At 41.9% G+C, this 72,089-nt stretch overlaps 1 protein-coding gene and 1 long non-coding RNA gene across 2 annotated transcripts; one reads left to right on the top strand and one right to left on the bottom strand.

Annotated features, from left to right (window-relative positions):
• Window positions 1–36,357: 36,357 nt before the first annotated feature.
• On the bottom strand, window positions 36,358–37,862 carry LOC311030171 (zinc finger BED domain-containing protein 4-like; the record flags this gene model as incomplete). Its single annotated transcript, XM_084035776.1, has 2 exons — window positions 36,358–36,981; window positions 37,249–37,862. The coding sequence occupies 2 exons, from the start codon at window positions 37,860–37,862 to the stop codon at window positions 36,408–36,410; spliced, it is 1,188 nt and encodes a 395-aa protein (XP_083891902.1). The 3' UTR covers window positions 36,358–36,407.
• Window positions 37,863–54,012: 16,150 nt separating this feature from the next.
• On the top strand, window positions 54,013–54,845 carry LOC311030098. Its single transcript, XR_014598942.1, has 3 exons — window positions 54,013–54,038; window positions 54,160–54,269; window positions 54,561–54,845. It is a non-coding gene; the product is annotated as an uncharacterized lncRNA (long non-coding RNA).
• The last annotated feature ends 17,244 nt before the right edge of the window (window positions 54,846–72,089 follow it).

Raw genomic sequence — 72,089 nt, 5'->3', positions numbered from 1 at the left:
ATGTCATTCGGATTGGACAAGTGTGGCGGGATGGTCTCAAAGAGAGGCAAAGATGATCAGGACTGAGGGGATCGACCTACCAGAGGGCAACATAGGTGATATCCAAGACAGCTACAAGTACCTTGGCATCCCACAGGCTAATGGAAACCATGAAGAGGCCGCAAGGAAATCAACCTCAGCCAAATACCTCCAGAGAGTAAGGCAGGTCCTGAAAAGTCAGCTGAATGGTAAGAACAAGGTCCAAGCCATCAACATGTACGCACTACCAGTCATCAGATACCCCGCTGGTATCATAAGCTGGCCCAAGGAGGAGATAGAAGCCACAGATATCAGGACTAGAAAGCTCCTCACCATGCACGGAGGGTTCCACCCCAAGTCCAGCACTCTGAGGCTATACACTAAGCGGAAAGAGGGAGGCCGAGGGTTAGTGAGCGTCAAGGACACGGTCCAGGATGAAACATCGAAAATTCGAGATTACATCAAAAAAATGTCCCCGAAGGATGAACTGCTAAGTGAATGTCTCAGGCAGCAGAACCCTGATGAGAGTGCGGAGGAGGAGGAGCAGACAACCTGGAGGGACAAGCCCCTACATGGCATGTACCACCGTCAGATAGAGGAAGTGGCTGATATCAAGAAATCCTACCAGTGGCTGGAAAATGCAGGACTGACAGGCAGCACAGAGGCACTAATCATGGCAGCACAAGAACAGGCCATAAGAACAAGAGCCATAGAGGCCAGGATCTACCAGAGCAGATCAGACCCAATATGCAGACTGTGCAAAGAAGCCCCTGAAACAGTCCAGCACATAGTAGCAGGGTGTAAGACGCTAGCTGGATCAGCATACATGGAGAGGCACAACCAAGTGGCTGGGATAGTACACAGGAACATCTGCAACCAGTATGGAATAGAAGTACCCAAATCCCAATGGGCCATACCACAGAAGGTGACTGAGAACAACAGGGCCAAGGTTCTGTGGGACTTCAGCTTCCAGACTGACAAACAGCTCCTGGCTAACCAACCGGACATAGTGGTGGTGGACAAAGAGCAGAAGACAGTGGTGAACACCAACATCAGGAAGAAGGAACACGAGTAAATTGAGAAGTACCAAGGGTTGAAAGAGCAGCTGGAACAGATGTGGAAGGTCAAGGCAAGCGTGGTCCCCGTGGTAGTGGGGGCACTCGGGGCAGTAACCCCCAAACTGGGAGAGTGGCTCCAACAGATCCCAGGAACTTCATCTGAAGCCTCAGTCCAGAAAAGATAAGGAACAGCCAAGATACTGCGCAGAACCCTCAAACTCCCAGGCCTCTGGTAGAGGACCCGAACTTGCGGATGACACAGATACCACCCCACCAGGGGTGAGAAGGAGATTCTGTCTGAGGGATTCTGTGAAAAACATTCATAAGAAGGTGATGTTGAGACACTTTTCGAGGGATTACAACTATATTCTGATGGTAAATGTCCCCCAATAGCTGACTGAGAGAGATGCTACAATCTTGAACTTCTACTACTGCTAATGATAATACTAGTAGACTCTGTTACATACAATTATGAGGTTTTTCCTATTTATTCTACTTTCTACTTTACTGCATTTCAAAGGAAAATACTGCACATTTTATGAGTAAGTAATATTTTAAGAGTGAACTACGTGTTGATGAATCAGCATTAATAATCCAATAATGGCCGGTGCGAGTTGTTGTTGTTTTTTGAGTTCTCATGTTAATTGTGCTCGTATGTTGCATTGAGTTGCGTTCACTTGCAGTATTTTGACATTGTTTCATTGCTACTTGGACCTAAGTAAAGTCTCTGAATAATTATTCCACCACTGTGTCAATAAACCATCAAATAACGTCCCAATAATAAAGTGAGTTTCTTCACTTTCTTCAACTATGAACAGACCAGAGGAAATCCCTTTCAATGAGATCTTAGTATCAACTTACTGAGCTGCTATGAGCCTGAATGCAGCACGTTTCCACGTGGTTAGCAAGCTGTTGGAGGACTTTACTGTTCAGTGTCGTTCAGTGAGTTAGTTCAGTGAGACTTGTTTCTGTCTTGTTCACACAGCGGAGTCTGCAGCTGAAATGAGCGGAGACTCTTCTCTTCGTTCTGCGTCCAGATTAGAACGTTCCATTATGACGCGATAGACATGGATTGGATATTTTGCTGTAAACAGATTTTCAAATAATAACTTACTGATCGCAACATGTTTCACACACTCGCACCAGCACCCCATGTTAAGTGGGGTATGAATGAAGGTATGCCTACATAAAATACACTTTTAACACATTTAGGACTAACACAATCATGTCACAACACAAACAACCAAAGAGAGGCCTAAGTATTGCACATATTAACATAAACAGTCTTAGGAACAAAATAAATGAAGTCACTGAAATGTTATTTGAACATAAATTGCACATTCTTGCCATCTCGGAAACTCACCTGGACTCTTCCTTTGAAGATACGGAGCTAGAGATTAAAGGTTACAACATTTACAGAAATGATAGAAATAAATATGGAGGGGGAGTAGCTTTTTATGTTCGGGAGGGGGTGGGGGGAAGATGTCGTGGAATCGGGGTAGGTTTAGGTCGACGTGTGGGGGGGGCGATCGTCTGAGACACCGGAGTGTCGATATTTACTTGACCGCTAGAGGGCGCGCTATTTTGAAACGTAACATATGGTCGTAATTCGGTGCTTGACACACGACCTATGTGGTCGTTTTCTCGAGGAGGACAGTCTGGAATATCTTGATACAATCTGTGATATTTTAGATAATAATGCTGTTGTGGGTCAGGATATTTACTTCATGGGAGATTTTAACATTGACTGGTTTGCTAATAACTGCCCTTTGAAGAACAAGATGCAAACTGCCACAAATACATGTGGACTTACTCAAGTTATAAATAAACCTACGAGAATATGTGTAAAGCAGGATGGCACTAAAACATCAACGTGCATAGACCATATTTTTACAAATTGTCCAGACCTGTGTAATAATATATTGTCTGTGCCCATTGGCAGCAGTGATCACAACCTGGTCATAGTTGGAAGAAACATTAAAGTAAGTAATCCTGGACCCAAAATTATTTTTAAAAGGTCATATAAACGGTTCAATCAAGATGTATTTGTTAATGATGTGAAAGAAATCTGTTGGTCTGAAGTCTTAGCAGCCAATAATCCTGAAATTGCTCTATTGAAGTTTAACAATTTATTTTTGCCTCTAGTGGAGAAACATGCACCACTACAGAAGTCTACTGTCAGGAATGCCAAAACACCCTGGTGAGAAATTAAAGATGCTATGAGAATGAGAGATCAAATGAAAAAAACTGCAAGTATAACAGGAAATATATGTGACTGGGACCTCTATAAGAAAATGAGAAACTCTGTTACCAAACTTAACAGGAAAAAAAAGAAAATTTACTTTGAAAAACGAGTTAACGAGGTAGGAAATGATAGTAAAAAACTATGGAACATTTTAAATGATCTGACAGGGAGAAAAAACAAAACGAATCCATCCTTTATGGAGGCAAATGGCAAGTTCATCACCAAGCCCAATGAAATTGCAAACTATTTAAATGATTATTTTATTAGCAAACTAGAAAAAATAAGAGGAAACATGTCTAATCTAAGTAATGATATATCTCACCTATTAATAAGAAATAAAATCATGAATGGAAATAACCCCAAGTTTAAACTGGAGAATATAAGCACTAACAAGGTAAAGGATTTCCTAAAAAATTGCAAAGACAAACCATCGGGTGTTGATGGCCTTGACAGCAGGCTTCTCAAAATAGCTGTTGATCAGATAGCTCCTGCATTAACCCATATAATCAATTTAAATTTTATGTGTGGTACATGTCCACAAGCATGGAAGCAGGCGAAAATAATCTCACTGCCAAAAAACAAGAGAATGCCCTTTTCCAGCTCAAATAGCCGTCCTATAAGTTTATTACCAGTATTAGGAAAAATAATGGAAACGATTGTATTTGAACAAATTAATAATTATTTATCTGCGAATAACATTATCTGTAACTCTCAACATGCTTACAGAAGGGCTCACTCCATGGCAACGGCGCTGACTAGCATGTCTGATGATTGGCTTAGAGCAATTGATAACAAAAATATGGTTGGTGTTGTATTTCTGGATTTCTCAGCTGCTTTTGATGTAATTGATCATCACTTACTACTAACAAAACTGTCCTGCTATGGCTTTGAGCAATCTGCACTTAATTGGTTTTATAGCTATCTATCAAACAGGACACAAACAGTATTTTTTAACGGCAGCTACTCAGAAACCAAAACCACGACATGTGGAGTACCTCAAGGGAGCTGCCTTGGTCCTTTATTATTCAGTATTTTCACAAATGATTTACCGTATGTATTAGAGAAAGCTAACACAGTTATGTATGCGGATGACGCAACCATATATACATCAGCATCTACTAATAATGTATTAGAAACTATTATGAATAAGGAACTAGAAAGTGTGGCTGAATGGGTTAAAGAAAACAAGCTGGTCCTGAACATATCTAAAACCAAGTGCATGATTGTAGGCTCAAATCATAATATTGATAGAAATCCGGTATTAAATATTAAAATCAAAGATATCACTATAGACCAGGCACATGAGACCAAATTGCTGGGAGTGACAGTTGACAACAAATTATCATGGAAAAAACACATTAATAATATGATTGCAAAGATGGGTAGAGGTATATCAATTCTAAGAAGACATGCAACTTTTATAAATATAAACATCTTGAAAACAGCAATCCAATCGATAATATTATCACATCTCGACTATTGCCCAGCAGTTTGGTCAAATGCCACTGGAGACATGTTAAATAAACTACAATGTATACAGAATAGAGCTGCCCGCACAATACTGAAGTGTGACTACAGGACAAGGATAATTTCTATGCACAAGAAACTTAACTGGTTACTGGTCAAAGACAGACTATTGTACTCACTGTTTCTGGTTATTAGAAATATATCTGTCCTAAAAACACCTGTTATCTTGTTTAAAAACCTCGCTTTTAGTGCAGAGAGTCATAAATATATCACCAGCTGTAGGAAACTTTACATTACCTAAAGCAAGATCTAACGCCATCAAGCGTACGGTTTTGTATAGAGGTATGAAAGAATGGAATTCACTGCCGAAAAATATCAAACTCACCACGAACACAAAGAAATTCAAAATATTAATAAAACAGCATTTATCAAAGTAAGACAACATGGTATATTTATATATGGAGTATATTTCGATGGATATATGATATGTGTTATTATAATGTATATTCTGTAGAATGAATGTATATACAAGTATGATGTGTGATGTGTAATGATGTATACATATATGATATGTAGAAATGTGGGTAATAGGATCAGTATGTGAACAATTAATATAACGAAGAATGAATGAAGCACAGTTAAGAAATGTAAACACTTATTCTGTTTTTGTTTTGTTAGGTTAAGCATATCGCTCACTTGTTTTTTTGTTTTAAATTTTTATAATGTTTATGTTTTGTGTTTTCAACTGTATATTTGATACTGTTGGACCCCAGGAAGAATAGCTGTGGCTTTGCTGCAGCTAATGGGGATCTTAATAAACAAATAAACAAAATAAACACACGAACAAAAAAACTAGGTCGATTTTTTGCACACCTGAAGGAGATGCTGCTATGCAAACGAAAAAAGCACATTTCTTTATAGATATCTGTTTTTTTCATCCTAAAATACCCCCAAATAATACATAACATTGAAATACATCTACAAAAAAAAATTAATCGAGACCACAATTACCAATTTGTGGATGAGAAAGTACTTTGTGACCGCAATAAAATTAAAATGCCCTCATATTAAATAACTAGTCGTTGTCTGTTTCCTTTTATACTTGTAGAATGAGCAAAAGGATGCATCCCGTTAATATAACATCCCCATTGAACACGTTGTATTTGATACTGTTTGACTCTTTTCAGCCACAAGAGGGCAGACTTTCAACACAAACATGTCCATCTGTTTCTTGTGAGAGACTGAACCAGCAGCACCTTCACCCTCAGTCACCATCAGTGTCACCACACCCACTTCACAACGCTCCACTCCTGACCTCTAGTGGCTGAAACTTGTACAACACGCGTTCAATCAGCTGATCTCTGATGCCTGTTTCCCACTGGTTTCTGACACCTCTAATATACATGAACAGTTGAATTAAATAAACGGTGGGGCTGTTTACCCGTTCACATGTACAGTATGTGGATGCAACATTAGATTATGGAGGTTTAGACTCACCTGATGCTCTGTGCTTCTGTTACTGAGTGAAAACAATACAATCTGTAGACTTCTTCTTATATTTCTTATATTTTATATTATTTTGACAGATGAACAATGGAACATTTTCTTGTTTTTCCTGCTTTTGTCTAATCCCGACTTAATTCTGCTCCGGTTTTGAAGTTTTTCATCACATTTCATTTCACACCATACTCAGTTTTAATATCTTTATTGACAGTGTGAAGAACCTTCAGTATTGTGCACTTAACCCCCATGTTCCTGTTCCCCATTGGGCATGAACGGGGTCGTGACCTTGAGATCCTAGTGTTCCTGTCTTCCTGTTAGCCTCAGCCAGACTTGCTGCTCTTTCAGCACCAAACATCACTCCTCCAGCTCTTCATTACTATTAAGGAGACACGTTCAAGTCAAAACAATCTGCAATTCCAGTGGAAATAGTTCAAAATGCTGTTTGTAGTCGGGTTAATAGTAAAGTTACCATAACGCCTTTGATCTGTAACTTCTCCATACCAGTGTTAAACCCATTGGAAAGTCAAGGAAATGTGTCCATGTTAAAATATGCTATACATATTATTAATCAGTCTGTGCTCATCATTCTTTGAAAAATTATTTTATTTGTAAAGAAAACCACCTCTCCTCTCCCCTCTCCAGTTACCTCGTTGGTGGCCCTGGCTCCTCCGTCCCTGACCCCTGACCCCTGACGTACTCCCTGGCTCTGGAGTCGGACTCTCTGGCTCAGAAGGCCCTGAATGAAGGGATGCTGCTTCACGACTGGAAGGGTTGTCTCCCCAGGCTGAGGCAATGAGGGAGGAGGCTGAACAGATGGCCTGCCACCTATAGCCTCATCCATGAGAGAGAACCACTTCCATGATCCAGTGGCCTCCCCTGATCCCCATTTTGTTCAAACCTTCTCTGAAGAACACGTCTAAAGTGCATTATGAGGCATTCAAACAATAGATGAGACTTCTAATGAATAATACATACAAGTGTCTTATAGATGCTCTTGACTAGTTCTAAACTAGAGGTTGACTGATATATTACATCATGACCTTTACACACCTCAACAACTAACTCTACTAAGTACTCATATAAGTAAAGTGTAATACATGTTCATACATACAAAGAGTCTGTGCTGCATCATGAGTGATTATTAATATTATATTCATTATTATGTGGTGTCTTCATTGACTCAATATTGTAGCTAGTTTGGAACATCCAGAAGATACTCTGACTTCCATATCAGTCTATAATATATTTTTATGACTTTGCACCAATGACTCATTCCCAAAATGACAGAAGTGCACGATTCATGTAGTGTTTGTTGCTAAATACAGCAATGACGACACAGACAAGAACAGCGACAGTATATTTCTTCTGTGCTTTATTTTAGACTATAGTTGAATACAATTAATTCAAATATTGTTCGTCTTTTCCCGGTTCTCCCACCTCTTGGCTGCTCAAGCTGGACCCTCAACACCAGCCAGGCCCATCTCTCTCCACACAGCTCTACGGGAGGTAACCAAAAGGAACAAGTAGATCAAAAATCATTAAACAATAATGATATATGGTAATGTAGTCACAAGAAAGTTTAATTTTACTTTTGTTATAAATACACAAGAATTTGACATAAGTCAATGTAATGTAATTTAAATACAAAAAATGTATGTTGGCTCCTCTAGTTAACTGCCAATGGCAATTGGTGTAGATAACAAAAGAGGGCACGCTAATGGGAGCAAATTAAACAGAAAAGTAGTTACATTTGTAACTATTTAACTATCAGTGCAATGCATGATGGTATATTTTGTGTACATCTCTTAAACACTACTTTTCATGATGCACTGTGGGATGCTTTGAGTCCACTATCTAGGGTGTAAGAATCCTCATTTAACATTGGGACGACACTCCACACTCTGTGAGGAGATTGGGATCGGGCCATATCTGCGAGTCTGACTCCAGCCGCTGCTTTCCCTCCCCTCCTACTTCCTCACCTGTTCCCACTTCCCTCACCAGCCCTCTAGTCACCTGACCTTCCCCTCCAGCTACTTCAAATCTCCCCCAATCAGCCCAGTTGTACATATACTGGTTCATTAGCACGCTGTTTGTCAAAGTTGCTTCGTTGTTGTCTGTTTTCTGCCCCTCTGCACCAAAACCTGCAGCGCCAGTCTTATATTATTGTAGGCCAACCAGGAAGTTCTGGTTCTGGCTGGTCTCGTTTGGATTGTTAGAGAAAATAAGCTCTAAAAAAGTTTGTGCTTATGTAACCCATGTTAAAATATGACATAAATAAGAAATAGTTAAAAAGTTGCATAAATAAGTATAAAAGTTAAAAGTGAATAATTTAATGTAAATTAATTCATCAGAGTTAATTGAATGTTAATACAATATAATAATTCAATGTTGAAGATTAAATTAATGCTGACAGAAAATTCATGTCGCTACCCCTTTAAGGGACTCGTGACGCTGCAGCAGAGGAGAAATCGGAGAGAACAGCGGTGGTTAATAGGCAGAAAAAGGAGTGAAAAAGTTGATTTTGCAGTTGAAAAACATAATTTACCTGGTCGGGAACTGAAGAGGATTGTATGAGAACTAAACCACGCCGGTTTTGGTGAGTTTTGTGTTGATTGTCTTTTCATTTTTACCGTCTTGTACTTTTTTTCTCTGGCGGAAAGCTAACGCTAAAAACGTAGCTGTTTGCAGTGCTCCGTCTTAAACTGGTTACCAGTTAATATTTTGGGTTTATGAAGACTGTGAATGTTATAAAAGTGACTGTATGCTGTGTAAATGAAAGGTGTGTGCAGTAGTTAGTGTGTGAGACGGAGCCGTGAATTGAAAGAGAGCTCTGCTGCCATTTTGAGATAATAAAAAAACAACAACAAAAACAAACCGTAGCAGTAACGTTACAACTCGGAGACTGTGAAAGATTTATTTGTGTAATTTGATGATTTAAAAAGAGATTTCTTGTGCTTTTGACCTGTTACACAGGTCAAGTTTTTTGCTTGGTTTGAAGCTCGGTCGGAGCGAGGAGTGGTCTGCGGTGTGCGGGCGTGCACATGCGCAGACGGGATTCAAGATGGCGAGGCAGACCTTCAACTCATCTTCTCCATCGCATCAGTGAGGAAATCTTCTGTATGGTGACTCTCTGCCAGAGTGGTAGGAGTATCAGGAACTGGTTTTTAACTTAACTGAGAAACTGGTCGAATTATTAGTTTTGGACTGAAGCGAACTGAAACTTTCCATTGAACTGAACACTGGAACTCACATTTGGACTTGAACTTTAATTGGAAGTGTCAACACTTTTATTTGCATATTGAGTTCATATTTTTGAATGTGGTTTGAAATCATTGTGGTCCACTTTGATTTGATTGTGTAATTGAAGGTATTTTCTTACCCGTAAAAAGGAAAATGAGTTAACTCAGGAAGAAAAATAGGAATTTTAAAATAGGTGCAACCTAGGAAAAAGAGACTGGTCTAATTAACTTAAATTAGCCTAACTGAAATAACTAGGTGAACTAAAGAACAAAAAGAGAGTGAAATACTTTTTCCAGTTATACTTGCCTGCAGGGTGTTTTGTTTTATGTACTGTATTTTCATGTGTGTTTTGCATTCAGTAAATTGCCGGCCTTTTGTATTTACCCCTTAAGAGTCCCTTAAAAAAACGTACACTCGTGTCCATAATAGGGCTGGGTATCGTGGCCAATTTCCTAAATCGATTCGATTTCGATTCATAAGGTCCTGAATCGATTAATCACGATTCGATTCGATTCAATTCGATTCGATTCAAACGGCTGTTAAATAATGAAAATGGCTCGACTGTGTTACAAAATACAAATGTACTTTATTTTTTGCTCTTCACCATAAACAACAGGTTTTAAGTGCAGACTTGTAAACTGGACAGATTAAACTTGAGCTGTAAACAAAACTGTCTCAAGTCTCAAAAGTGCAATTTTGCAATTAGAAAGGAATTGCAAGTGAAAGTGGACTTGGACTACAACATTCCATCAGTGCAAATGGCATTAAGGCATTGTTTCTTAATGTGCAGTAATAATAATAATAATAATAATAATAATAATAATAATACTGGTAACAAAACTAAAAGTAAACTGTCTAAAGTCAAGTCCTGTTATTGTGACTTTGTTCTCACTTGGTAATTGTGAGATTCTTGTGCAGGAAAAGGAGCTCATTGACATGATCTGGGGTTAGGCAGCTCCTTTTTGCAGTGACAATATCACCCGCAGTTGAAAACACCCTCTCTGACGCAATACTGGTCCCTGGGACACAAAGGTATTGCTTCGCCAGGCAAGCCAACAGTGGATACTCCCTTTCATTTGACCTCCACCAGGTCAGAGGATTTTCATTCAGCCCAGCAGGTATTTCCACCCTGTATCTTCTGATTTCATCTTCAGCCCTCATTGCTGGAGTTTTCTCTCCATGTTCCTTTACTGTTGGTGAGTAGACTGCCCCAAGGAGAGACTCCAAGGTGCTGGATTTCTTGGGCTTCTTGGGCAAAGTCGCTTCCCCCATCTCCTCAGCTCCTTCATCAGCATCATTACCATCAGTATTTTGCTGTTGAATAAGACAGAAAAAAAACAAACAGAAATAAATAAATAGTTTTAAAATCATATATGAACTCTTTTAAATCTTATAATATTCCTTATAATCCAATAAGGAATCTTTTAATTCTCAATGAAAACATTCTTATTAAATTGAACAGTTTTTTTTAAATACTTACATCACGTGCTGCAGTGGCAGCCTCAGTCTGCAGTCTGGAGAAGGTGTCATCTCGCTCTTTAGCAGACAGGGATGGTAGGGCCTTAAAGCGAGGATCCAGCGCTGATGCTGCATATGTGTCCTTCTGCGCATCATATCTTAAAGACATTTCACAAATTATTTTTGTTAACATCACAGTATGAGGGTAAATGTGGCATGCATGCAAATATACAATCTCACACATACAAACAAAGTGCATGGATTATAAACTATTCAGTGCTACAACTAATCAGTAAAATTAGAAGAAAATGCACATATAAAATACAAAACTTTGCTTTTGTAATGTTTTGATTTGGCCTACCACTGACTATTGCGCGCGCACACACACACACACACACACACACACACACACACACACACACACACACACACACACACACACACACACACACACACACACACACACACACACACACACACACTAGACTTGTAGTCAAGACCACCTAAACCGAGACCAAGACACTACCAAGACCAGACAGTATCAAGACCAAGACACTACCAAGACCAAGACCAAGACAGACCAAGTCAAGACCAAGACCAGTTCAGCTCGAGACCGAGACCGAGACCGAGACCGAGACCAAAAAAAAAAGTTGTTTTTGCCATTTTGCATGAGTTGTAGAACATAAGCACCATATTGGGTTCAGCTGCTTAGTATGAGAAATGTATTATTTCAACTACAGGCACAATAATACAGTGACAGTACATGTCTTGTGTGTGAACTCACTATAAATGTTTTCATCAATTGACTAAAAATCTAATATGTGTAGCAATTGCATGACCACACCGTACTACACTATTTGAGGATTGACTCTTGAGTGCTGTTAAGGACTGACATGACTATAGTCCTAAAGTCATCTAACAAAATAACAAGCCCCCAACACCACCCTGCACCTTAAAAAAAAAGTCTAATGAATTGGAAATATGTCACCAATTTAAATTGTCCTTAATTTGTAGATAAAATGTTAATTCTAAATATTATTATATTATAATATCAGCATCACTGAAATGGCATAGGCCATTGCCTAATAAATCACAACGATATGCAAATATTATTCAAAGGCCAATGATGCCATCTTTTTATTCAAACAAGGCCATTATAAGCACAATACTGTAATTAAATACTCAGACACACACGCAGGTGCACCAAAAAATGCATTAAATCAAATGCAAAATACAAATAGTCTATAGTACAAAAACTGTACTTCAAATTAACAAGAGGAAGAACTGGTGATCACAAGATTCTGTCACCTTGATGTGTGCAATGGCATCTCAATAACACACTTTATCAAAATATGATGCCTGTGGTTCTGTTATAGAACAATATAACACAGACATGACAAACAAAGAACAGATACATAAACTTACAGCCTACATTAAAACTGTAGAACAAAGGGCATTCTGTATCATGCATGCATTTGTGTCTTGGGTGAGTGTGTCCTCTGTGTATGTGTCTTTTTTGTAGCCTTCTGTGTGAAACCATTTTCTGTAGTTTTGTGTGTGCATAAGCATGTCAGTAGTATGGATGTGTTTACTTGATGTATGTGAGGCAGTGCTGAGAGAGAGAGTTCACATCACATGTTAAAGCTGTCCTTGATTGCACTTCAAGAACACTAAATACTGCAGCATCTTATGGCCTAACCGTGCTCTGTGGGGTCTCATTAGAATGCCTCCTCTGCTGAAGACTCTCTCCACTGGGGCAGAAGAGGCAGGGACAGACAGGACTTTCAAGGCAACATTGTGTAGTTGAGGGAACTGCTCTTGGTTTTTTGACCAAAAGGTCAGTGCATCACAGTCATAGTCATTGATGTTGTCCAGGTACTGTATTGTGCAGTAATACTCGACTCCCGAGTTGCTGTGTGCTGCATCTTAAAAGCCCTGTAGCGTGAAAGAAGACGCTGATGTTTCAGGGGTGGGGATGAGTCATGGCACAGTTCTCCTGCACCCTCTGCATCTTCTGCTAGTGGTGCAGCAGTTGCATCTTGTTCTACCTCTCGGATCAAAAGTTCTGGAAAAAGGTGCACACACACACACACACATACAAAATACAGGATTAAACAGGATGCTGTTGATGACAATATAATAACAATAACTGTAATAATAACAACAACAACAACCACCATAATAATCATAGCCACCTGTTAATGATTTCTTAAGGTTGTCTCTGAACCTCTTCAGTGCTGGACCGGATTCCCCATTATGGACATCTAAATCTACCCAGCTCAGACCAAACTGGGGATCAAGCATGGCTGCAAGGAAGTAGATCCGATGATGAAATGGCTCCTCAGGATCCCCCTGCTCCATGTTGATCCTTCTGAAGACCCCTGAGAACCTCTTCTCCAAAGACTTTTTTAGTGCTCTTACTATTGTCACAATTTGCGGAAGCTTTACTTCCATCTTGTTGAGATGTGTTCTCAAGTCCAGGATGGTGGGGACCACCATGCTGATGGTCACCACAGTCTCTCCTTCGGTGAGGTCTGTTGCCTCAGAAAAAGGCTCAAGCACAGTACAAAGGTCTTTCAGCTGGGCCCATTCTCGGACTGAAAACGCAATATTGTCTGTTTCACATTCACTGCACATTTGTGTGACAACCCGGTGGTCAAGTGTGGTGAGAGCTTTTAACTGTTTAAGGGTGCTATTCCAGCGTGTGTTGTTGGCTGCCGGGATACATTTATTAGGCCCAAAGTGCGTCTCAAATATGTCTCTGAACTTAGAACTGCTGTGAACAGGGTCCAAAACTAACACTCGCCACTCGCCAATTACGAGTAGATTTTGTCTCTGGCTGGTAAATTTTTAAGACCACTCGCCACTCTGGCGAGTTATTATTTTTTTTTACCGGCGAAAATTTAATTTTTCGTTACTGGAGGAGAACGACGCTGGTATCTGCTAGTTTCCTGACAGAGTAATGTGTCTTTTCAGCAGAGACGATCTTTTGGCACGTAAGCGCGTGATGCCACCATTCAGCGTACCCATTGGTGTTGTTTGGCGCGCCCAGTAGAACTGCTAGTTTCCTGACAGTCACGTAAGTGCGTCGCGCCGTCATTACGGTCGTACGCATTTCAGTAGTAGAAGAAGACGAAGAAGAAAGCAAGGATGTGGAGATGCTGGCCGGATATAGTGGAGCCTCCCGCAAAAAGAAAAGTAAAAGAGCATGCCGATTCCGAGGCAGACACTCCGAAGACCCGCGGCCACGACCAAGAGACGGAGGATAATGCTGCCGCTGCTGTTGTTCCTGCTCCCGCTCCCGCTCAGTCTCAGCCGCCTAAACCTGCTAACGTTAGCCGGCATTTCCTCGAGAGATGGCGGGTCGCAAGGCCATGGCTAGTGCATTCAGCCCAAGAAAAAAAAATGTTTTGTCATGTCTGCAGTGCTCACGCAAAGGGAAAGCGGAGGGGAAATGCGTTTGTGGTTGGCTGCACCACCATGAAGCTAGAAACAATCGTATTCCACGAAAATCATTTTAGATTGTGTATATGTTTATATGGTGATACAGCATAGGTGTTCCTTCCTGATTTCCTAGCTGTTTGTTATTTGCATTTTATCCACTTAGTCATAATTGCATTATTGATTATTCTTTTTGTATGTTATTTGTGTAAATATTTTGTTAAAGCACAGACAGTCATTCCTGCAATATTATAAAAATATCTGTATTTGGTCAAAACTATTCTTAATTGATTTATCTGTATTGCCCGGCAGCCACTTTTACATGAATTAAAAAAAAAACTTTCACTTAAGTCATGTCTTTGAATACTTTGTCCACCACTGGTCAGATATTCATGTTTATATAGGGCTGTTGCAGTCTGGTTGAGCTAAAATCAGAAACAGTGATTCATATTTTAACATACATTGCTACTAGTATTAGTGCATATACTATTAAAATATTGATTGAGAATCGCATATTAGACCCAAATGACATGTTAAATAATACTGATAGCAATTCACAACACTTAAAAGCAATTTTAAGTGCCTTCGCAATGGCTCTTGATATTGCCTTCACTTCTTTCATGCCATCACTGACGACCAGTTGGAGCGAGTGTGCAAAGCAAGACAAGCGTTCACCTGATGACCACGGCTGTTCAAAGTCTTCTACGTCCTCCCACATCATTTCATCATCAAGGTCATCACTGTCACTTTCAGGTTGCTCTGAGTCTGGCAATCTTAGCTTAAAGGCCCGCTTCATGTTGGATGCGTTGTCTGTCAGAATGAAGCTTATTTTGTTGCTGATGTGATACTCCTCAACAATTTCATCAAACTCTGCGGCGATTCGTTCACCACAGTGCTTTCCGGTGAAACGCCGACAGTCCAACAAAAATGATTTTAAAGTGTAGGAGTCCTTGTCTCCGCAGGCAATATGTGCAGTAACTCCTAGGAAGGAGCGAAGCCTCCTGTCAGACCAGAGGTCGGTTGTAAGTGCAACACTTGCCTGAGCTTCCAGAGCTTTGATGATGTCATCTTTAACCTTACTCACTAGATAAGGTATCTGCTTCTCTGTCAAGCTGGTCCTAGACACAGGAGTGTATTTGCAGTCCATGACAGAAAGAAAGTGTCTAAAATTTGAATTTTCTACCAGAGACAGAGGCAGGGAGCATCCAATGACAAGATCCTGGAGGATGGCTTGTGTAATGGCCTGTTGCCTGGATGAATTTGGGGCATATAAGTGGACTCTTTGCGCGAAGGAAGATATTGTCTGCTGCGTGGTGTCCACAATCCCCAGTGATGCTGGTCCTGCTTTGTACTCCAAGTACCTGCAAAAAAGGGAAAGAGACATCTGTAAGACATCTGTTCATATTCAACCACAACAAACTGTCTTGCAAGTGATATGAAAATTAAGTGTACAGTCTAAACATTAAGTCTTTGCATTATGAAACCTAAATCCAATCCAGTATGACACATTAACAGATCAACTCTGAATTTGACTTTATATCTTTTTGCACAACTGCAGCACTATGCCTGCATGCTCCTCCTGTCAGCCAACTAACTCGTGTGTATTGTTGATAAGAAATGAAACTAATCTTAACAGTAAATACTTCTACTCCATAAGGTCTGATGTTGTTCTCTACAGAATCTGTAGCCTAAACCATTCTGCAGCTGTAGTGGCATGATAGGCTCACAGGGCCACACAGAAGATGACTTCAGTCTTAACCATTATACATACCGCAACCAACATTTCATAAAACAAAATATATAATGATAAAATAAGGCTGCATTGCATGTTGATCATGTAGGCACGAAGGGGATCAAGCCTGTGCGTCCGTGTGTGTGGGTGTGCGCCCTGTGCTCACAGTCACGGATTGACAAACTGTGTGCAGCGACACCGTACGGCATCGTTACCCTCCCCTTCCCTCCCCCAGCACCGCCGCCACACATGGTGGTGGTTTTCAGCGGGAAAACTGACACCCAAACCGAGAGAGCAATGCTACAGCCTTTCGTTAGCTGAAGTCAAAGCCATTCAATTGGCAAACAGTTCAAAACGGTTGCCAATTAAAAGAGCTAGCCACCTGTAGCCTGTTTAAGTCCGCAGAGGTTTACAAAACACGGCACATGTACGAACGCATAGCCTAATAAATCACAATAATAAATTACACACATACGGTAGCCTAATCTGTTTGGTCATGAGAGGTTTGAGAGGTGGTTAACCTTACTGCTAACTAAGCATCGGAGCTAACTTGCTTACCTTTCCCGGTGTTTTCGCTCCAGATGTCTGGTGAAAGTGGATGTGGTCCCTCCTCTCTCCGTTAAGCAGGCTTTGCAAAATTTGCATACTGCAGAATGCTTCTTCTTGTTAGTTGTGTGGCAAACAATCTCTTTATGGTCTGTAAAACCGAACCTGATGACTGACGAATTCGCCGACATTTTGCGTCCTCCTTCATAGATCTTGACCGTGCTTCAGAGGCTTCAGAGGGGGGAGGGGGGAGGAGGAGGGAGGGGAAGCGTGAGAGGACAAGCGCCGCCGTCTGTGTCACAAAATGTATGTGATTGGTACTTAAGGGGGGGGGGAAATGATAGCTGTATTTAAAAAAAAAACTGTCCTTGCCTGCCTCGATAGGTTACATTCCCTTCGAGACCGCGCTGCCAGTCCGAGACATTGCGAGACCGAGAGACCCGAGACCGAGACAAGACCGAGACCAAAGACTGTCGAGGCCGTGACAAGACCAAGACCACGAAAAAGCGGTCTCGAGACCGGTCTCGAGACCAAGACCGGTCTCGAGAACTACAAGTCTAACACACACACACACACACACACACACACACACACACACAGAGAGAGACTTTAGCATACCTTTTACTCAAGTTGTTCTTTGCAGCAGTCTTCAAGTCCCTCACCACTGTGGAGTCTTCGAGGCTGGGGGTCAAGGCCTCCTGCAGCAGGGCGAGTAGTGGGGCGATGACGGACAGAGTTGGTTGCTTGTCCTCCGACATTGCCAGTGTGGCTTCTTTCATTGGTTTCAAAACCCGCACCAAATCTTCGGCAATCGTTACATCCTCCTCTGTTAGGGTGCACAGATCTTTTTCATTCCTGCGCACGTCTTGTGAAAGGAGAGTGGCAGAGATAGCTGGCTGTTGCTCTAAAAAGCGCTCCAGCATGTCCAGTGCACTGTTCCACCTAGTCACAACGTCTAATGTTAGCTTGTGCGCTGGCAGTTGAAGCAGCTTCTGTTTCTCCTTTAGTATGTGGTTTGCCGTCGTACTCCGGTGAAAGAACGTTGCTATACGCCTCACTCGAGCAAGCAGACGTGACACGGCTGGGATTTTTAGACCTGCTTGTGAGGCTAAGTTCAGTGTGTGCGCTCAGCAGCCGACGTGCATCAGCTGCATTATCTCCACCGCACGAACCATATTTGCAGCGTTGTCCGTCACAACTGCTGGGTCTTTGCTGGTCAGCCCCCACTCCTGTATGGCCCCCGTCAACATATCAGCTATATTACTAGCGGTGTGGCTCGTGAGAACCTCGGTGGTCTGTAGCACATGAGACATGAGGCACCACTCGTTGTCGATGTAGTGAGAAGTCACTGTCATGTACGACTGCGTTGACAGTGATGTCCAGGTGTCACAAGTTTTGCCGACTCTCTCTGCTGACTGCATTTTCGTAAGGATGTCGTCTTTCACAGAGGTATACATCATGGGGATAACGGTTTCGGTCAGATGTTTACGTTGCACCATAACGTAGTGTGGATCGAGCACCTGAACGAGCCGCTTGAAGCCTTCATTTTCCACTACCGAGTACGGGCGTAAATCTTTGCAAACAAAAGTTGCGATGGCCTCCGTTATCTTTATGGCCCGCGGAGAATTGGCTGGTAATGTTAGGGATTCCCTCAGTTGCTTTTGTTTTGCCCCGGACTCGGACGGCTTGTTGTCGGAAGCTAACGTTAGCGTAGCGTGATACCTTGTCAGGTGGTTTCTGAGGTTTGTAGTATTTCTACAATAACTGACCTCCGCTTGGCAGATCTTGCAAACCACTTTGGTTTTATCCGGCTCTTTGTCCTTTGTTGTTTTAAATCCGAAGTGGTTCCAAACGTCAGACTTAAATTGGGACGGCTTGCTGAGCGGAGTTTTACCTGCGTCAGCCATCTTGCACGCTTGTGCGCTTGAATGAACGTCAACCGGACGTAAACGCGCCACTGCTGCATCACGCACGACACTACTGGGGTAAACTTGGGGGGGAAAAATCGATCTCATGCCCTATGAATCGATATTGCAAAATTTAAATTAAATCGATCCAAAATCGATTGAATCGATTTTTTTACCCAGCCCTAGTCCATAAGTACAGAAAATGTCACCTAACCAAAAAGTGCTTTCAAAATATGATAAATTAATATTTTTTCCACTTTAGGCTGATATTGTCATAAACCACGTTATAAGAATACATCCAAGCAACAAATTCATTATTTTAAAGTTATGTGTTTGGCCTTTTATTGCTGAAGGACATCATAAGAGTTAAAGGGACTAAAGAAAGAGTGACGACATGATTTAAAAGAGGACCGCAGGGCGGATTCGGACCCAGGTCCGCTGCAGGGAGCCTCGGTACACGGGGCGGTAACTCTACCACTAAGCTATCAGCGAAGTTACTGTTGTACTCAAATCAGTCAGATCTAGTAGTGTCCTTATGATGGGGCAGTCATATTATACTACTAATACTATTAATACGACTTCCGCATTCACACAGTCGGAGAGTTTTTGCCAGCTGTCCTTCCTGCATTTGGCAGATGAAACTGTTGCCTTTTGCCTGCATTATAGGGCTCCGCTGCCGTAGACTGATCCATGTTTGTGATTGATAAACCCTGGGTTGACTTAACGAGTTGATAACCAGCTTCGTGTGACCGCTTATCTCCGATTGCCTTTGTTAGGGTTACTTAAGCTGGATCTCTGAAAGATACCCTGGGTATGTTGAACTCGCTTCGTAGTACAGGCCCCTGTAGTTCTCGCCAGTCTCGGATTGAGCTTCTCCCATGCTGGTTTGTCAGGTCGACAATATGCTGCAGGATTTCCTGTGTCAGCAGCAGCTTAAAGCTGGATGCCGGGTCAGTGATTCTGGCGGTGGCATACTGTGTCAGTCACAGGACCAAACCTCTGGCTGCTCGGATGTAGCGGAGCATCGCAGAGTTCGTTGGAGACCAAACAATTCTTCCATTTTTGGAAGTCCATCCTGCCGCTGCTTTATCCATCTCCCTCCACTCTCAACAGAAACATCTGTGGCTTTGCCACTGTGCATTTCAATAATTTAAACAAAGTCATGCACTTCGTAAACATGTGTGCAAAATTTACAGTCTTAAGAAAAAAATAATTATATGTATCTTACTGCTCCCAAGTTAGTAACATTTCACACTACTGAAACATAGAATTTGTCTCTACTACTTTGAAAATACTTTGTAAAATCAAAGTAAATTAAGTTATAAATACAAAACAGAGAAATGCACTTTTAAATTGGAATATTATAATATAGATCAACCTCACTTATGTCAAGTACACAACAATAACACACCACACAGACTAAAGTTCACTACGAGTATGGCACTGCCAGCCATAATGATCCAACAGTTTTGTTCTCAGTGGCTCACAGGTTTTTTGCTAAGAAAACCAGCATATTGACTTTTGCTGGCTTCAAGGATGAGCTATCGGTTATTGCCCAAGTGATTTCCCCGTGCCGTTTTGAATTACGTTCATATGGAATGACGCTTTCAAACATTTCGGTCAGTGATCCCTGTCTTGAGGTAGTTGGCATGTCTGGAACACTGGTGCTCCGCATCGGTATTTGTAAGTGCTGGAACAAGTTTGTAGTGTTACCCCGTGAAGTAGCAATGGGAGCACGGCATGCTCTGCACTACACCCGATGCTGCGCAGCATCACGCTTTGAAAGATTTTCGAGAGCGTTCGGGAGGTGACGAGGCGAGCCGGGCGCCTTTGATTTAGGTAAAGTGGACTCGACCTCAACTTTATGCAAATGAGGAGCGGGCAACTAGATGCGCTGTTTCTCGAAATTCGCCGCGATGCTACCAGAATGCATTGCACGATTTCTCACATAGAAAATGAATGAGAAGCGTCAATGTGGCATCATGACTTTATGTAAATATATATATATATGTGTACGTTCTGCGCAAAACGACCCATCACATCCGCGTGTATAAACGCCCTTTAAGGTTAGGGGTAGGGATGGGACGATACACTTAAACTCACGATACGATGCACCTCGATATGCCAGGGTCACGAAACGATACGTCACGATACGATATCAAAAAACAAAATAACAAACTAACAAAACAAAATATTACTGCGTAATTACAACTTATTTTTGTTTCAGTTGCACACAAGGAAACACACGGCCCAACAGTTCAAACACAAACAAGAACACTCCCTTAGTGCTCTAACCCTAGTTTAAGTTATCTCAGCCTCTCTTAAAGGCGCTATATGTAAGAATGTGGCCAAAAACAATACTACACTCAAATTCAAAACACTGCGGCGAGTCGTATCCGTCTCCCCCTCCACCCCCTCCCCTCCAGACTCAAGGTTGCCGGAGCTGTTGGCGTATCCAAACGCGCCGAAGGCGGCCGGACAGCGGAGTAACAACGTTACTCATTTCGATCATAGAAACAAATGTTAGCAGCACAGCTCGTAACAGGACAGTGCTAATGCTGCTAACGTTTGTTTCTATGATCGAAATGAATAACGTTGTTACTCGACAGTTCAAAGTATTCGAAATGTCCATCCCCGTCAAGCTATGATGCCAAGCTCAACTTACCTGTCTAGGAGAAGAGTAGCCAATTATTTTTTAATGAGAAAATACTGCCAGACAAATGACCTGTATCCAGCGGAGCGTCCTCAATTTCGACCCAATTCGATTCCATTGTTCGGCGGTTTGAGGGCAAGGTAGTTGCTGCTAATGTTTGTTAGCTTGCTGAACAGTGTTGTAACAACACTGTTGTTGCAGCATGCGCTGTGACCTGCACCGTTCTTCGGATGTAATTTCTTTTTCATTTAGTTTTCCGCTGCTTAACCAGCAGATGGTGCTGCCAGCCTGCCACCATAGACTGTATGCCTGCCGCTAGTGCTGGGCGGTATGACCAAAAATTTATATCACGGTATTTTTCAAAATTATATCGGTTTCACGGTATTTGACGGTATTTTTTTTTTCAAGCACGACTGGGTGTTAACCTCATTTTCTAATCATTTGGAGAATAATTACTGCAGTAAATTGGCTTGGAATGACATATTTTACTGTCATGAGGAGTGAATATTGTAGAAAAACATTAATGTCCACACTAATATTAATGATGTGAAGGAATCAGAATGCGTGACTGTTGCAGTCAAAATACGGAACCCTTTATTGTGCAAGTTTTGCAACTTGAAAAAACATCTTTTGTAAACCAACTGGCTACACAATGTAAACAATACGTCTCCTGTAACTGCAAAATGAAGAATTCTTTATCCACTGAACATAAATTAAGGCAACATCCATAAATAATATTGAAACAAATAAATAGAAAAAATAAATAGTTCCACCGTTTGCTTTTCTTGTCGTAGGCAGTCCCCCTAGCAAACGCGTCTTTGCTGACATTTGACTCGTCTTTTCTCCCGCAGTGCGAACTGCGGCTACAACTTTAGCCCGACAGCATTTGCAGAATATTGTTGTTTGTTCGACGATTTTTTAAAGCCGAAGAATTTCCAAACAACAGACACGGCACGGCACAAGTTCTTCTGTTTCATTGCTTGCTTGTTCTGAACATTTTTTCACCGCATCGGCTGTGCTCTCACATGCTGCTTTTTTGGTGCAGCTGCTAAACAGCCCCCTCTCAAACAATGTCCGGCAGCGCTACGTTCCGCCGCTCTGCGTTCCCGACGTTCATACGCTACACACTCACCGGTATTTGGGGTATATGAAAAATTCACATCATAAAAAAAAAAAACACCGGTATTCGGTATGAACCGGTATACCGCCCAGCACTACCTGCCGCACACATATACACATAAACACACACACTAAATTATTTACTACACAAATCATGTGGCAGTGCCATCTAGTCTTCATTTCGCGATCCATTCTTTTCAAACTCGATGCGTATCGTCACGTTTTGTATCGCAATATTTTTGCCAAACGATATTACGTCCCATCCCTAGTTAGGGGAATAAAAGTTTTTAACTCTGTCGCTGCACTGTCCGTCACAATTTTTGTTCCACACGCCGTCCACCCCTCACCATAACAATTTGTTTACATCTCTAAGGCCCCTGGGGTATATAGTGCCTAGTCTCAGGATCCAAACCCTTTCACTTCTGCACCTTTGGGCTTTATTCCACCTTAGATTGCACTGTACAACTGTGGCCCGAACAGCCTGCCAACCATGCAGCATTAAATGTTGGACCAAGTGTGTATGAGTGTTCTTTTTTCTAAGGACGTTATACCTGTGCTGAGTGAACCTAATCAACATAGTGTTACTGGTCTCGCCAACGTACTGTATGGCACATTGTTGACATTTGAATGCATATACTAGGGGTGGGGAAAAAAATCGATATTGCAATATATTGTTGTGCTCTCTGTCGCAATAAATAAATCGATACACTGACGGTAAATATCGATATTTTGGGTCTACAGGTTTTTTTAGACTCCCGTCGGTGCGTCTAAGAGTTCTCCGGAACGGATCCGCGGGGGCCGCCCGCTGCCCGGGGGTCGGTCTGAGCTCCAAGCGGGTTTCACACAGCCTTGAGAGCATGAGTTTGATTGCCTATTTACGGGCAGGATTCCGAGTGGCGCGCTAGAGTTTACGGTTCTCCGGACGGAGCAGAACTGCGGGTTCGCGGTGCGTAATTGTAAGTGTGGCTGTGTGCTGGCCGGTGCAGTTGTGAGCTTCAAGCGCTTTTCACACAGCATTGAGGGCATGAGGACCCACTTTTCGGCCGGGCTCGATTGCCTATTTACGGGCAGGATTCCGGGCGTTTACCGTCCGCCGGAGGGTCCACATGTGTGGATCCGCGGAGCCGTGTGGGCATGAGGCCCGACTTCCCACACTGTAAGAAAAAATTCCATTAAACGGATAAAGTCCTGGCAGAAAATTACCAGTAACTTATTCGTTATTATTACGGACACTTCTGTTAATTCTGAAACGGATAATTCCGTAGATTTACAGTAAATTCTCTGTTCATTCACAGACACTTCTGTTAGTCAGAAAACGGATAATTCCGTAGATTTAAAGTTGATTTCCTTCTTCACTGGAAGGAAGGATTTAGAAATTATTAAAAATGTCTAAATGAAACATAAAATTTCAAAAAAGTTAGTTGCGACTTAAATAAACATGTATTTTCTTCCACTCTAATGCTAAAATACAATAACAAATGGTATCCATCACCAGACCAATGTAATGAGTTAAAATAACACCACAGCAACATGATCAAATACAATCACTACAACATATTTAAATTGCACATGTTTATTTTTTTATGCCATGAACGATTTTGAGACATATGCATAAAGGTTTTGCTTGCTTTAAAACAAGTCGTTCAAGAATTATTTTAACAATATGAAAAACAACATTAAAAGGTTTCAGACTTTTTGCTTAAAACAGCAACAAACAGAATGTTGTTAGCACTTAACAGACTTAAACAATATTTCAATTCATTTAACTACAGTGCAAAGCACCATTTAAAAAGTGCTAATTTTGTAGACAATAAACAATGATACAAAGTTTTCAAGAACTAGGTTTTTGGTGCAGTCTCAGCATGAACAGTCAGCATTATTATCCAATAAACAGCCCAGTCACTTCATCACGACTTCAATTTAAAGGTAACAGCACTTGGTAGAGGCCGCAGGCTAATTTTAACTTCTACACACACTTGTTTTAGCTGCAAGTATGTGTGAAGTCCACCTGCTGGCACCTTTATTTCATCATTTTACTGTATTTCATTTTTCTCATTTTGCCAACAATATGTGGACCAAACAAACAAATCAATTATTCAAAACAAAAGACAGATTAATTGATTATAGCTGCTGCGCAGCGATGGGTTGGGTCAAACATATTTCACCAAGAGAGGGGAGGGGAGGTGAGAGGGAAGGGGAGTGGAAAAGAGGAGAGAGGAGAGGGGACGGGAGGAGAGAGGTGTCTGTCTGTCTGTCTGTCTGTGTCCTGTCTGTATGTATGTGTCCTGTCTGTCTGTCTGTATGTATGTGTCCTGCTTGTCTGTCTGTATGTGTCCTGTCTGCCTGTATGTGTCCTGTCTGTCTGTCTGTGTCCTGTCTGTCTGTGTCCTGTCACTCTGTCTGTATGTGTCCTGTCTGTCTGTATGTGTCCTGTCCTGTCTGTCTGTCTGTGTCCTGTCTGTCTGTCTGTCTGTATGTGTCCTGTCTGTCTGTCTGTCTGTGTCCTGTCTGTCTGTATGTGTCCTGTCTGTCAGTCCGTCTGTGTCCTGTCAGTCTGTCTGTCTGTGTCCTGTCTGTCTGTCTGTCTGTCTGTATGTGTCCTGTCTGTCTGTCTGTCTGTCTGTCTGTCTGTCTGTGTGTGTCCTGTCAGTCTGTATGTGTCCTGTCTGTCAGTCCGTCTGTGTCCTGTCAAACTGTCTGTGTGTGTCCTGTCTGTCTGTATGTGTCCTGTCTGTCTGTCTGTGTCCTGTCTGTCTGTATGTGTCCTGTCTGTCTGTCTGTCTGTGTCCTGTCTGTCTGTATGTGTCCTGTCTGTCAGTCCGTCTGTGTCCTGTCAGTCTGTCTGTCTGTGTCCTGTCTGTCTGTCTGTCTGTATGTGTCCTGTCTGTCTGTCTGTCTGTCTGTCTGTCTGTCTGTCTGTCTGTCTGTGTGTGTCCTGTCAGTCTGTATGTGTCCTGTCTGTCAGTCCGTCTGTGTCCTGTCAAACTGTCTGTGTCCCGTTTATCTGTCTGTCTGTGTCCTGTCTGTCTGTGTCCACAGACAATATGCAATATGGCATATGCTTGAGTGGGATGAGTAACCTTGCACCTCTGTGGTAAAAAGAAAGTGGAGCATAATCATTAAGCTTGTCAAGACTTTCACAAATGAGCTTTTCTGAACTATTTTTGTCCATTTCATAGACGCCAAGCTCAGGTATCCAGCTGGCAGTTTTCTCCTGCAGCAAAAGCAGAACAGTTGTTTCACTTTTGATAACAATGCTTGCTATTTCCCCCAACTGTAGTTGTCTTTTGGTATATCTCTGTATCACAAGCATACCATTTGCATATGAAGTGCCTTTAACTTGTAGTTTATCTGTAACAACTGAGTTAGATGAGTCCAGTCCAAAGTGTGCAACTGCTGCCCTTATGCCACCATCATAGAGCTCTGGATAAAAGGTAGTGGAGTCTGACACCTGAACCTGGGGGCTGAAAAAATTGCCCTGACTCTGATAAGCCTGAAAGAGCTGATGTCTATCAGCGAGTGACTTAGTGACATTTCTGAAGTTTTGACTTGACCTGATACATCTTTTGAAATAGCTATGCTTACTTTCAAAGCGCATGGTCCAAGTATGTATGAGTGGACCAAACTGTAGACTCAAATCTGCATAGTGAAGAAGATAATGGTGTTTTGGTCTCAGTTTTGAATGCGGGAATAACTCTTGCCTCATTTCCACATACTCTTCAGTTAGTACCTTCATGTACTCAATCTGAGACTCTGACAGGCTAGGTGCACAGACAAATTCGACTAACTCCCTCAGAAGAAGTACCAGCTGCCAGATAGCATTGTCAGCATCTTTAATTCTGTCATGTACCAAAACAGGCAGGAACCGCAATAGCCACCTGTTTTGGGCTGCATGGCCTCCAAGCTTTGTTCCTTTGTTTGGAATAGCATTTGGCTTGTTGCTGCTTTCACCTGGAAATAATTTGAGTCTGTCATTTAGTGACTCGTAACTTAACCACTTCTCTTTTTTAGTTAAGCACTGCAAACACATTGCCAGGTCATAGTCCACAACACCCTCGAACAAGTCATGTGCCAAACAGGGCGGCAGTCCAGGCTGGCACACGTGGAAATGTGAGAGTTTGTTGAAAACACTGTTGCCTTTAATTCCCTGATGCATGGTCACTTCAGGGTGACTCTCCAAAAACTGCACAGACTCATTATAACCAGCAGGATCTCGATGAGTGAAAACTGTGAGAGAGTTAGACAGAAATCCATCTCTTGTGACTAGACAGTATCTACAGAAATACTCAGCAAAACTAAAATTTTCTGTAAACCTACCAATCATGTGGGAGCCCAGGTTATCTCCCATTATGCATGCAACAGTACCTCTGTATATCTTATCCTCAAAAGATATGCCATTTTTCTCCAGCTCACACAAGTCTGACACAAGCTCACTGAAAACTTTATCCACTCCGAAATATTTACAGTCATTCTCTGTACACAGCAGTACCAACTGGATTTGATCAACAGTTGATCTGAGGTGTGGAAGGAAATTTCCAAGAGTAAAGTACACAGCTAAAACTTTGTGTTTTTTCTTGGCAGATCCAAGAGGATTAGCCACCTCGAAAGCGTCTTGAAAAAGCATCACCTTTAAAGAATCTGGGTCTGTGGCAAACATTGCATTAGATCTAATAGCATGCCCATCAGTGAAATCACGAAATGTACTATCTTCAACAAGAAGAGGGTTACAACTCTGCTGAGTTTCACTTCCCTTTTGAGCATTGTAGCCAAGTGTGACTTCAACAGGCTGAACATAGTTAAAGTGTGTCTTGTAATACTGCAGCCTTCGATGGTGTGTAGTTAAAGGCCCACTTGCATGTAAGGCCTCGTGCATAGGGCTCCGCTCATATACACTCTTCCCCAGACATCTTAATGCTTCTGTTGTGTTCTCCTCCCTCCTCACCCCTCCGCCCCCTTCCTTCCCTACTGCCGATGACTTTGCTACTTACTTTACCAAGAAAGTAAATGACATCAGCTCCTCATTTACGCCTATTCCCTCCCAGAAGACATCTCTCCCAACCCTCAACTCGGATGGTCTTACCAGCTTTACCCCCCTCACCTCTGAAGATGTTCACGCACTTTTTACATCTAACCGTGCCACCACCTGCTCCCTCGACCCGATCCCCTCCTCTCTTCTCCAAAACATCTCACACGACATCTTGCCATTCCTCACCACCCTGATCAACTCCTCCCTCACCTCAGGTGTCATTCCAGCGGATTTTAAGACAGCTACCGTGAAGCCTCTCCTTAAAAAACCCACCCTAGACGCTACTGACATCCAAAGCTACAGACCTGTATCTCTTCTTTCATTCCTCTCTAAAACCTTGGAACGTGCCGCCTACAACCAACTGTCATCCTATCTCTCGCTGAACAACCTCCTAGACCCTAATCAATCAGGATTCAGGACTGCTCACTCCACTGAGACGGCCCTCCTCACAGTGACCGAGTCCCTGCGAGACGCCAGAGCCTCGTCCCACTCCTCCGTTCTCGTTCTCCTCGACCTATCTGCTGCGTTCGACACAGTCAATCACCAAATCCTCCTCTCCACTCTGGCTGAACTTGGCATAACTGACTCTGCTCTCGCCTGGTTTACATCATACCTGACAAATCGCACCTTTCAGGTCACATGGAATGGCTCTATGTCCAAACCCTGTTCTCTGGACACGGGTGTCCCTCAAGGCTCAGTATTAGGACCGCTTCTGTTCTCACTATACACCAGATCACTAGGTTCTGTTATCACATCGCATGGATTCTCCTACCATTGCTACGCAGATGACACCCAGCTGTTCCTCTCTTTTCCCCCGTCCTCTGACACCCACATTGCAACTCGCATCTCGGACTGTCTGGCTGACATCTCTGTCTGGACAACTGCACATCACCTCAAGCTTAACCTGAATAAAACCGAACTCCTCTTCATCCCAGGGAAAGACTGCCCTCGCATGGACCTGTCGGTCACTGTCGAGGGCATCACAGTATTGCCGTCGTCAACTGCGAGGAACCTGGGTGTAATCCTCGATGACCAACTATCCTGCACCCCCAACATCACTGCTGTGGCCCGATCCTGCAGATTTGCCCTCTACAACATCCGCAGGATTCGGACCCTCCTCACAAAGGATGCAACGCAACTCTTGGTCCAAGCACTGGTCATCTCCCGCCTTGACTACTGCAACTCTTTCCTGGCCAGACTCCCGGCCTCTGCGATTAAACCATTGCAGCGTATCCAGAACGCTGCAGCACGCCTTATCTTCAATCTACCCAAATTCTCCCATGTGACCCCCCTCCTCCGTGACCTCCACTGGCTCCCTGTTGCAGCACGCATCCAATTCAAGACGATGACACTGGCCTTCAGGGCCATCAATGGAACGGCACCCATCTACCTTCAAACACTGGTCAAACCTCATGCCCCGAAGCGAGCACTTCGCTCCTCTACTTCAGCTGGCCGGCTGGTACCACCATCGCTGAAATCAAACAAATGTCGCTCAGCAAAGTCCAGACTCTTCTCTGTTCTGGCGCCTCAGTGGTGGAACGAACTCCCGACTAATGTCAGGACAGCTGAGTCATTTGCCATTTTCCGAAAAAGGCTCAAGACTCACCTGTTCAGACTTCACCTCGACTAGCATGACCCCCCAACCCCCCCAAAAAAAAACCTTACCTATAGCACTCTGATCGTAGCACTGTTGCTCTTGAACTACTAGTTTACTCAGATGAGGACCTAACACTTGTTCTATTTTTAGCTCTTACTTTATCGGCAATGATTCGTTGTGGTTTCCTTGTTTCCTTCTTTTGACAAATGTACTTATTGTAAGTCGCTTTGGACAAAAGCGTCTGCTAAATGACCTAAATGTAAATGTTGGAACACCATACTGTTGAAGTTCTTGAGCTAGCACATCTATTGTATACTCTTGTTGAATATCCTGAAGAGTTTTCATCTCATTTGCTATCTCTGTAATTGTGGAGGCTGGGACTAAATACTTTGTCTGCAAACCCAAGTAAAACAGAGCTAGATTTTCTGTGAAGGCAGAAAAAAAATTTACCACAGAAGTGCAATAAAAGGCTTTCCCAACTCCGAAGACAAGACTCTGTCGACGATAAACATCCGTTAACGGCGGTTGGTGGCTTCCGCTTCTCCCACAATGCAATGCGTCCTTAACAAATATGGTGAAAACACCCGTAAAAAAATATTACGGAAAATTCCTTCACATGAACACGGTACTTTGTGCCGTAAAACTACGGACTTTTCTTACAGTGCAGGTACTGGATGGGTGAACATAACTCTGCACATAATTGGTTGCATACTGAAATGTGCCCAATATTTCATTTAATTCTGATGTTATTCTTATCTTGTTTAGCTATTGTTAAACTAAAACGGGCCCAAGTTTACATAAAACAAGTTGCTACTGACTTTTCAGTATCAGAAAGCACTGTCCTGGTTTACGTAAGACATGTTATTAATGTTCATGCACTTTAATGTGTCCAGCTGGACAGTGTTTATTCATTTGTACATTGTACGAAGTTTTGGAATTTATTTTTTATGCATATTTTTTCTTTTTCAGTCGCATATCGTGATACATCGTTGATGAAATTTCTTGCAATGTATTTAATATCGCAGATATCGTGATATTATCGTTATCGTGGGCCAAATATCGTCACAGTATCGAATCGTGAGTTACCCGTATCGTCCCACCCCTAACATATACGCAGTTTCTCGACTTGGGGTTACCGTAACATTCTGTTTCAAAAACATTGTTGTTGTGTTGATTTCGCAACCATTTCTGGTGCTGGAAAAATTCCCTGTGACCAGATTGTCTAGGGTTAAGTGTCTTAAGTTTAGCTTAAATGATCATGCAGGTTTTTGTTTTTTCTGAACGCTGCGATAATGATCTTGTTGCAGCTGGGTTCCCTGTGTAAATGACTGAAAATTGTTTTTAACCACCTTAACCAACTTAACAGTAGAAGGAGAATATGTAGTGATGAACGGCAAAAGAGAATCCACAACAATTGGCTTTCTCAGTGTAAAAGTCCTGAAACATTTTCTCAAAAAAGTCCTACAGTACCCCCTGGTGGTCAAAACTGAGAACAACACCTTAGTGGCCTGCAGGAAGTCTGAGCGTTGAGTACATATTCTATGAAACCTGAGTAGTTGAGATTTAACTAGTCCCCGGGTACGTGTGTTTGGGATGAAAACTTGTCTTGTGGAGAAGAGCATGAGTGTCTGTGTCCTTAAAGAACACCTTTATTTCGAGTCTGTGAGGTTCCTGGAAGTCACTGTGTTTAAAAGTGGTTGTGTCAAGGAAATCTACAGAGTCATCCCTGACCGTCGATTTAAGTGTGATTGAAGCATAGTGCAGTGTTTCCCGCAGGATTTTTTTCAGCAGCGGTGGTGTGGTCCCCGAACCCTCTAGGGGGGTCCGGGGGCATGCCCCCCGGCCGAAATTTTTTTGTACCCTTTACATTGGAATGCATGAATCTGGTGCACTTTGAGAGGAGAATATGCACTTAAATCCTATTCAAACAGTCCTGTGTATTACTGTAGATGGGATTATTGGTGTTGTAACTTTGCTTTTTGTGTCTTCATTTACAGATTTTTATATTTTTGTATAGTAATATTTAACAAAAAATGCCACAACGCAAATATAATTTGCACAAATTATTTACAGATTTTTGCCTAATGCTTAAACACTAAACATGGTTGCTATGCCCAAAGCATAACTGTTTTTTACATAAGACACTTTATGCACAGTGCATCCCTTAAGAGCTTGTACCAGCCTTTTAACCTCTGAGCCCTAAGCCATTTTTGAGATGTTTTGGTTCGCCTGGATTTATTCTCTTATTAAGATTGCATTCATCACCCTTATAATGCATAGCTGTCAAGCTATCATTTATTTGGGACACAACCTGGACTATCAGAATATGTGTGCTGCAGTGATGTCGTTTGAATGTAGGAAATGATCAATTAGACAGTAAAAAAAAAAAAAAGCAAATAATATCTCACAATTATTTATTGATATGACACAAAAAAGGCAAATTGATTAAGCTTGTTATTGCTTAAAACACTTCTTCTTAGTCTTGGGAGTCAAAAAGTGATGAGAAAATTATAAAATAAATATAAGTTATACATAATAGAAACTATTCATGATCTTTTAAGAAGTCCTTAGGTTTTTTCCCTCCATTTATGCTAATGACCACATGCTTACAGGCAATTAGCATAAATCCCTAACTAATATACGCGATGAAAACGGATTTTACAGGGCAATAAAGAACAACATCGGATCTAACAGTATGGATTCATTTTTCAAAGTTCCCGAAAATACCTAGGCTATAAATTCCTGACTGGATATAAGCTCCTGTAAAGGCTATGAGTGATCCCAAAAAGAGCGACAACACGCACACACACACATAGGCCTACACACACACACACAATACTAGAGGAAAAATGGCACGGAGGTTGCGGTTTATAGATACAATAAAATGATTGGGCTCAGAGGGTTTTTAACACTGGTGGTCATGTAGCGACACATTTTAGCAACTTACTTTCTCTCTCTCTCTCTCTGTCTGTCTCTCTCTCTCTCTCTCTGTCTGTCTCACTCTTTCCTTCTTTCTTCGATCTTCCGCTTCACTCGCTACTGCTAGAATTAATGTAACTTTGCAACCGTGTAGGGTAGCCTACTGCCAGGGTTTTTCCTGCGTTCAAAATTGCGAGGCGGCCGCCTCCAGCTAATTTCGTGCCGCCCCCAGCTTTTTTCTTAATTTTGTGCCGCCATATCGCTCTGCCCCCAGCTATGGATGTCATTTTAACTGCAGTTGCTGCATTGCGCCACTATGGGGGCGCTGTATCAACAGCGCGTCGAACGAGTGACAGACGAGCCCGAGACGGCCCCATCATGGGTTTGGCAAAGTAGCGGGTTTGGACCGCATAATTTTCGAGGGAGACTTACAGACTCTAGCATCAGGTATCCCGAGGTATAGGAGGAGGGACCGCAGCGAGACCCGCCGCCACCCGCCGACGCTGCCCTCGTTTCCCCCACGAGAGCGGTCCCGTCGGGGTTACGCACGCGTAACGCGGTCAGCCGGAGACTGAAAGTCCACCGACTGCCGCGCCCGCACATGCGGTCCCGACGGGGGCCCATCCCCGGCCCGAAGGTCGGGGAAGGAGGGGGGAGCGCGCCGAACAAAGTGACAGACGAGCCCGAGACGGCCCCATTATAGGTTTAACAAAGTAGCGGGTTTAGACCGCATGATCATCCGATTTTTGGGGAGATTACAGGTCACGTTAGCCATCCTAAAGGATGTTGCCCGCGGACCCCCACGAGGAGGTGTGACCCAACCGATTGTTCTTTACTAGACTCTGTATCCACGTGTTCCCCTGTGACTCCGGTTTCCATCATAAGAGAGTCATAGTTACTCCCGCCGTTTACCCGCGCTTCATTGAATTTCTTCACTTTGACATTCAGAGCACTGGGCAGAAATCACATCGCGTCAACACCCCCATGGGCCTTCGCGATGCTTTGTTTTAATTAAACAGTCGGATTCCCCTGGTCCGCACCAGTTCTAAGTCAGCTGCTAGGCGCCAGCCGAGGCGACCCGCCGGGACCACCGCGTGAACGGGGCCCGACGGGCACCGTAGCTGGGGGAGATCCGCGAGAAGGGCCCGGCGCGCGTCCAGAGTCGCCGCCGCCGACCGCCGTACCATCACAAGCAGGAGTGAATGGCAAAATCGTGTGCTTTCTTGCTGTTTTCCCCCTCGGGTATCACGTGAATTGGGCGTTCCCGGGGGCGTTCCCAGGTTGCCGACTGGATCTATGGTCAGGATGGTACCACCTCTGCCTCAATTTGAGCCAGGAAAAACCCTGCCTACTGCCAACAACTGCCACACTCGCTGTGTATTTTTCTTCTTTGATGTTGGTTACGTGACGATGTGCCGCGTGCTGCGCAATTGACGTTACGTGCTGTACATTTTCTAAAAGGAGCTACGTAAAAAAAAAAAAAAAATATATATATATATATATATATATATATATATATTTTTTTAAAGGATTTTTATTGCAGCGGCGGAGAAAATTCAGCAGCGGCGGCGTGTGAACGTGGGGGAAAACACTGATAGTGTGTGTTTAAGGTGGTTATAAAATGATCAAAGTCCTCTCTCGAATGAGTCCAAACTCCCCAAATGTAATCCAGATACCTGAAGTAGTGTGCAGGTTTTTTATTGCATGCTGCCAGGGCCGCGGTCTCCCATTGGGCCATGAATATGTTGGCATATGCCGGGGCAAATTTCTTCCCCATGGCTGTGCCTTTGATTTGGAGGAAAAATTTCCCATCAAATTCAAAATCATTTCTGGTCAAATTGATTTCCAGTAGTTGAAGCAGCTCCTTATCCGGTGTCTTTTTGTCTGGATATTTTTGAAAGATGTTTTTGATGGCCTTAATGCCTTCGCCAATATCAATATTCGTATAGAGACTGTGAATATCCATGGTGAATAGAATGGAGTGGTCAGGGATGTGGAGCTGCTTAACTTTGTGTACAAAATCGTACGTGTCCTTGATGTAACTGGGATGTCTGGTCGAGAGAGGAGTGAGATAAAAGTCCAGAAACTCAGCCGTGTAATATGTTTTGCTGTCACAATCAGACACAATGGGTCTGCCTGGTGGAATGACGTGTGGAACGCTCCACTTTGAGGGGTCCTTATGTATTTTAGGTAGCATATAGAACTGCCTGGCCCTAGGCACCGAGCTGCCCAACAAGTATTTTTTTTTGTTTGAGATCAATGAATTTTTTGTTTATCCAACTTGGTATAAAACTGTGTATCGTTAAGTTGCCGGTAACCCTCCCAGAGGTACTGTGTCCTGTCCATGATGGTAACTGCGCTGCCCATATCAGCTGGTTTGATCACATTGTGTTTGTTGCTGCTAAGCTGTTTGAGTGCCTCAACCTCTACAGGGAGGAGGTTTGGCTTCACAGGAACGACTCTAAAAGCTGTATCAAAATGTGAGATATCTGCTTCGATGAGATCAGTGATGGCTGTGGGGATCTTACCAACAGGAGGGGTCCAGACCGATTTTGGGGGGAAGGGTGGCAACTCCGAATCCTGCTTATCTTGAAAATAGACAGACAGCTTTAGTTTTCTGTTGTAATTTTGAATGTCAGACCTACTTTGGTTTACAATTTGTTTGTTGCATCCGTCTGTGGGGATAAATGAAAGAAAATGAAGTCTAGTTTAGGTACTCAGCCTAGTGCTCTGAGATATTAACTGCCGTGGATTGGGTCCAGTGAACCGTGTCCCTTTCAGTGTGAAACTTGTCTTGTGGTAAAGCTACAATGAAGCCACAGTTCCCAGTAATGTACTGGTTGAGATGTGTTAGAATAGTCTGTTCTCTGTGGGGGAGGGTTCTAGAGAAGTTGATCTCGGGGATCAGGATCTCCGCATGTGGAAATCTGATTTTGGCAGTCTTGAGCATTCTTTGTAGTTCTTTAACGGCTGTGTCAGCGGTTTGTTGGCTCTTATTGTTCAGGCCGAAGGAGAGGACCATTTTGTCCACTGTTGTGGTGCTCGTGGCTGTAGAGCAGGGGTCTCAAACTCAAATGAGCTGGGGGCCACTGCTGGCACTGCCATCTTAGTGGGGGGCCACTTGTTCGAGATAAGTATAAAAAAAATCACAAATATTTCAGAAAACGGGGTTTATTTTCAAATATTATATGATAATATTACAAAACTATTAAATTCACAGTAAATGCAAATGTTTTTGGCCTCATTCTTAAATAACTAATCAAAGCCTTTCATGAACTGACAGCACTTATGTTCATATTTTCTTCATATTAAATAACAACACAAAAAAGAACTCTAGCTTTGCACATTTTAACAGTTAGTGCAATTTTTACCTTAAATAACCAATTTTAACATTTCACTCAACAGACAAATCACTTCTGAGTCCATTTGCACTTTATTTCTTGCCAGATACCTGGCAGCGCTTCTGTTCACATAGCTGAGCTGTATTTACTCTGATGGACGTTGCAGTTGAAACTCTGAGTACAGCCTCAAGATGAGCATCTTTAAGCCTTGTCCTGTACTTGCTTTTATTAAAGTTAATTGTAGAGAACAGCTTCTCACACACACATGTGCTCCCAAAAAGGCACATAACACGACTGAAAACTCTGGACAGCTCTGGGAATGAAGGAGGCAGCTCTCTGAGGAACTCACCAGTCTTGTCTGCTTTTCCCTGTGCCTCTCTGAATTTAGTTTTCAGTTCACTGCTGCACTGTAAGTCAATGAGTTCAGATTGCAACTTGCTGGGGACACTCTCCACATCAGCTGAGAAGGGGTCTGCAAACAGCTGGAAAGTGTCACAGTGAGCCTTGAAATCAGCAAATCTCTCATCAAACTCTTGCTGCAGGTTTTCAATAGCAGAGACATATTGATCACCACTGAATACTGTCCCCTCTTCTGCCAAAGATCTGCATGCAGCAAAATGGCAGAGGTTTTTTGCAGACAGTTGAGTTTTCCACAGTCTCAGTTTTGTGCAGAAGACCTTCACGCTCTCATAGGCTGTTGTGATGAGCTGACCAGGACCCTGCAGCTTTAAGTTCAGGATGTTTAGTTGTTGTGTTATATCCACAAGGAATGCCAAATAGGGATGTCCCGATCCAGCTTTTTGCACTTCCGATCCGATACCGATATTGTAGCTTTTAGTATCGGCCGATACCGATACCGGACGATCCAAGCATGTATTAAAGATATTGACTTATTTTGTTGTCAGACTCATGTTGAAAAGGGTTTTACTCTCAAGAATAACTAGCCAACTTAATTAGGTTAGTTTGAATAATCCACAATGGTTGGTAATGAGAAGTTGACCTGTTTATTCTTAACAGTGTTAAATAAACACAAAATAGACAAAATAATAAATAGTCAATTAACCACACAAACTGAATTGGCTATAACAACCCAAATAACTGTCACGCCTTCTACAGTATTGCTATCTCCTCCACACTTTACTGCTCCATCTCCACACTCCCTTCAATTTCTACTCTTTGCCCTGGCTGCAGTCTGAGCATGATGGGGAGATTCTTCTTCACAAAGGTGATCATTTCAACATGCTCAGGTGTCAGCCTGCTCCTGTGCTCATCAATGATAAGTGAGACTGCGCTAAAAAGCCTCTCACTCTCAACACTAGTGCAAGGAGCACAGAGGAACTTGGCTGCTGTTGCTGCCAGGGTGGGTAGTCGAGCCTGATTGTCTCTCCAGTAATGAAAAGGATTGTTCTTACGTCCAAGTGGAGCCTCGCTGAGGTAGCTCTCCAACTGAATCAGTGCCCCTGGGGTGATCGGCTGCTCAGACGGACCCACCACTGCTGTGCTGCTCTCCTCCAGTATTTCATCGAAGTAGCTGCCCAGGCTGCTGGTTGAGCTTTCAGCCTCCATTCCTGGTGTTTGCCTTGCTGGCTCAGCCTCAGACACATCTTCTCCAGATGGTGGCATGGTCTTCTTCAGCTCTTGTTCCATTTTCATCACCTCTGCCTTTAGTGCCTCCTTTGCCCGATCCAGGTTGGTTGCATTAGTGAAGAACCTGGAAGAAATATGAATATAATGTCATAAAGATGTATCAATTATTTTATATTGTTTCACCCAGTCTCCACATGTTCATGTTCAATGACAACAAGTAACACACACTTTACTATTTTTTTCCCCTTATCTATATGAGAATGATCTAGTGGATCTTTATTGAATATTGAAGTACTGACAAAGAAATAAATACCGGCTGTACAGTAAAATATTTTCAATAATATATTATACTAAAGCTTAAAACATGCCCAAATAATTATAAACCACTTACTTGTCTTTGTAGCGTCGATCGAGCAGTGTTGCCACGGCGTAGAGGGGTTCAGTTTCCACATGGTAAAAACGTGTGTGAACAGCATCGAGTAGTGTTGCCTTCATGGTTTGAATCCCTCTGTGTGCTTCGCTCTCAGTGTCCAGAAAGCGTGTCAGGACACGGACAGAGGGGATCACATCGGCTGCTGTGGCGGAGGCTGCACTGACCTCGGCTGTCAGCTCTTGGAACGGTTTAAGAACTATCACCGTTTTCTCCAGCAGCGACCATTGGTTGCCTGTTAAGGTGGCTGGCAGGCTGTTGTAGCTATCCGATGCATAGGCCTGCAGTGCCCGCTTAGCATGCAGTAGGCTGTCGATCATCATCTTAGTATTGCTCCATCTGGTTTGTACATCCTGTTGCAGACGCTTCGGTTCAATGTTCAACTCTTCCTCGACGTCCTCGAGTTCCGAGTAGGCCTTGGGGGAGTGTTTGAAGTGGGTCACAACTCTTCTCCCGTTGGCGATGGCATCGCTTACAGCTCGCTGTGCCAATAGACCGTGGTGGACAACGAGCTGTAAGAGGTGTGCAAAACATCCCAGGCTTGGCACTCCAAGCTGATCCATGGCCTTTTTCATATTGGCCGCTTTATCTCTTAAAATGACATGGACTTTCTTTTTGTCAATCTTCCATGCACACAGCATATTTTGCATGGCATCTGCGATGGCATTCGCTGTGTGTGAGCCTCTGAACTCGCGCATGTAAAACAGCTCTCTTTGGGGTGAAGTCGGGCCCAATCCAGTGTGCAGTTAAACTCAATAAAGATAAAGGGCGGTGATCACAGCTCCATATATCCGTTGTGAAACTAAGTGCATTTGCACTCTCCACTTGTTTGGCAATGTAACATTTAACATCTTTGTGTATCTGGGGGATAGTATTCTCAACGATGTAATGGCGGCTGGGCATATTGTAGCGTGGTTCAAGGTGTTCGATGGTGCGTCTAAACCCGACTTTACTCACGAGCGATAGTGGCTCGTCATCCAGCATTATTTCCTCGGCAATGACTCTCGTTATTCCCTGGGCTTTGGCACTGTTTTGTGGCAGTTTGTCACGCTTTGCAAAAGTTGCTGCCAGTGTTAGTTGTGTAGGACCTTTCTTTTTGTTTCCTTCGGTTTTCTTTAGAAACTCTTCATGTTGTTTTTGGTGGTATTTCGCTAAATGCTTGATCAGGTTGGTCGTATTAAAATATCTTACCGCTTTACCACCACGCTTTACTTTATTGTGGCAAGTATTGCACTCCGCCGCTTCGTCTTTAACGTCCTTGAGGGTAAAATAATCCCACACAGCTGACATTTTTATCGCTAAATTGTAATTCTTAGTAGGACATGTACGGACAAGTCCGTCTTGTTGTCGTTTAGTGGATGGGGACAGGTCGGGGGGTGTGCGCTAGGTGTGCTGAAAAAAACTGGAATGGATTACCTACAGCGGTGCGCTGGAAAACACGGACCGGAGTTTTGAAAAATGTTGCAATCCTCTGGACCTGATGTAATTCACACATTTCACGACGACAGACATGACATGTTCAAATTTCAAGCATTTGCTGCACAGCGCGTGCTGATGTATAATGCAATGCAGCGCGATCGCTGGGTCTGATTTTTCCTCCGCTAACTTTCTCTGAACCAGCGCAACCAGTCAATTTTTTTGGCCGGTCATGGAAGGCGCACCGTCGGTTGTAATGCCCACCAGCCTGTTCCACGGCAGACCAAGCCGCTCCATCGCGTCACACAGTTGCTGAAATATATCTTTCGCTTTAGTGTGGCCATGCATCGGACACACACTGAGCAACTCTTCTGTCACCTCAAACCTGTCATCCACACCCCTGATGAAAATTGCAAGCTGAGCATTGTCCGTTGCGTCAGTACTTTCATCAAGTGCCACAGAGAATGCAGTGAAACTTTTTGCTTTGTCACGTAACTGTTCATAGATATTATCAGAAAGTCCATTAATCCGACCTGCCACAGTGTTTGCCGACAGCGACAGGTTGTTAAACAGGCTTTTCTTTTCGGGACACAGAATATCAACAACTCGTAGCATGCAGTCCTTCAGAAACTGCCCCTCGGTGAATGGCTTTCCCGCCTTGGCGATTAATTCACTGACCACGTAACTTGCCTGGACAGCAGCATCGCTTTCCTTAGCAGCTTTGTGGAAAACTTCTTGCTGGGATAACAATCCTCTTTGAAGCTGCTCGGCTCGCCTTTTCCTGTCATCTCCGCTGTATTTATCATACTGCTCTCCGTGTTTAGTTGCGTAATGTCACTTGAGATTATATTCCTTATGAACGGCAAGTTGCTTTTTACATATCCAGGGCTCCAGACTAACTTTTTGCATTGGTAGCACTGGTGCGCCTAACTTTTTTTTTTAGGTGCACCAGCACAAAATTTAGGTGCACCCACATTTTTCATCGTGTGGCCTTTAACGCCAAAAAGTCACCTTTTTATCGCTCTCCTTTTACATAATGACACCCCCTTATGGCCTAGGTTAACTGCAGCACCGTCAGCACCCAGAGCACCCGTTTTCTCCAGCCAATCTGCACACCGATGCCCAAGCACAGCAAATGCTTGCTTTGTGGCAGAAAAAATTCCTCAAGAATAAACAGATCATACAGGTCACTAGCCTATAGATTGCAAATGGAAAACAGTTTATGTGATCTTAGCCTAGCCTACTTATATTTTTACTTAGGCTATTCATTTTTTAATAATATTAGGAATAGGCTACTATACAGTTTCCTATTCATGATCTCTCATGCTGTAATGTGGGCTTTCAAAAACTGTGCGTGTCCATGCTCCACCGGACATGTCCAATTAACATGTTGACCGGCCTCCCTTTACGCAAAATGCTGCAGTAGACAATAACGCACTCCTTCGTAGAGACGTCTGTGACGCCGTCAATCATGAATGACGTGTACCGTACGTGGCGTTTCCAACCTCAGCTGTCTTGTTCTTCAGTGTGTCGGCATTTTTTTCGTGAACGACAACTCCTCCTTTGCAATATTGTATGCAACGTTTAATTTTATAATAATTTCAAATTCCTCAGCGGAGCTGATTGATACAGCCTGACGCTGAAATGCAGCTGGGAGAGCTTTATTAACACACTTATCGCGGTATGTAGCATGCTTTTTGGACACATTGTGCTTTTTCAACGTCTTGATGCAAAATGTTGTTGACTCTTCCACAAACGCACTATTACCGGCCATATTCTGACCGCACTCCCGACAATAAATGCAGTGCATTGAGTCCCTTTGTTTATCGTACATCAGCCAGGGAAATTGCTTCAACCAGTCCTGTCTGAAGGCATATTTTTGGGCTTTTTAATTAGACTTGGGGCGAGGCTTTCTGCCTCTCTTCACTTTCAAAGAAAATCGAAGTGCTCAGCACTCATTGTCGAAGCGCTCAGAGTACCTGCTCAGCTCGCTCGCATTTTTCGAACTGACACAATTTACAGCAGTGAAAAGGACCACAGCCAATCAGAGGCAAGGACCCGCCCGAGCTCTGTCTCTTATTGGTTTAGACCACGATGCCATCAGGAGAACACAAAGAGATGCTGCGCTTATGATTTTTTTTTTCACCTGAGCAGCGTTAGGTGCACCAGTGCGACCTACAATTTTTTTCAGTCGCACTCCTAAAAATTTTGAGCGCATTTGAGACCTAAATGGTCGCCCTCTGGAGCCCTGATATCAGACAGATGGCATTTCCACCGAACTCAACAAAAAAATACTGTAATGTCCATCTTTCTTGGAATTGTCTGTGTTCGTCATCCACTTTTCTTTTATGTTTGGAGAGCGACATCTTTTGCTTCTTCTTCTCCTACTATTTACCTTTTCTTCTTCTGCGCTTCTCTTTCATGTCATCCCCGTTCCCGTGAAATCATTTTGGGTCTATTTATTAATTATTATGGGTTTTTTTTTTTAATTGGACGCAAAATGGTTCTTGTAATTGTGGAAAACAAATAAATAAAAATAAACTTGATGGGCTAAATTGCATTTAACTTTTTACGTCAAGATGCGGGCCGGATGTAGGGGACCCGCGGGCCGGAAGTGGCCCACGGGCCGGGAGTTTGAGACCCCTGCTGTAGAGAGAATAGCCTCTGCGTGTCTCAGTGTGGCATCTGGGAAGCTGTCGATTTGTAAGTCTGGAACGGAGAATGGTGGGAGTCTGGAGACGTTGGAGTCACCCATGACAATCCATTTTTTGTCTATATGCAAACTCCATGACTGCAACTTCCTGGTCGTGTTGGGGTGTCTAGTTGGTTTGCATTTCATCCTGTTGGGAGAAGAGTGCGATTTTTTTTCAAGACCAGGTCCAGTTTAGTTTGGACCGTTGTTTTGAGTCTGGGGGTCAGAATGATCCCCGTTGTGGGCAGTAGTCTCTGGATCCCTATGGTGGGGAGGAGGGAGGGAGGGGAGAGGAAGGGGGGAGGAGGGGGTGGTGGGGGCTCTGTGTCAACATAGTCTGAGTCCAATGTGCCCACCTCCGACTCCTCCTTACCGGCTTCCTTCTTCACCGGCGTGGAAGCAGGGCCGGAGTGGGGATGGGTGTGGGGGGGGTGGCCCAGTCCTCATCCTCACCTTCAGGGGCAGTAAGCCAGTCTGTGTTAGCCCCTGTCTTGGGGGTCGTGTCCTCGGCAGCGGCCCCCGGTGGTGTTGGGGTGGTGGCCCCGAGGTGTTGTGTGTCAAAGTCTATGATGGTGCGGGGTGGAATGTACACCTGTGACACCGTCCGTATAATCTTAGGATGTAGAGGTGTCGTCATGGGTTGGGTTGATGGCCGCAGGGGTCCCTGTGTGGTCTCTGGTCCCGCAGTCCATCTAGTGGGCGGTTGAGAGGGTCCCTGTGGGGTCTCTGTTCCCGCAGTCCCTCTAGTAGGCGGTTGAGAGGGCCTCTGTGTGGTCTCTGGTCCCGCAGTACATCTAGTAGGTGGCTGAGAGGGTCCCTGTGCGATCTCTGGTCCCACAGTCCTTCTGGTAGGCGGTTGAGAGGACCTCTGTGTGGTCTCTGGTCCCGCAGTACATCTAGTAGACGGCTGAGAGGGTCCCTGTGCGATCTCTGGTCCCGCAGTTTGTGCTCTGGTCGCAGCGATAAGCTGATCGAGATCAGTCGCCTCCAGTGGGGTGTCAGGGTCCTCGTCGGTCCTCTGGTCCGATAGCAAGGTCGTCAGCACTGCCTTCGTCTGTTGCAGAGTCTCTGGTAGTAGGTGGCGGCCCAAGTTACGTCTAGCCAAGATAGATGCCACCTGAAAAGGTTCTTTGTAATCAAGGTTAGGTAGGCGCGCTAACTTATCAATCTCTATCTCCAACGCTTGCATGTAATGGTCACGCAGGATGAGTAGAGTTGTAAACTCCCAGTTTCTAGCGTTACCCTCATTCAGTTGGGTCGTAGCATAGCTGGGAGCCGATGGTTTGATAACAGTCGAGAGGTTTCGAGTCATATGGGCTATTGTGACGGGAGGTTCCTGCTCGGATACATTTTTTAGGTGGTGTACAGTCTTAATAACTCTATGTAGGATGCGGACCTTAACGGTAAAGTCCGGGTCATCCGAGAGTGGTCTGTCCTGCCGTGTATCCTCGCCAGTGTTGGGAATGTTACTTTAAAAAAGTAATTAGGGCCCGAGCGCTGACAACGTCGGGCTGCGAAGCCCTATTGAAACTGTAATGTTTTTTATTCATATTATTTTTTCACAAATTCGGTTGCCATTTTGGAGGCCTTAACATCAAAATTAGCTTAAAAGAATGGGTGTGCACATGGGGACTGGTGAAAATTGCGACATTTTAGAGGTCTCGTAATCGGCCACAAGAAAGTGGCTCTCTAGCGCCACCTAAACGCGTCTTAGGCCTGGCCCCCGCACACCGTAACTCCAATTGACGCAAAATTTGGTAGACATATGCAGGCAAGTGTGCTTTACAAAAAAGCCTCTTGGAGTACTAAAGTCCGCCTACCGAAATTTTCCGCCATTTTGAATTTTGTGAAAAACACGTTTTTGCTCATTTCTCCTAAATCGGAAATCCTAATCTCACCAAAATTGCTGTGTGTCATCACTAGACCGAGCTTATGAATCGATATCAAGGGCTTTATAAAATACCTCTGCGTTCAGAAATTAAAAATGAAATGTGACTGATTTTATGCCCTTTTTCAGAGTAACAGCACCCCCTTTAGGTTGGGTGTACATGCATGAAATATTTATATTTATATTGCTAGATAGACCATGTGGAGATGTATAAATACGCCTCTTGGACCCACCACCTAAAGTCAACATGAAGTGGGCAAATAAAATGTTTTTAAACACCTGCATTCACCTCATTCCTACTCACTCTTCCCTACAGAGGGGACAGACGCACACACACACAGCAACCACTAGGGGGAGGCAGAGATCTATCAGTGAGACATGGAGAAGGTTGTCAGCTCTCTGACTGTAGACAGAGGGGGGAGGGGAAGGAGCTTCTGTCATGGAGTTAGATTTGTGTCTTTATTAAATGCGAGAAAATAAATGATCTGAGAGAAAAAAATATATATTTTTTTGCTATCAGTGTGAACACATTTTCTCTCAAAACGTTTTTCTTCTCGCTCTCAAAACCTTTGCTCTCGAAGCAGTTTCTTGCTCTCGTGTCAGGATTTTTCTCTCGTGTCAGGATTTTGCTCTGGCCGTAAAAATGATGTCAGGAGCGGGGCCACGTTCCTATTGGCTGGTCGGGTGAGCCCCGTCTTGGGAGTCGAACTAAATCATTACGCCATTGTCGATTCACAGGCATGGGCTGTGTTCGAAATGCCATACTAACGTACTGCCTACTACATACTCAACGTGTATGTACTGCATACTGCCTACTAAATGAACGTTTGAGTATGCTGCTGTTCACATGGAAGTTTACACATATCATACTACATTTTTTTTTGTTTTTTAACTTTATTGACATCTCGTTCTCATCTCCTCTCACGTAACTGAATCGATTACATTAGCGGTTCTAGCTCCCGTTTAATGGAAAGTACTTATCAAAATATAAAGCATGATTATTATTACACTTAATTAAATATTTCTAAATATTTTAAAGTCAAATTACAATTGTCAAATGTTTTCTACAGTTTATATGCGCGCTCCCACGCTTTCCCTCTTTCTTCCTCTTACCTGAGTAGCTTCTTCACTCGCCATCGATCGCGACTATTAAGCAGCTTTTATCGATCATTAATCGTCCGTTCATAGATCGTATTATACCTCTGACCACGGAACACCAGCAACCTTCACCGCGGAGATGACGGAGGCAATCTGCCCATCGGAGGAGCTACATTATTCACATACATGGAATTTGGATTTCCCTCCGAAGTAAGTAATATGACTTATCTGGTTTAAATACGTTCCTTTATTATTTGATTATCAATAGATGTGCATATGCATGCATAAACAAATGTAGGCTACATGTAGGCTAATATAAGTGGTTTTAATAATATCATGTATGAGTTTGGTGTGATTAAAAATAAACAAGTACAAGCAAGTGGGATATTAGTGAATAATTTGAGGAGATGGGGTGTAGGGGGGTAATAGCAGGTCTTTGCTCCATCACCTCATCCATGACCATAAACACTTCCAGTGTGCAGCAGTGACCTCTCCTCCCTCAGTGCTGACACCGTCAGTTCCTATAAACAACATATACATACATACAAACACTTATCGTAATCATTGTTTGGATCATCTATTCACCACTAGTCACATATTAGAATATGGACAGTAATACTGTTCCACATGGGATAAACTTAATGGACTCTGATGTTTTAACACATTGTAGATATTACCCAGCACTGACTTTGCCTGATTATTAATAAGAAAGACAACTTAATTCATGTTCAAGAGAACGTTTCAGGTAGACATCTCAGGAGAGCAGTACATCTCCCATCTATATACGCTGGTGTTCAACCTTATAGCATTGAGAAGCTAAATATGCACCAGTAGTAGTTAAGCCCTGCATATGAGAATTATAACATTTAACACCACGTTTTTTAAGTGAAGCCTCTCAGAGCAGCATTCCTCCTGCCGGTCTCCTCATCGTTCCCTCCACCGGATGAGGCGCTCGGTGTCTGCATCCGTCCCTTTAACGAACGGTGCACCGCGTTATTTACCGCCGTTAGTAAATATATAACCACGGTTTAACATAAGCACTATATTCTTAGTTAACGTCGGTAAAAACGGCACATTTGCCACTTCGGTTACGCTCGCTAACCTCTATGGTAAATTAGCGTCAGTAGGCTAGCCGGCTGGCAGGACCTTCGATTCGTAACGTTAACGTACAATTCCAACAACAATAAAGTAACGTTCATTATCAATACGATTTAAAAGTCAGCTGGAAACATAAAAATCGTGTTACAGTATACTTACATGTGTACGCGGTTTGTGTCGGGCTGTCGCCAGAATCACCGCAATCGTCCGCCATTATCCAAAACTTTTCAGAAGTCAGACGAGCCGCAATGCATTTTGGGGAAGTTGAGTAGATCTCCCAAGACTCCCAGGACGGGGCTCACCCGACCGGCCAATAGGAACGTGGCCCCGCCCCTGACATCATTTTCACGGCCAGAGCAAAATCCTGACACGAGAGAAAAATCCTGACACGAAAGCAAGAAATTGCTTTGAGAGCAAAGGTTTTGAGAGCGAGAAGAAAAACGTTTTGAGAGAAAATGTGTTCACACTGATTTTCTCAGAAATAATTTTAAAAATTTATATTTTTTTATGTTCTATGAGAAAATACTTTCTCTCAAAACTTTTTTTAGTCTCAAATATTATTATCTTTTGCTATTGGTATGAAAACTTTTTCTCTGAAATATTTTTTTTTCTCTCATCAAATGCTTTTTTGCTATCAGTGTGATCATTTTTTCTCTCAAACATTTTTTTTTCTCTCCGATCATTTATTTTCTCGCATGTAATAAAGACACAAATCTAACTCCATAGAAATGGCTCAACTTCACATGCTCAGTTCTTAACTTCATATAAAATGTATACAAATGCTGACTAATTAATAAACAGTCAAAGAATCGGTCCTTTTTGTTATTACAAGATCTTTCATATCAAACATTTTATCACGAGTATGAAGTTTTGCTCTTGTAAATGCATTTGTAACAATTTAGTCAAATGGAGTGAACCACTTCATGTGAGCTGCAATGAAACGCTTTATCCACACACGATCCAGCCATAAACTTTCACCTAGACTTGTTTTTTTTCTCAAACAGGTCGCCATGAACACGCCACAACCTGTGGTGGAAACAAACATGATTATATATATTGTACACATTCTCATTTCTTTTTTTTAACATTTCTTACACTAGACATATGTATTCCTCTAGGAAAAAGTGTTACAATATCCATGTAAAATTTACCCATTGCTACATTACATTCCTTCATGTAAATGCCAAAAATAGCAGGACACCGCAGGGAATCGAACCCCATCCCAGTAAACCAGGAGTACCATTACCAGTGCCTTTTGCTTTTTGACTATACTTTCCAAGGAAAAGCAAAACCTGCATTTGCAACAGCATATAAGTTTAGATATGCAATTATAAGTGTAATTGCATATAATGCAACAATTAAATGCTGGTATTAATGCAGGAAAAGAACCCTAACCAATGTTGCCACCTCATATAGTTAGCCAAATACATAAAACAGCAGCAACAACAACCAATCAAACCAAAGAGATGAAAACTACCATTACATGGATACTTACAGTTTACTCACCTCATGGCCCTCACCAGATGCACCTCATGTAACACCTGGAAGAAACATCACCACAAAACAGCCGGAACACCTGAGACAAGAAGGAACTGCAAAGCAACTTCATTAGACAATGCAGAGATAAAGAATCACTGGCCACCACAGCTGACCACATGAGCTAAATCTGTGGACTAATCTACACGTCTAAAAGTACAAACTATCCCCTCATGCACTGCAAAAATGGAATTTCAAGAAAGTAAAAAAAGCCTTGTATCAAGAAAATTAGTCTTATTTTTTGTCCAAAAAGAATATCAATCTTGTCAAGCAAGTTTTGCATTAGAAAACATATCTAATTTTAAGAAAGTATGCCTTACTTTTTCTTGATAAGATATTCCAGCTAATTTTGAGCTAGAATGAACCAGAAAAAGAGTCTAAAAATGTTTTACGATCAAACCCAGCGGGGCACCAAGATTATTTGCCTTATTTTAAGAGTAAGACCATTTGCACAACATCTCAATTCAAGAATGCCATGAAACAAGGACAAAAGTTTTTATTATTATTATTTTCATTTTCATTACAGGACAGAACCTGTTGCTTCATATCTAACATATTAAGATGACAGCAGACTGGTCTATACAACACACAACCTACAACATAATACAAATAACCATGCTGGATGAAAACAGCATGGCCCATAAAAAAACAAAATGACCTAAAACAGCCAAAATGAAATGACTCAATTGCATCCTGCATCACAAGGTAGAAAAGATCATGCTTATGCAGCATCAGCATTTGACTGCTAATTGATTGTTCGTTTGAAGAAGAAAGAATCATGAAACAACAAAAACAATGGTCAAGAAGCACAGTTTGTCTATGACAGGCAAACACATTAAGTGTGCCTCTTACAGTTTATCAATCAAGGCTCTGTGTAGCCCAAGCACATCTCCCAGATCATATTTTGTAGGGACATATGTCACATCCTTGTGAGTATAACTGTAATATGGAGTGAAATCTACCAGATTATCAGATGTTATGAGTTCAGTTGATTGTGCCATGTTTGGAATCTCTATTGTATATGCCATGTAATTTCTATCATAGCCAACAGTAGTATGCTGCTGCAATTCAAAACAATATAACGATGAGTTAATTACATAGATATTGCTCACAAGTCCGAACTCAGGCAAATCATTGGAATTAACAGCAGTTACAAGTAATGTCTTCTCCTGTATATATTTATTACCATTCAGATTAATCCATTTAACAGACACTGCATTGTTTATGTCATCATTCCCAAGGAAAGCCCTGCTTTTTTCTTTCAAATACGACATGTTGCGTATTTCTTTAGTTGGTCCCAATGCACACTCGTTAGAAAAAATTGGGTGTTCAGAATGACTTACATTTTGACAACATTCATACATTTGATTATGCCTTATTAAAGACTTGCAAACGTTACGAAAATTTAGTTTTGAGGCCCACTGTTTGAAAAAACAATGTTTTGATTCAAATCTCATGCACATGTGACGGACCATTGGTCCCAGGAGTTTTATCTGCGATGGAGCATGAATCAAATAATGTTGTTTTGGGGTAATGTTGTTATCAGGGAAAACACTTTTCATATGTTTTAAATGCTGTTCAATTAGTCTTTTCAACTTGTTAATTGTCTGTAGACCAATGACAGGAGCAAACAAAATTTTAACAATTTCTATGAGTTCAAGAATTATTTTGTAGTATTCAGTATCTTTAGCTGTATCAATAAGAAATGGCAATATTTTTAGTAAAACAATCATTTGGCCTGAGGATTGCTTCAATTTACTATCACTTGAAGCTAATGTGCTGTAAGCTATAGGGCTTGGTTTGTCTCTGACATCAAGTGGAGAGTAGGGAAATCCAGTTAATGCACTATTGACGACATCCAAGTCGACTTGACCTAAAATAACTAATTGTTTTAACACAGACTTTATTTCTAATGGAGCAATACCTTCAAGAATTATATGCATCATATCCTGAGGGGTTTGTTCGATCAAGTTAAAGGCTGGAAATTCTACCAGCTTGCTCCTTCTGTTGATGCCAAATGTAGTCTTTAAACTGTTTCTAAGATACTCAGTATTTGCCCTGTCAATGTCATTACACTGTCGAACATGTCTTTCTAGTGTCCTTAGCTCAAAGTTGTCTTCGTCAAAATACATTTGCATGTCCTCAAACGAACATTCACACTGGCGGCACTTACTATAGGCGAAACCAACACCCTCTTTAAATCCACAAAGCTCATGTTGTGCTAAGGTGTCTCCACATATCGAAACTAATGCTCCAAATATTTTACGTTCACCATTCGCAGTTTGAATATTAACACCACCATATAGCATTTCCAAGTCCTCATACAACCTGCCCAAAATTCCATCCACTCCACATTCAGACAACTCCCTCTTCTTTGCAATAGCAAGTAGACGGATTGCAGCAAGTTTTGATCTATATTTTGGATTAATGTTTCCTAATGTATAGTAAAACATTAGTAACTTATTCTTGGAAGCATGAGAACCAAGTGGGTTGCAGATTTCAATTTCATCAGAGTAAATGATTATCTGTAAAGCAGAGGGCCGGGCTGAAAATAAAGGGTGTGATTTCATGAGCTCTCCATCTATGATGTCATACAGATAGCCACTTCTGTAATTGTGCGGCTGATCTATCATTTCTAAAACTTTTGGATGGGACAATAACTGTTCTAAACTTTTAATCAGAGGTACATAATGAAAACATTTGGTTATTGTGGAGAGGACCCTTTTTGTCCCTTTTTTCTGCAAGCAGGCCCTATACCCAACAGTAACCTCCTCTGACTCCACAAAATTGAAATTTTCCTTTATCACATTGTCCTGCCTGTATGTTGTTGCAACAGAGGAAAATGGATCCTCAATCCGGTCAAATACTGCCATCGCTTCCTTTTCAAGTTCACTTCCTTGATGTTGCTGGAATACAGTTTGTAGCTGACTCCTCAGATTAGTCACTAACAGAGCTTGATATTGCTGCATTGATGCCAAGACATCATTCACACCTCTCTGAAAAACAGGCAAGAAAGAAGAGAAAATTAAATCCAAACAGTCTAGTTTTAAAATTATTAGCATACACTCAATTGTAGAAAGAATATGAATATTAATAAGAGTAACATCAACACAATGATGCTTTTCAATTAATTTATAAGACATTAAAAGTAAATTAAAAATATGAAGTTATCATAACTAGATAGCAGAGAGCAAGGCATTATTAAATATCAAATCTCATGGATAGATACAAGTTACGTTGCAGCTAAGGGAGACTAATAAGATAACTGACTTGATTTTTTTTTCATCACTCAATATTTTAAACTGCAGGCACCAGTCCAGATGTGCAACATTCAGTGAGTGAGAGGTTGGCCTATGCATAGTACAGTTCACAACAACAGCACTCAACATTACCACTTTAGATCTAATTTCCAAGCTTGGACTTGAAATACAGATAATCAACAGAGCCACAGATGTAATAAATGTAATAATGTTGTATGTAGACAAACCTGTGAAAGATGGTGTTTTTCTCTTGCAGTCAACATAATAGCAGTAGCTTGTCTGCTCAGAGTGTTACACCTCATGTCATCCTTAAAAAAAAAAGAAAAGAAAAAGAAAATTATATTATAATAAAACACACTGTTGCCACACACTGATATGCTGTCATAAAAAATAGCATTTTATGACAATCCAGTTGAGATTTATTTTGGAATGGTGAGACATAAGGATGATGATAGGACTTAGCTGGTTGTAGTTGTGTACTGAACGAAACAACAAACTTACCTCTGACTGACATGCAGAAGAGTCAACAGCAGGACATGACACAACAGTCACTGCATCTTGCACCCTGTTTTCCAACACTGCTTCGTCCGTTGGATGCTCTCTGTTTTCCACCGTCGCATCAGCTGGCATGTATGCCCACACGTTTCGGTCCACTGCTGGTGAGCCTTCCCGGCTAGAGGTCGCTGTTGTCCCCTCTCTCCGCAAGTTGCTGCTGCCACTTTCCAGGTGTTCGCGGTGGTTTCTTCGAATGTGATACCATAGTGAGTTGTAGACTCGATACTCTTTAGTGCATCCATCAATAGGACAAACAACGCGAAAATCTGGACTGCGACTGTGAGCAGTGTTAATATGACTCATTAAAGACTTGAGAGTGAGAGCCACAAACAGAAAGCAAATAACACAGCGCCAAATCATTTTCCCGTTTTAAGCCTGCATTAGCTAGCTGCCGAGTCCGACCGCCTTTGCCTTTGAACTCTGAACCGAAGATGACCTGGTGATACATCAAAGGTACGTACCATAATTCCGTGTCTTATAACGGCAGAAACGACTTGCCATTTATCAATTATCCCGTAAATGTGACTCTATTTTAATAATTACAAAGTCATATGAACTTCTTTAGATAAATATAGTTGGTATAAATGCAAAATAAATGTATTTAGCCTGAGCGTCCACCCCCGCTCCCTCTTGGAAGATGGTACAATCCACCCTATTGCGCTTTTTTCCCCCTCTCGCTCCCCGTCCGTTGCAATTTGAAATGCACAGCTACTCCGGAGGTCACCTGCTGCAGGCTAAATTCATTATTCTAAAACGTTGATTGTGGATATTAAAATCAAAATATGGACAAACTGGACGAGGTTGCAATTGCCACACTCAGAGGTATGCTACAAGGGTTACTTTTATGTGTTATTTTTAATGTAGTTAGTTAACCTAGCTTAACAAGTTGTGGATTCGTGGCTAATGGGCTAAAGTTTAGCCGCTAAACTACCTAAAAAAAAAATCAGGCCGGTGTTGCATTATGATTTCCATCTAGATATAGGTTTAGCCTTATTAAGCTTTGGGACCAGTATTTTTCTTTTAATATCAAGGGCTGCAAATGCTGAAAATACAACAACACCCGGTCGTTTGCACATGCCTTGTCCCCCCCCCCCCCCTCAATATATCAAGCTTTCCAAAACTGACATCAAATGTGAATGCATTTTATCTAGCAATGCCCTATTCTCTCCGTAGTTTGCATGGTTTCAGTATATCTCATTAATTATTATTATTGTAAATGCTGTCAAATTCACTGACTGCTCTTGAAGTAAAAGTAGCAATAATTAGTAAAAATGTCCAAACAATACTTATTGTTCAAGGGGTGTTGGTAAAATATCCTTATCTAATATGTTAAAATATGAAGGAATTCAATGATAACCTCTGTTTTTTGGCCCTGACTGTCACTTTTCTATATTCCAGCTGCTAATATTGGAGAAGACTTATTCCTCTCGCTTTCCCGAGATGACATCAAAGACCTCTTTCCTGGTCCTGAAAATTTCTTGAGGCGCCGGGCTATATGGCTTGTTGTAAATAAAGATGAAAAGGTCAGTCTTTCACAGTATAAGCTGCTGTTTAACAGTACAACACTTTTCCAATCGTTTTAGACATTTCTGCTTTGCCTTTGAATCCCTTTACAGTGGATATAAAATAAAAAAGTGATTTTTTTTTCCAAGTTTTTTTTAAGTTCCCAAAATGATAATGCATGTTTATTAAACTAACAAGTAGGAACATACTATGACAAAATTACTCAATAAATGTTTGTGTTAATGTGTTTTAGGTGGATACTGCTCCTGAAATTCAGCAATCACCCCCCACTGGAGGCAGTGACCTTTCAAAAGAGGAGGCCAGTACTTCTAAATTTGTGACTATGTCCAACCCAGAATACATAGTCTTCACAGACAGTGAGCTTGAACAGGTGCGACGCTCCTTCTTTGAGCAGAAACGGCTGGGGACTGAGCACAATGTGACCTTATCCAAGGAGCTCTTCTGCAGACTCATAAGAAACACTATGACTAATATGATCTCCATCGCAAGAGCCACAGAGGACTCCAGATACCCCACCAGACATGAGGTGAATGCTATGGCAAAGCGATTGGTGGAGTACTATCCAATGATAAAAGACAGGTCATCAAACAGTGAGTGGGTGAGTAGATTTATGTCACTTTTGCTTGTTGCTGGTATTATGTTAATACTGAGATTTAGGTAATTTCTATTCATACAGTGCTAAATCAGACAGAAAGTTCAAATGGAGCTAGACATTGCCAAAAGCTATAATTACAGAATAAGAACGCTTGAGCCTCTATCATCTTTTTTGAATGTTTGCTTTGTATGCCTTGCAGGAGCATGTTGCCAAAAAGCTCAGGAAGAGACTCTCAAATGTCAGAAGTCCAAGGAAGGCCAAAGGTCCTCCTTCGAAGAAACCACGACAAGATGTCAGTTTAGACGTTTCAACTACTGACTATGATGGAGATTCCAGTGCATCCACCATTATTCTGGAACGGTCACCTGTTAGTCCCATGGGCATCCCAGTAGATCTGTCATCTAGCAGCACCCCAGCACAGAACCGGGACAGCAGTGATGAAGAATGTATGTATTGTAAAAAATATAATTTGTTATTTTTACCTGTTAGTTTGGAAATCTCATGTCCCCTTTCCATCATAACGTCCCTGTAATGTCTTCAGCTTGTTCAGTTGACGTCATGGACAGCCAGAAAATCCAAGCAAGACACTACAAGACCCTCCAAGAAATGTATAAGTCAAAAAAGCCAAACAAAGCTGCGGTAACTCATTTGCTGAACCTGGAATTTGAGTCTCGAAGATGCTTCATCACCTCTGATGTTTTAAAGGAGCAAGACAGAGCAACAAAGATTCTAGAGGCTTACCCTTGCTTCAGAGAACTGGATCACGTAAGTAATGTTGGTCCCACTTAGTTCACATTTTCAGCTCTTCTAAGGACTCAGTTTAGCATGACATAATTAGCATAATGTTCATACACATTATAGATTTTTAGTCATCAGAATGTATGACAAGAACTTTTTTTCAGTAATTTTTCTTTCTTTTTCTGAATTTGACTATTTTTCAGGTGCTGGATGAGCTGCAGCGCATCCTCCAACCGACCAACTCTCATTACATATCAGAGGTGCAGAACAGATGGAAAACCTTCTATTCCAAGGTCCAGTTTTATGGAGTGATGAAGAAGGCCATGAAGCCTCCTAAAACTTTGAATGGAGGTGAAGTCACAATACATTGACTCGTTAATTTTATATAATAATGTCTTGTAATTATTTATGTATTGTTATGTTACAGTTATTTATGGTAACACCTTGTTTTGTGCTTTTTTCATTAAACCAGTGGAGCATATCACAGCTGTCTTCAGAGCCCTGCCACTGCTCTTTCCATCCAGCACTATGCCACCGAAGAAACTGGGCTCAAGCAGCGAGGCTCTTTTCCATATCCTTGCGGTGAGATTTACAGACTTACTGCAACATTTCATAATATATGTTCCAGTTTTTCAGGCATACATTTTATATTAGGTTTAGTAACCTTTAGATAAACTTTTATCATTTCAAAAGGTCTAAAGGGGAAGTTTGTACTAACTTTATTGGAACTAGCTGTGGTGCATTCAGCATTTGCAGTGCTGAATGCTGAGGGATTATTCTTAAGTGTTTGAAAATATGAGTTCACTAATGTTCTAGTCCAGGTCAAAGTTTGATATGTTTTTCGAATCTTCTTCATTGATTTGTGTCATCTAGACTTCTGAGCATCCTGATGGTTTCATGCAGCAGCGACCCCTGTCTTCTCCGGTTCTGCTTGTTTCCGAGGACAACTGCATGATCGCCATTGGAAACACACCAGTGACCACCTTCACCATGGATAGACTTAATGAAGGACTTCTCTACCTCATGGCATATTACTATGCCCTGCACATGACCTACCCAAAGTGCATTTCTACACTACTGTCAGTACTGCAGACAGAGGTACTTCAAGATTCAATTCATGAGCAGGATTTGACCCACCACTACAAAAAAGCGATCAGTGAGTGGAAGTCATTCAGTGAGTGAGTCCCTTTGTTTGTCACTCTGCCCCTCTCTGCCTGATTTTCAAAGAAAGTTGATGTTCTGTTTAAAAAAAATGTTCCTCACAGTTAGACACATGGTTGGTGAGATTGAAAACCATGGGAGATTATGCTGCAAACTAGCTGCAACATGATTTTTAGTTGCTATTATTGCTATTATTTTGATAGTGAGGTTTTCAATCTGTTTTATTATGATGGATCTGGAATGCAGAAGTGCCCTTTTTTTATGTTGAATTGAGCAATTGTATTGCAAAGTTAATAAAAAAACTAACTGAGAAAGTTTTGGTATCTTGATTTAAGACATCACTTTTATATTTGTTATGCTGTTTTAAGAAATTATGTCTTATTTTAACTACTTTTATGCTCATTATCAATCCCAGATTAAGGTGTAATTTCTTAAATTAGTAAAGAGACTTAAATTCTAATTTTGAGTAATTTAATCTTGAATTAGTGTTTTTTTCATTGCTTGTTTTAGAAGAATTTGGATTAGTTTAAGATTTTCTGTCTAGTTTAAAGTCTCATTTTAGTCTTTCGGTGCTAAGAAATTTGGGCTTATTTTAAGAATTGCTTGTCAAGCAAAAAAAGCTTACCCCATTGGCAGATTTTTTTGCTTGATACAAGATAATTTGATTGAATATGAGAATATTTTACTTCTTTCTAGAAGGGCTTTTTTTGCAGTGTAGAAGAATTTGGATTAGTTTAAGATTTTCTGTCTAGTTTAAAGTCTCATTTTAGTCTTTCGGAGCTAAGAAATTTGGACTTATTTTAAGAATTGCTTGTCAAGCAAAAAAAGCTTACCCCATTGGCAGATTTTTTTGCTTGATACAAGATAATTTGATTGAATATGAGAATATTTTACTTCTTTCTAGAAGGGCTTTTTTTGCAGTGTGATCACTGAAATAAGTTGGCCTAACTACTGCATCAACTTCATAGTGTGTGGATTTGACATACACATGATCAATCGGAGTTCCTCTCTCAGTTGTTGCTTCAGTGACGAGCTGAACGTAGCCTTTCAGTTAGAAGTTTGCAGATGGATGAGGACCTCAAAATATCCTCATTGAAATCTCCCATAACTGCAATAGTGTTAGCTTTTGGATCTAGCCAATCAATTAACTTGGCTAGATGTTCTTTGAACAAAGTCACAGGATATGATGGAGGTCTGTAGATGATGGCGGCCAATATATCATCAGTCAGACACTTAAAAACTAAACATTCCAAATTTACTTTGATTATGTCACAGGCCACATTGTCTGCTATATACATGCCGACTCCTCCATGTTCTTGTCCTTGCAGTGCAACTAAGGCCGGATCGTTGCTGCTATAAGATAAACTGCGAGGAGAACTATGGAAAGTATTACCAGTACTACTGGTAAACCATCAATGTCTAATGTTTGGTTTGGAGGAGATGCAGGAAGCCATGTTTCTGTAACAGCAATACAGTTAAGCTGCGAATGCTGTGTACAGGATGCCAGATCTGATTTGTGTCGAGATAAACTTTGAACGTTCATCAAGAACACACTGAAAGAATTTGGGTTCACTTGGGCCTTCGTTACACTTTCAACTAAGAATTTGGGCATGTTTTCAATGATGTCCTTAATGTCATCCTTGCAATAAGTGACTTTCTGTTGAAATTGTTGGATTATTAATCCTGCCAAACTTCGAACACGACTCAATGCAATGTACGCTTGTCCTGCAGAAAAAATGCTTTCCAAACACACGACAGCATTATCTACAGTCAATCCCTGAACCTTGTGCACTGTACAAGCCCACGCCAATTTGAGTGGAAACTGCCGGCGCATTCCACCTTTCTTCGTAACCCTTTCCTCCTCTGGATCAATGCCTACAGAATCAACCAATTCTGGGGAAACACCTACCGCTTGTCTCCTCCTCTGCTGACCCACGACATCATCATCAAACTTAACAAACACCTTCGGAGGAAAGTTGCTCATCTCACTACGAACAATGTGTGTTACAGTGCCACAAACTCCATTAACTAAACCATCACTAACGTCGATGTTCTTACACAACATCACACGCGCATCTTTACCCAACAACAACTTTTCTTCCAAACAAGTACTGTAAGTTGTGGCATGATGTCCAGTTTTCAACTCCAGTTTCCCCGTTTTACTATTGTTGAAGTAGTCCTGAGCATCTATCTGCACATACTCAGGACACATCGTGAACAGTTGCTGAATGTTGTGCTCATTTACTTGTCTATTCGTCGGGAATATGTGTAAAGCTGAGCTGACTTCACCAGTTTCACAACGTTTCAAGATTGCAATGTCACTCTCCAACACGGGAGTCTTCTTTGAACGAGTTCTAACTCTGTTCAACAACTGAGCAAAGACCTCATCTTTCTGCCGAACTATTTGTGTCAGTTCCACAACACTAAATAAACTGGACCACAAATCAACACCTACCGCGTCAACGTACAACGGTTTCCCTTTTACTGGAGGCAATTGGAAAAAATCTCCAGCGATAACGCTGACATTACCAAATGGGGAAAAGTCACCAGTCTGTTTGATTTGCCTCAATCTACCGTGAACGTATGACAACAGGTTATGATCTACCATAGATATCTCATCAATGATCAATATCTGGAGATCAACATATTTAGCACGGAGAGAACTGAGTTTCTCCTCACCCAAAGGCGTGTACGGTAAGCGCACATCCTTTCCAATGCTAAACGTGGTGTGTATCGTTGCTGCATGCATATTGTATGCAGCAATGCCCGTAGGAGCCGTCAACAAAACACAGGTGTTGTCAGGATGCCGACACTCTGGTGACAACAACCTCATCGACTCATACTGAAGAGCCTTTATCAAATGGCTCTTTCCTGTCCCTGCACCGCCTGTGATAAACACATGCAAAGGATCAGGTTTCTTACCATTGATCCTCTCCAAACACCACTGCCTGACCTGATAAAATACAGACAGCTGTGTCTCATTCAGAGACCTGACTAAGGCTAAACCATTATTTCTACACATGATGTTGTTGCGCCTTTCTAAATGTGCAACCTGTGCCCCAGTCACAGCTAAATCAGGAATCATTTCCTCCTGCCCTTCATCTACCTGCAGCGTGTCTCTACGCTCCTGCTCACACTTTAACCTTGCAAGCTCATTCTCTGGACACAGCTCAGCCCACGCATCTTCCACTACACCATTTGCATCGATAGATTTCTGAATGTTGTCCAATTCGTCTCCTTGAATCTCAAATTTGCCTCTGTTTGCATCCACCACTGATTTGACCGAATTACTTGACCCATCACTAAACCTCACATGAGCGTTCATGTAAAACTGCTCAAATGTCTCAAATGGTTGAGGTTTCAGCTGTACATTTGCACGATAAGGCATAAAACAAATGCAAAATACTCTGATAAAATGATTCTGTATTTTTTGTCTCCGAGAAGCGCGCATAACGAACAACTGCAGGTTGTGTTCGCGTTCTTCTAGTGACAAAACCACAATCATTTTGTAGAGGAATCCGGGTCTTGCATTTCTCATTTTTACTCAGAATTCGATATTCAGAAGCAAATGTCGCCAAACACATCGCATTAAAGGTGCTGTCGTTTGGCCTGTTCTTATACCTGTCAACTAAACTAGTCATCCACATGTCCTCACTACTGACATCGCCAGATGATGCTTTTTGCCTCAACACACTAATAGGCAGACTCATTCTAACAACATTGTCCCCTGTTGGGACAAACACAACCTTCCTAGAACACTCCTTAAGATGCATGTTTGTCAACCTGTAGACTGCTTCCTGAGCACACACATCTCTGTTATGCAGATACACACTGCCAAGTCTTTTCAGTGCCTCCTTTGCACTGACATTATCACCTTTGGAAGCCTCTTTCTGGGCATTCCCCAACAACAATCCCATCTCCCTTTCTGCCTTAGAGATGTAGGAAATGATGTAGACAATACACGCATAAGCATCAACAACATACTGGATATCCATATTGGCATTCCAGCATTTCAACAGATGCTTGCTGTACTGATTTACCCAAACCTCACTAGGCTGCCTTTTCATTACAACATGGGTCTTTCGAGCCAGGCATTTGTATGCAGCTTCAAAAACTTCCTGATTGATACCTAGATGGGTGAACAAATGTTCCACACTCTTATAGGTAACAGTCTCATCTGACAGAGCTTTCTTAATGTCCTTTAAGATGTTAGATGCAAGCTCTCTCTTCTTAGAATTTTCGGAGCCTGCTTCTTACATGTACACATGCTGTCACCATCTTTCTGACACTTGCACATAGGCTCATCTTCTATGCTGTGACATATAAATGTCCTGCCAGATGCTGGCCTGGGAAAGTTAAAACGACAAACCGTCTTATGCTTCCTACAACTCTTAGAATGCCTCTTTGAATGCTGCTGCACAGTTTTCACAATTACACAACATACACTCCATTCTGACAAATGACACTACACGTAGTGCCACACACCGTGAGTAAACACGTGTCATACTTGGAAAACATAGTTTCCAAGCCATTAGAAAGAGTGTGGTACACTTTAGCCTCAACTAGGTCTCCACCTACCACATCAACATCACCAGTGACAAAGTCACCATGGTCACACTCGAACTGCTGTCCCTCAACAACTAACTGTTTAGGCAAATCAGGAACACACAATATCTCAGAAGAACCAGAGATGCCCTTCTTACGCAGAGACGTGTACAACCGGTCACCTTCAACTACAACTTGTCCAGATCTGCTGCACTCCATGAAAACACACTGGCAACAGTATGCTTCACTATGCCTGCCAAAGCTATGGCCATGCACTGGACACCCCCATGTGTAAAGCGACGATTCCCCTGATGGAATGACCCTCTAACACTGGTCCGAACCCTAAGAGAAGTGCACTCCTCAAACTCATCTGCAACTCCGACGTCAACATCACTGACTGTGCAAGCTACAGCCCTCTCCACATCAGCATCATCTGAACAAGACTTGACAGATATGCTACTAATGCTAAACCACTTTGCCCCTAAAGACTGCTGTAGTTTCCCGATATGAAGCATCAGGTCACCAAGGCACGTGTTGAACACTGCGACAGGCGTACCAATCTTGGATGCCAGCCCAGACGCATCCTGTGTGCCACAATCAACAACCACGAAATAACCTTTGTGAAGAATGATGGCACTAACCGCATGATGGAGGTTCAACAGGCACATCCCACTGCTGAAGAGCGCTGCTTGCAGCTCTTCGTACAGCTCAGTCTCTTCTGACTTCTCCACAAAGTCACCAATAACTACTCTCCAATTCCCGCCAAACACACTATGCCCCTCAACCAACTTGCACTTCTCTTTCCCGTTACCGTCCTGACTTGCCTCATCAATGAACTCCTTCAGCTTGACACCCTCTACGCGTATGTCATCAACATCAGAACGTTGCCACGTACACACAGGAGCAACGACGTGCTTGATGCCAGCACAACACTGCACACAACCGATGTATCCACATCCACAGATGCCCTAGCCCTAACGCTAGTCCCTGCAACAACCGCCAACGGAGACTTCTCTGAACACACACAAACCGCATCAGCTGGACTTACCTGTGGTGGTTGTCTTCCTCAAGGGCTAAATACAGGGAAAAACCAGCAACCAACTTCAATCATCAATCATTTTTATTGCTACCGCCATTTCACAATACAACAGGAATGATTTTAACGAGTCCTCTAACATATTGATTTTGCATATTAACTGATCGCAAGTTTGTAATTTTGGCTTGGTTTTTAAAGTTACATTTATTTACACATAATGTGAATGAAACTAAAATATGTTTTTTCTTATTTCAATATATCAAGTATTTAATCATTAATGAGCATAAATAAAACTTTTTACACACATACATATATATAAGATTTGCACGAATCCTCATTAACATATTGACAAAAGTAAGCAACATTTGCATATTAATTCGCAAGTGTGTGTATAACACTTTTTAAAGTTACATTTATTTACACATAATGGGAATTCAACTAAAATTAAAGTTTTTTATTTCAATATGTCAATTTCTGGAACTATTCAATCATTGAGCATAAATTATACTTAAGTTTTGTTTTTATATTAATATATGTACGCGCAAACACCATTCTATATACATCCTTTACTTTAAAACAAAGTACACCTACCTTAGGAGTCTTCTCGGAAGCCACCGCCTTCCTACGACGCTCCACCTTATAAAATGTAGAAAACAGACAAAACAAAAACGTATTGAAAACAGAGCTCCTTTTTGACATCAGGAAAAACAACATTAAAAAGTGGAAACTTTACAACATGTCATAAAAAAACAGATCCAATTTAAATGATAATTACCCGTCGGCCTTCTGGAACTGCAGGGGAGTGCACGGGGGCACTGAGGTCCGCAGGCACGAGCTGGTCCATCGCCTCCAGGATCTCCGAGCTGAACAGGACAGGAGTGGGGGGTTGGAACACACGCCCTGTGAAATAAAAACACAGGAAGACTATTAGTGGAAATGTTTCATCAAAAACAAAGCATCCATACATTCAAACATATGTTTATATTAGGGCTGCACAAAAAATCGTTAAAAAATCGCGATCTCGATTCACACATACACGTGATCTAATTTCTACACACAGCGATTCTGAAGCATTTTATATCTCGAGCTGCATCACAAAGCGCCACATTTTTGAAGCGCCCCCAAACGCAGCACTGCCGCTGCCTCCTCCCTCAACCTATGGTAAAGCGTCTTTACAACACGTGATTCAGTGGAGGAAGCCGCCTGCAGTTCAGTGTTTGGAAAGAGAGAAGGTACGTGTCCACAGGCAGCGATGTTTCCCCGTGTCCCATTCATTGCGCCGGGCTCGACTCGCCGCCTCGGGAACACTCGCGAACGCTCGCGAAAATCTTCTAAACTGAATGTTGTCGATCTAAAATAAAGACAGATTCAGCAACTGCATAGCTTATTTCTCGCTTAAAATGTTTTCAGAAACACCTTTCGGTGAACTATTTTCGTAAAATAAGAGAAAGTTTCCAAACGAGCCGCCATGTTGGTCTGCGTGAACTCCGGAGCTTACAGGACAGCTGTGAAAGCGATCGTCCAATCGTTCCAATACTGGGAAGCGGCGCGTCCATTCGCGTTTAAAATCGCCTCTGTGGACACGTATTAGGTACGTGTCCACAGATAATTTTTTTTTTTTACTTTCAGATTCAGATTCAGATTCAGAAAACTTTATTGTCTGTCGTAACAGAAAATCATCTTTGACGTGGCTCGACATACAAACATGAAAATGTACTGATAGGCATTCATACAACAACGTTGATCTCTGAGAGCACACACAGTGTGTATAGATCTTAAAACAAGTATAAATATTAAAAACTGTAAAAATAACTAAATAAAAGCTGTGGGTATGTGTAAAGTGACAGTGCGTCAGGGTTCCTTTGTCCATTGTTCATTGTTTATTTAAGCTGTTTATGGCAATGGGTATGAATGAGTTTTTGTATGTTTTTCTTAGATAGGGGTACTCTATACCGGCGGCCTGATGGCAGAATTTTGGAAGGACTTGTACTTTTGTAAAAATTACTTATCTTCCAATGATAGAACTACTACTATGCCCCTGCCAAAGCAACAAACGTTTTTTTGTTTTGTTAAAGTTCATCAGTGCAATAAACATTTTGTGGAAAAAAATCGTGCAAGAGAATCGTGATCTCAATTCTAAGCAAAAAAATCGGGATTCACATTTTTTCCAGAATCGTGCAGCCCTAGTTTATATATACACATTTTTCAAATAAAACATAATCAAAACTAACGAACATTGTGAACCACCCTCCTCTTCTCAGCATTCCTCTGTAATGACAGACATAACAAAATTGATCAAAAGGTGGCCTTTCATCATCATTGAAAATATGAAATATGACATTTTCCAAATAGTCTCAACCACACAAGTCTTACCTTCCTGTCCTGTCCAACTACGGTCCAGCGTTGGGGCAGCGAGGGCGTCATCCATCCCGACCGGCTGGGGACGGCGACGCAGGGCAGGAGGCGATGTCCGGGGAGGAACCACGGGCGGCGGCGGCGGCGGGGTTTCCAACTGCTGGCGTGCGTAGCTCCACATCAGCTGGACCAGTACACCCATCCCATGGCTGTCGCTCAAAACAAACAATCACAATTAATTGACAGAACAGACATTTTACAGTAAATCTCCCATGCACTTAAATAGTCATATACTTACACCATCCCGGCTCCACAGCTCAAGGCGGTTCAGAGGGAACTGCTCCGCGATGCAGCAGTACCGCACGTCTACAATAAATACACAAAGATGACATAGTGAAGTTAAAAGTCTGCTATACAACACATGACACACCATACATGTAAATGAACTTAACAAAAATCCTTTTAAAACTTACCCATGACTGCTGCAACGCGGCGAAACTCCTGCCTGAAGTGATTCTGGACATCCACGTCGACCGACAGGCGAGGAACGAAGTCCAGGACGAAGACCTTGGGCCACCGACTGCAGGCACTGGCGATGAGCGCACGGAAGTCCTCCCCTGCCTGCTCCACCGTCCTCCTGGCCGTCAGGTTGTTGCTGGGGGCAAGAACACAGACGAGGTCTGGGGTACGTGGCACAATCGCACTTACCAGCTCAGTCCTCAGGTCCCTGGCGCAAGCCCCCGGCGTCGCCATGGCACCAAACGTCAGGCATCGTGACGAACCCATCCACGATGCTGCGAAGGTGGGAGTCCCCAACAAGAAGAACAAACTGGAACAACACGACAAAGAATTATCATGCAAACAAGGTTATGATTAACATCAAACATCATTTGTCAAATGACTTCCAAAACAACATTACCTTTTTGCCTGGAGACTCCGGCGGGATGACCAACTTGTGGCTCCGGCCGGTGCGAGCAGAAGTTGGCCACTTCCTCACGGCATGGCGCTGTCCCGTCCCGTGGGCTAGTGAAAAAGTAAAAAAATCACAGTCAGAAATTTCATTCATAATTTATAATAATTATATAAGCATAGCTCTTGCCACTAAATATAGTGCGAAAACATTTAACAATTAATAAAGTAAAACATTTAATAAAAAAAAAAAGTTTGAGTACATACCAGGGGGTCTGCCCGAGAAGGAAATGACAGGCTCCTGCCTGTCACGCCGATCCTCCATCCTCCATCCTCCGCTTGGCAGCAACGGACAGCCGGTGGCTCTTCCCGCGAGGCATCCTAAATGGAAAATAAGGCACACTAGACAAACACGTTATCAGGAATATAACTCTGAAAACTTGTATTAAATGTGTGAAACAAATTGAAAACTCTTCCTCTGAGACTCAGTGTCCACTAGTCTCCTCCTCAAATGATGTTCTCCTCTGCAAAAAATAAAATAAATAAATAAAATTTCAATTACATTTTATTCATATAGTATCAAATAATACATACCATAAAAAATGTCAGAACACTTATACAGAGCTGGACTCTAAATCTATTCTCTATGATATAAAATCGTGTCACTGGTTTTGCACTAGTAAAAAATTAAAATACAAAAAAACCCATAAAATATATATATTTTTTTAAATCACACGCACACGCACACAATACAAGTTTGCATTTCTTACACACGCTTGCCCCAGCTATTACAAACACAGACCTTTATAAGCCAATACATTCTCGCACAGGCTGCACGTGTACTCATTAACATACGGTATATCATACACAGCCACATCACATGTGCTTAAAGACTCGTGAAAAGTGCATGACAAGCAAAAATATCCATCATATCTCTCTTGTCCGTTCCAACTACTAAACTTTACACTGCATGAGACACCACCATGGATATTGTGTCCTTTCTTGCAGTGGGATATCTGTGTAAAACGCTGAGTAACGACCGTTATAAATATGAAATAAATAAATAAATGCCAACTCATGGTGGAAACCGAAGCACACGACAAATACAACTGCCTGTTGCGTGTCACTGGTTTTGCACTAGTAAAAAATTAAAATACAAAAAAAATAAATTTATTAAAAAAAAGCACACACACACAATACAAGTTTGCATTTCTTACACGCTTGCCCCAGCTATTACAAACACAGACCTTTATAAGCCAATACATTCTCGCACAGGCTGCACGTGTACTCATTAACATACGGTATATCATACACAGCCACATCACATGCGCTTAAAGACTTGTGAAAAGTGCATGACAAGCAAAAATATCCATCATATCTCTCTTGTCCGTTCAAACTATTAGACTTGAAACTGCATCAGGACCGTAAAACAAACTCATGGTAAAAAGCAGAGCATGACAAAGCTATTTTCAGACCACTTATACAGAGCTGGACTCTAAATCTATTCTCCATGATATAAAAACATTCGTAAACATACTTGTCAGCAGTAAAAACACATACAAATTATAACATCAAAACAATCTCACACACACACGCGCGCACACACGCATGCGCGCGCACACGCACACACACACTTGCCTCAGCTATTGCAAACACAGACCTTTATAAGCCAATACATTCTCGCACAGGCTGCACGTGTACTCATTAACATACGGTATATCATACACAGCCACGTCACATGCGCTTAAAGACTTGTGAAAATGTGCATGACGAGCAAAAATATCCATCATATCTCTCTTGTCCGTTCCAACTATTAAACTTGAAACTGCAACAGTACCGTTAAACAAACTCATGGTAAAAGGCAGAGCATGACAAAGCTATTTACCAAAAGGCCACCGCCCAGCCAGCCAGTTAAAGCCCTCTAGCTAGCTAGCTACCTGGCTAGGTAGCTACTTAGCTAGTGGCCTTTAGCTAACGACCCTTAACTCAACCACACAGGACAATATAAGTTATAAAAAAACACGTAATTATTTTACCATAATGACCACTATTAACTTTAAGAAAGACAATATGTACCAGTGTTGACAATGTGGAATATCTGCGAAAACGCTGAGTAACGACCGCAATAAATATAAAATAAATGCAAACTCATGGTGGAAACCGAAGCACACGACACATACAACTGCCTGTTGCGTGTCACCGGCCCGCCCGCGGGCCGTTTTCCACCACTGGCTCAAGACCGTGAAACAAACTCATGGTGAAAGTCAGAGCATGACAAAGCCATTTACCTCAGGGCCACCAGCCAGCAAACCAGTTAAAGTCCGCTAGCTAGCTAGCTACCTGGCTAGGTAGCTAGTTAGCTAGCGGGCTTTAGCTAACGGCCTTTAACTCAACCACACAGGACAATACAAGTTATAAAAAACACAAAATACTTTTACCATAGTGACCACTATTAACTTTAAGAAAGACAATATGTACCAGGGTTGACAATGTCATGAGCTGTATCAGCCTATGCGGTTGCTCGCTAACGAACATAGCTACGACATGGCCGACATACCAAGCTAACGTGTGCATGCTCAATACAAATAAATATTCATTAATAGTTAAAATAATTCACGGTCCGTACGTCCGAAGCACCAAAAGCTGTCCAATGTGGTCTCCTCTCGTTGTCCAAAGTCCAAAGATACGAAAGCCAAGCCAAAATCCAAAAGCCAAATATCCAAATTCTCTCTCAAGATTCGAAACCGCCGCTCGAAAAGATCTGGAATATCAGACTGGACGATTGAAGACGCAACGTCGTCACTACTATCTCACAGGCTTCAAAAATGGGGCGAGCCGCACGTCACAGATTCGACATGTCCAGACATAAAAAATGAAAGAGAAACGCACGACAGGTCCACAAAATAAAAGCTCTCTATAAATAATACACTTATAAAATATTAAAGCAAAATCAAACATGATTTATACTGACATATTAAAAAAAAAAACTTAGTACCTATGTTCCTATGGTTTACAAACGTATGTAGTGGATTAATTAATCACACAGGAGTATTATGTTGTACACAACACATTGTAGTATGAAAACAGACATATAGGTGATATAACAGCATTAACATTGTTCACAAATTATTTATTTCATGGTGTGTTTATCAGTGATTCAACACTCATTTTTATAATTATTAAGATTTGGTTGATACTCCAGCCTTGTGACTGACTAGATGCCTATATCGACTCACAATCATAGCACCACCTACTGGCAACAGATAATAGTATCTCAATTGTGTCTGAGATGATTTATGGACTATGTGATGATCCTGACTATGGACTAAAATTACATCTCTTATTTACTATATTAAGAATAAACAATTACCTCTGTCTCTAACTTCTTCGGTTCTTTAGTTTACATGACTACTTTCAATAAACAACCACATGAAAAGAGATAGCAAACTTTTATTCAATGAAACATTTTTTTTGAATTTCAATTAACATCTATAACATAACAATATTGAACTCACACATAAATATAAATAACAATATCTTTATCTATCTAAACACTACTCCTGCTTCTGCTCCCCCTCCTCCTCCTCCGTCTGCACGGCAACATCACAGGTCTCTGCATGTATATGCACAAAAAACCCCAAAGCCATTAAATATCACATTGCCTTTTTTTCCATTTACATTCTTTGCAATCAATACAAATAATATTAACATGACCTGTGTGACCATCACTTCACACAGCAATTGTGCAAAGCCTTAACAAAATTGATAAACATTCAGTTAGTTATGTCAATGTGTCAATTCCTGAATATTTTTATTTACTCTTCACTTTTCTGCACTGCTCCCATACTTCATTGTTCTTGCAGTACGCCGAGAGTACATATCACATACAATAATTAAGTTACTTTTGAGACCAAAAAATCACAACTGCTTGAATAAATATCCTATTTGTTTTGAAAAATTATAACCCAATGAGAAAACAGTAGCTGACCAAAAATATAACTTCATCAGTGAATCAGTCAGTGACTTTTGCCTTCAAACTCTTCACCACCACCTTCTTGCAATCCAGCCACAACAAAACCAGATAAACACAATGATGTCAAATATACCATCACAGTTTTATCTATGTCAACATTCACACTACAGAAACATACTAACCATCTCTTGCAAAGCAGGTTGAAGCCTGCAGCACCTCCAGCTGCTGGAGCGCACTTGCCAGCTTCCCTTCGCAGTCTAGCAGCTTGCGTTTCATACTTGCCAACTCATCTTTTTTAATTATCAATGACCTTTCGTTGGCCAATCCAACACGGGTCTTCTTGACCATGATCTTCAAAACATGGTGACACAACCCCAGGCTCTCATTGCAAAGGTCCTGGTGCTTGACACCAGGATTCGAGCATCTATACTGAAAAAACAAAACAAACAATGTATATATCAACCATAGAATACAAATGAGCACTTTAGACAAGTTGATATTGAACCATGAGACAAAACACATCCAGCACCTAAAACAGCTACTAGGTCTACAAATGTTTAATTACCACAAATATCCCCATCAAATGTAATGAATAATTATCATATCACATTTATAGCACATTTACTCTTCTCACTACTGTAAATTGAGCACAGTAACAGGTTAAAATGACGTGATTCGTGCTGTAAGGCTTTAAGCCAATAATATCTAATAACTACAAACCATTTTCCCTTATTAGATCTTTTCTGCTATCTTCTTTACCACTACATTAGGTCAAATGAATTCATAAAAATTGTGCATTTCTCCTTCATGCAAGATGACCATGTCAAATTTAAGTTTTACATGAGATTACAATAATTAACTCCTTATGTTAATTTGAAGAAAAACAATCACATGAATGTTAATAGCGCGTCTATTATGTACAATGTGGTACTCACACTCCTTCCTGCAGGCTAGAACCTCTGCATCGTCAATCCAGGGCAGCTTTTCCGGTGAAGTAGCCATTCTCTGACAAACAATATAACACAATGCACACTTGTGAACATAAACTACAAACTAAATTCAAAACACTAGAATTGTCAGTAACCAAATATAGATACAAACAAATAAAAATACATACAAAATAAGCTATGGTACTTAGCCAAAATAAATAAATGCTAAATAAGCTGTAAACTTGATAACATTAATTATAACGTTATTAACGTGATAATATTGCTGCAGAAATAAACTGTAGCCTACACCTTATGATGAAAATTATATGAAAAGGAAATTATAAGTAGGCTACTTACAAATATCCTGCTAATGTTGTTCACTGTCTGTTGCTCTCTGTTGCTGGTCTCACCTATTCTCATTCTCTTCTGGCGGTTAATCGCCAGATTCAAATAAAATAGGCGGTGGGCTATTTCCGGTGTTTCCGGAGGCGTAATCCAGCGGAACGAACCAATGAGAGAAATAATGGTGCGTTCCATTTACCTCGGAAGCCGGAGCTGGGAATGACGTCACGCCCGAGTTATCAGCGTTTCAGTTACAAAGTCGGAAAAAAGTAGCCAACGGCCAAAAACGGAAGAGGAAACAAGATGGCTACAGTTATTTTCGCGCTTGCCTTGTCTGAATATAAACACCTTCTGGTAGGGCTGGGCGATATGACCTCAAATCAATATCACGATATATTGAGGAACTCACCTCGATAACGATAAATGAACGATAAGTAACCCCCCCCCCCCCCCCCCCGCGCCTAAAAAAATGCCATTTTAAAAGGACTGTAAAACTACACTGTAGTTAAGATTTATATTATTTATTTGGTAGTATAAAATAACAAAGTATTAAAAATACAGTCTCTATAAACAAATTCAAAATATGGAGTTGTCAAGTAATCAGGTTCTCTATAACGGGAGAAACAAGTTGCATCCCTTGTAAACAAAATAAATTTCACATTTGCCACTGGAAAAGTAAACAATGACTTGTGCAAAGGTAATACATTTCACATTCTGATGGACATCGTCCTCGCTGAACCCAAAATGTTGCCAAACGATCGATGACGCATTTCTTTTGGGAACGAGGTGCTCTTCCTCCTCGACCAGATTTAAGGTACGTGTCCACAGGGGCGATTTTAAACGCGTGTGGACGCGCCGCTTCCCAGTATTGCACGCTTGGTGGGCTGCCACTAGAGGATGATTGACAGGCGCTCTCCTTTAAACAACACATTTTTGCGAGCGTTCGCGAGCTTTCCCGAGGCGGCGAGTCGAGCCCGGCGCCTCTGATTAGCATAAAGTAGATTTGACTTCAACTTTAGGCAAATGAGGAGCGGCCAACTCGCGCGCCGTCTCTCGACATTCGCCGCGACGCTACCACAATGCAATGCACGGCTTTTCACATAGACAATGAATGGGACGCGGGGAAACACCGCTGCCTGTGGACACGCACCATTACTTCGGCTGTCGCGGCAGCAGCCGCTTCATCGTTTAAACCGGCGGGCTCCATTTTCGTCTCACCCACACTTTCCCTCCTTGTTACAGACTGGATGGGGTGGAGTCACGTGACTGCACACGCTGTATACGTAGTACAGTACAGCCGAGCGTCTTAAAGGGACATGAACATACTGGTAGCCTACCTACACACAGCCAAACAAGAAAAAAACGACTTTTTTTTTGTTTTTTTTTAAACCGAATATACCGACATGGGCAAAATGACGTCGGTTGTCGTCGTAAATTTCGGTATCGGTACATTTTCGGTGTATCGCCCACCCCTACCTTCTGGACAAATATCCGGTCCTTCTGCAACCTGCAAAAACGGTGGATTAAGAGAAAACACAAAGTCTTTCTACGTATTTCATTGTTTTTTTTTTATTTATTTTTAATATTTTATTTATAGAGTTTTTAAGTTTTACAATACACAACACAGTTACAAAAGAGAGAAAAAAAGAAAAAAAGGTCACCCACCCCCCACCCCAAAGTAGTCACATCAGAAAAAAAACATGCTCTCACTGGATTCGGGGTGAAACAGTTATTAAGTCACCAGTCACTGGGTGGATGTCAACAAGATGTTTCATTGACCGAGTGAAATATTAACTGTACACATATACCTACACATAGGAGTATATAGTACATACATGCGCACACGCTAAGATGTTAGGTAATTCTTGATAAATAAGAAAGAAATGGTTGCCACATTTTATCAAACACTGCAGAGGTGAGAGAGACATTGTGTCGAATCCTCTCCATATGCAGCAGGTTGGTCATTTCCGCTAGCCATGATTTGAAAGAAGGTACATCCTCTCCCTTCCAAAGGGTCAAAACATTCCTTTTTGCGACAACCATGCCATATTGAATTGTCCGTTGTTGCCAGTGGGATAGAGTCAGTAGATGTTGGGTCCTGCCCAGAATGGCAGTGTGTGGGTCTGGTGTAATGTCACAGTTATATACTTCAGAAAAACAATTAAAAATGTCCGACCAGAACGTCTTCAGCTTGGGGCAAAACCAGAAGAGGTGTCCCAGAGATCCCTCTGCTGCTTTACATTTCGGGCAGGTTGGAGAAACAGAAGGGTAGAATGAATGCAGTTTGGTACAGGAGTAATGTAGCCTATGGATGACTTTAAATTGAATAAGTTGGTGTCTGGAGTTTATAGAACAGCTGTGAATGGCTTTAAGGTGAGTTTCCCAGCTTTCATCACTGATTGTAATGCCAAGGTCTTTTTCCCAAGCCTCTTATAAGCACAGTGTGGAAACCGGATTATATGTTGTAAAAAAATCTACAAATCTGGAGACAAGTTTCTTTGAGTCAGGGGCCTTATTCAAAAGGTTAAATAGCTCGTTGGGGGGTGGAAGTGATTCGAAGTTTGAAATATTTGTGCGAATATAAGCTCTTATCTGGAGATGACGGAAAAAATGTGAAGCTGGGAGTGTATATTTTTCCTTCAACTGTATGAAGGTGGCAAAGATGTTGTCAATATAAAGGTCTGCTATAGTGATGATGCCCTTATTTTTCCAGATCATGAAAGTACCATCAATAAGAGAAGGGGGGAAGGCATGATTATGGCAAACAGGGGTGTGTACAGAAGTTTCAGGCAACCCAAATACCTTCCTAATTTGGAACCAGATCCTTAAAGAGTTTGTAACCATAAAGTTATTATTTGTAATAGTCTTTGGAGGTTTGGTTGCTGAAAAGAGAAGAGCGGGCAGGGAGCTTTTGGGGAGATCCTGTTCGACTGCAAGCCATGAGGGGGTGGAGGCGGTGATCCTGCCTGGATATGCATCTTGCCAGTACATCAATGCTCTACAGTTTGCAGCCCAATAATAGTGCTGACAGTTGGGCAGGCTAAGGCCTCCCATGGCTTTGGGCTTGATAATGTGTTTTTTGGAGATACGGTGCACTTTGAATCCCCATACGAAAGGCAGGATAATAGAGTCTAATAATTTAAAAAAGGCTT

This window comes from Eutrigla gurnardus (genome assembly GCF_963514095.1).
Source record: "Eutrigla gurnardus genome assembly, chromosome: 19".
Taxonomy (NCBI): Eukaryota; Metazoa; Chordata; class Actinopteri; order Perciformes; family Triglidae; genus Eutrigla; species Eutrigla gurnardus.
Note: the sequence above shows the minus strand (reverse complement) of the source record. Positions and strands in the feature narration are given on the sequence as shown.